The sequence below is a fragment of the Protopterus annectens genome, chromosome 5.part0 (genome assembly GCF_019279795.1).
Source record: "Protopterus annectens isolate FY-2018-M chromosome 5.part0, PAN1.0, whole genome shotgun sequence".
Lineage (NCBI taxonomy): Eukaryota > Metazoa > Chordata > Ceratodontiformes > Protopteridae > Protopterus > Protopterus annectens.
In genome coordinates, this window is record NC_056735.1 from 713,877,903 (window position 1) to 713,949,991 (window position 72,089).

A 72,089-nucleotide genomic window follows, 5' to 3' on the forward strand; every position below is an offset into this window, starting at 1 on the left:
GACCCAGGGTACCAAGTCCGAATCCACCCACCCCAAAGTTCAGCCACCTCTAAAATAGTGCATCAAATCTGCTGCTGTCCAGCCTCCACTAGATGTCTCTCGGGTTGGATGAAGAAGCTAAGGACCAACCATTGGTGATGACAGTTCCCTCTGCTGCAGCCTAGTTACAGACCAGCATGAAGCTGCTTACCCATATGTCTGTTGAGACTCTGCATTCATTTGGTACAGCTGTAGAGAGAGAATGGTAGCTGACTATCTCTGAAGGGCTTAGTGGGATTCCCCAAATTTTAGTTGGGGAAAAGTGCCTGGTACCCTCTTTGACTCCAGGCAGGGATCTGAACCTCCTAGATTTGTCAAGGCAGATGTTCCTTTAAAAAGTAATGGAAAACCAAACGGGTACTGTTGCTAAGGATCCTCACAAAGAGTGACAGGACATTACAGAAGAGCTGTCTAATACCCTTGTGGCTCTAAAACCCTCACAAGGATTGTCTATTCCTGCTGCTGTTCCTGGTCATCCACCCCATCTAAAAGACCTAGGGATTCTGATTCTTCTGATGAGGAGTTGGACTTTGTAATTGTGAGGAATATTCTAAGGATTATTCACCACTCTCCTTTGGCTTTAGGGTCTGATGAGGATTCGTTGTTCCATGGCTCTCCTTTTGAGGAAATATCCACTGGGGAAACAGTGGCCTGTATGATTTGACACTTTAAGTGGGATTGTTCCCAATTATCAGAGGCTCAGAAAAGGTATTATGAACTCTTGCAAATGGACTTGCCGCCCAGTACTTTTGCAGTCCCTCCAGTCTTAGCTGCCTCATTGGACAATTTTACAGCATATTCTCAGGCTCATGACTCTCAACTGCTGGCCCCTAAGAAGGTAGACAGATTTTAGAAAGTACCTGAGAATCATAAATATGTGTATGAAGTCTGTCAACTGATCCTGATATTGTTACCATGTCCAAAGATAAGCCATCCAAATTATTTTCCTCTTCCAAGCTTTTGCCTTCTGACAAGTACAGACATGCTACGGAGAGATGTGAAAAAAAATGTAGACTTCTGCTACTTTGGCTTTTAAGGCCATTAATTATCAGGCTCATATGACTAAATTTGTCCTGGCTCTTCAGCTGGGGGGGGGGGGGGTTGACTGACATGCCTGATTTGGACAGTAAGACATCTCTGTCTCTTTTCTGAGTTCTGCCTCTTGGGTAGATCACCAGTCCATTAAATGCAGCTGATGCCTTCTGTAGGGAAGCTGTATCTGGTTCTGTCATGGGGAGATATTCCTGGTTGTGCATGCAGGCTTTACCTAAGGACATTAAGGCCAAACTTTTACATTCTACTGTAGATAATCAGAATGCTTTTGCCACTGCTGCTGTAGAATTGCTTAAAATTCTGTAGGATAAAAGCAATGCTCTGATATTGTTAATCCTTGTTCATTCCTTACGTACGGGTATCGGTTCCGACCTCGGAACCGAGCCGTCCATTTTCCAAGCTCGCGTCAGCTTCAAACTCTCAAGCTAAACTCTTACCCATAATCCCCCTCTCCCTATTACCCCAGATTTCATTTGCCGCATTGCCATCCGGTCATGTCAAGCTACTTCTCTTGAGCCAAGTACAGTCAATTGTTGTTTAATTGCTTTACAAATTACTTTTCTGTCTGAAAAGTCAATATTTTATTATCTCTTGCCCTATCGCATCTAGTGTTCATATTTTCAGGTTTTCTTCTCTGTCCTTTACTTAATCTTGTTACCGCGAGGTATTTTCTCCTTACCATCATTGGTAATTCCTTTCCTCTCTTTTTCATACCTTCGGGTACCCTTTGTTAAAAAGGGCAGTCCGGGATTTAAGCGGTGTTCTCATTGTGGACACAAACTGCCTACTTCTGATGCACACTCTTTGTGTTTACTGTTTGGGAGTTTCCCATCTGTCTGTTGAACCACCTTGTACTATATGTGATAATTTTTCTAACAGAACTTTGTTCAAAAGAAAAAATAAACTGATACTGAAGGGACTTCTAAAATCTCCCTTTTCAGAGGCTATTTCTGGGTCAGAGGTCTCCACTCCTCCTAAAGCCCATAAGAAATTGCATGTTTCTACTAAGGCTAAATCCTTGCCTTCATCCCCAGCTGGGGACTTTCAACAACCAAAATCTAAAAAGGCTAAAAATTCAACTCCGGAGCTCTCTGTCAGCCCCAGTGCTTTTGGTACCCAGACCTTCGGTACCGAAGCCTTCGGCTCCATTAGTGATATCGGCTCTGTCCTCTCCTGCAGCCTTCTACATATCGGCACCGAGGGGCTCCTCGGTTCAGACCTTCACCACTGTGTCGGCACCGACAATTCAGTCAGCGCCAAACTTGTCCGCATCTGCTCTGAGATCTTCCTCGGAACCGAGGCATTTATTACTGACTCCAGTTTTGTCGGTACCAGTTTCGTCGGCACCGACAACCACTTCTGCACCTATCCCTGTGTTGGTGCAGACAATGACATCGGCACCGATGACGACTTCGGTGCAGACTTACAGTAGTTTAGTCTTTCTCGACACCATTGTCCTTGGTGCAATTAGATGAGATGGGCACCGAGTCTACCTCTTTTGTGGACCGGCCCGTTTCTCCCTCAGTCTCTGTGACGTCCACTAGAAGTCTTTCTGAACATGATGTGTTGCGTCTTGTGGACCAGGTATTCTTGGCCAGAGGTATTCCACCCCCCCCAGGAACTATCCTTCCTTGGGAGGTGATCACCCATCTCCAAAGACACCCTCTTATTCTCCTCCTTCATTGCCTTTGAAGTCCATGGATATAGTACAGTCTTCCCCTTCTGCGGTTCCCTTTATGGATCTCACTAAGGAACCGCAGTTGCCTTCGTAGCAGGAAAGTTTTGCTACGACCCAGGATGTCAGCTGTGGTTTGCATAGCTTGCTGCTCCACAGCCATCCAGGGACTCGAGTCGGCAGGCTGAGCCACTTAGGGGAGGAGTGCCTCCTGTCCTTAACATGCACTCCTCTCCGGGTGGACCAGCCTTCCAACTGATGGAGAAGGCTTTCGCTGCTGCTGGTGATACCAGACTGTCTATACCTCCGCCCGCCTCTGGTACACTGGTTTCACAAGTCACACCTAGCGGACACCGGGTGCAAGGGCCTCAGGACATATTCCCTCTGGAATCCCCTTTTCCTTTGTCTTCCCCAGCTTCTCCCACTGAGGAGGTCCACTGGAAAAGTTTGTGTAAGAGGAAGCACATGGACTCCACCGAAGACACAGATTTCGATAAGGGGGAAGGATCTCCTCGGTCACCCTCTGAGGTATCCTTTGGTGATATCCTTGAAATCCTGAAACAGAGGTAACTGGCAGCCCTCTAATCCGACCCCTGAGGAATCTGTGTTCTTGCAGGCTTTTCGCGCCCGTCCCCCTACCCTCCTGGGTTACTCCACCTGCTGATGAACTTGTCAAGTTCATCGTGCAGCGTGCTTGGAAGGCCCCTGATACTGTTGAAGCCATTCCCCGGAGGCCAGATAAGATCTTGTCCCCTCCTGCTTCAGACCCCCATTGGTCCAAAGGTCTTCCTGTAGATGCTTTGGTGGTGACGGCTGCAACAAAAAAGGATCTGGCAGAAGAGGAAAGCCAGACTGTCCATCCACCTAACAGAGAGTCCAGGGCTCTGGACAGAATAGGGAAGCGCACCTTTGCTTCAGCGACCTCTCCCATCAGGTCGCTGAATTATATGGCACATTTTACCAGGCTTCAAAGGGATCTGGTTTCGGAGCTCTCTGAAACCTTGGCTGGTGCAGTGTCTGAGGTCCGTGACAAAGTGGCCTCTCAGCTGGCCACCATTGAATCTAGATCTAACTCCTCTATGCGATTGATATCTCATGCATCAGAAGGAGCAGCCGAGCAGCGGCTTCAGCTGCCGTCTTGAGACGACACGCCTGGATGCGCTTGTGCAACTTCGCGGAACCTTTTAAGTCTTCCTTTCTCAATGCCCCCATTGAGCCCTCCTCGTTGTTTGGGCTCAAAGTTAAAAGCACACTGGCCAGATGTGAACAAGATGGTAAGACCCTTTCTGCCGTAGGTGTCCGTTATTCTTCCCCTCAACGTGCTTTCTCCCGAAACCAAAAGAGTGGGAAAATGTGGTTTAAGAAATCTCAGGGTCCTTTCATTGACACACAGGCCGAGTTCTCCCCCAGAGGCAGAGGGGGAAACTCATAGGGAAGACTCCCCATGTTCTCACATTGTTGCCAGTCCTAACTTGTAGGGTCCGCTGTAAATTTTTTGAGTTTCAGACCGAATCAAAGTTGCTAAGTTGGTTATACTTTATTTTTTTTTTTCTTGCCTCAGTATTTAACAGATGTCAGAAAAAGTGAATAACTGTATTTCTTGTGGGAAACAGATACCTCATAGAGATTACCATACCTTGTGTATACCTTAGGCTCTTAATATGTGGCAGAAGATTTGATTACTATGATTAGAGGTTCTATGCCCCCCCTGATAAGAGGCCTAGGGTGGAACCTGAGCTTTGAGTTTTTGAGGGAGTTTTGAGGCTTCTGCTCTCGCTGCTGACTTCTGCAGGAGTTCCTCCTTATTCTGGATTCTGATGTCAGATGACTCTACATCAGTCCTAGGGCCTGCTTCTCAGGGCCCTAAGTGTTGTTAGGCTTCTGTTGTAAAAAAATCCTGTTCCTTTCCTGATAAGAGGCAAGGGGTTTTGATAGATGGGGAAAGAGGGTGTATACTCTTCCACTTTTAGCATGAGGAGGGTGAATTGCCAGTTTGGGGTTTCACAATCCAAAATACTCACAAAATTATCTCCTTTCTAAATCTAAGTAGATGCTAGATTGAGTGTAAGAAGGCATTGATTGTGTGACAGTTTAGTTCATGTTCTAACAGGGGGGGTTCATTCCTGCAATGTGGTTTTATTGCTGTACAGGCTCTTTCGAGGGGCAGCTACTCTGTTTCTGTTCTCTCTGCAGGCACTGGCTGAGGATCAAGATTTAGCTAAGACAAGGCACAAGGGATTCCAGATGCCCTTCAGTATGATGTGTTATTAGCCTGCAAAGTTTAGTAAAATTGCACTAAGGGGGGTGACTTATCCTTCCTATGATTCTCAGTCTAGCAGTCCTTTCTGGTTTTTCACCTGCCCTTCTGCCTTGGCAGCACCTGGGAGGAAGGCTGGCACAGCAGCAAAGAAAATTGGAAGGTTACACTTTACAACAGAGACAGATGTGTGGATATAGTTCACCACGTATTACAGGTTTTATTTCCATACCTGCCTCCTTTCAAGCATACTTGCCTCCTTTCCTAGGCATGTGAGAGAGGCTCATACAAATTTCTCTGTTACTCCAGATAGGGGGCCATTCAGGTTCCTGTGCAGCCGAGGGGGCTAGATTTTATTCCTCGCCTCGTTTCTAGTACCAAAAAAGGGGAACACGGAGACCAATTTTTGATTTGTCTATCCTCAACACTTATCTGGACATTCCCAAGTTCGGGGCAGAGGAGGACCGCGTAACCAGGGTTCCAGAGATTCTTTCTCTGGTCAATCCTATCAGTGCTCCTGAAGAGTGGCCCAACTCCTTTCCTCTGGAGGTGGTTGGGGGACGTTTCTCCTTGTACCCTTCTGCCTGGCTAACCATCAGCACCGACTCTTTGGTAGAAAGGTTCATAACCAGAGGTTATCATATCCCCTTCGATCTTTGTCCTGTCCCTTCAAAAAAATCTTCCCAACATTCCACCCAGTCAAAGGGAAGAAGCAGCACTACAAATAGAAAGGCTGCTAAGAAAAAGAGTCATCCAAATAGTCCCTCCAGTCCAGTTAGGATCTGGATTCTACTCAAGACTATTTTTGGTGCCAAAGAAAACCGGGGACTGGAGACCAATTTTGGATCTCAGTGTATTGAACAAGTTTGTGAGAGTACAAAAATTCCGGATAGTCACTATACAGTCTATCCTCCCACTTTTGGAAAAAGACAATTGGATGTGCTCTATAGATCTTCAAGATGCGTACTACCACATAAAGGTGTGGACAGGCCATCATGAAGATTTCTGCGCTTCCGTGTGGGAGCCAGTCACTACCAGTTCAGAGTAATGCCCTTCGGACTCTCTACAGCCTCCAGAGTGTTAACAAAGTACATGGCAGTTGTCACAGCTCACTTGTGACTTCAAGAATTCCAGGTGTTTCCATACCTAGATGACTGGCTCATTTCCACCCCCACCAGACATCTACTGGAAAAAGCCTTGGCATACTCTCTCCTCGCTGCTCAAAGGCTAGGCATAACTATAAACTGGCAGAAATCCAATATCACCCCATCTCAATCGACAGAATTCATAGGGGTCATCTTGGACGCAAAAAACTGCAGAGCTGCTATTCCAGAGCACAGAAATTTAAGGATAAAGCAACAACTAATTCCGATCCTTTCAAAGGAAAAATCCATGGCTCACTCGGTTCTACAGCTGTTTGGTTCCATGGCAGCTTCCATCACCATTGTTCCCCTGGCCAGATTTCACATGAGGCTTCTGCTCACCCAATGGTATCCTTTTCAGCATCCTCTTTCAGCCATGATTGGAGTAACCCACAGATGCAAACAGGATTTAAATTGGTGGATGACAGACAATCTCTCACAATGGTCTCGGCCCCCCCCCCCACCAACCTAAGGCCACAGTGACCACGGACGCCTCCCTGATTGGGGGGGGAGGCTATGTCGGGGACAGACAGTCCAAGGCACTTGGTCCCAACTGGAGGCCCATCTGCATATAAATATCCTAGAGCTGAGGGCGGTGCTTCTGGCGTTGCAAGCATTCCATCCCCTGCTGCCATCTGGAACAATTGCGATTCAATCAGACAACATAGCGGTGGTCTGGTACATCAACAAGCAAGGTGGAACCAAATCTTACCCCCTTTGTTGAGAGGCCACGAGGATATGGCAATGGGCGATGGCTACCAACTCTTTTCTTCTAGCAATGCACATTCCTGTGAGTTCCTACGTGATAGCAGACAAACTCAGCAGATGCATTCTGCAACCTCACTAGTGGTCCCTGAATCCCTTGATAGCAGCGGAGATCTTCCACCGCTGGGGCCGTTCTTGCTGCAACCTCTTTGCATCCCCGACCAACTGCAAATGCAGCAACTACTTTGCCCTGATTCCCTCTCCAGGACAGTCACCCAGGGACGCTGTAGTCCACAATTGACCTTTGGGTCTTCTCTACACATTTCTGCCCTTTCCTCTCATTCCCCAGTTTCTAAAGAAAGCCCAGCGGTTGAAGAGCAAGGTAATCCTCATTGCGCCATATTGGCCACGACAGATTTGGTTCCCATTCCTTTTGCTCGCCTACTAGATCAACCATGGATTCTCCATCCAATCCCAGAGTTGATCTCACACCCATAGAATCTGAGTCATCCCAACCTGAACAGCCTGAAGCCAACAGCTTGGCTACTCCAATTCCCTTGATTGCCAGGCAGAATGATCTTTCTTTACCAGTACGTGATATTCTCATTGCTTCTCATGAGTCTTCCACTAGAATTACTTATCTGAGCAAGTGGAAGAGATATGCTTGTTGGCTGAAAGATAAACAAATAGACCCCTTTTCAGCACCAGTGTCGATAATACTAGACTATCTGGCCGACTTGTTTCAATCGGGTCTGTCGGCCTGTACCATTAGAGTTCATTTGGCAGCAGTTTCTAATTTTCATGAGGGTATCCAAGATTCTTCTCTTATGTCTCATAAATAGTGCAAGACCTTCATAAAAGGTGTGAATCATCTGAAGCCACCTTTTAGAGAACCTATTCAACCATGGGATTTATCATTAGTTCCTCAAGCTTTGACAGTGGCACCTTTTGAACCAGCCTCTTCTTGCGACCTCAAGTATTTGTCATGGAAAACCTTGTTTTTGGTCACTATTACTTCTGGCAGACATATTTCTGAACTTCAAGTTTTATGTATCAAGAGTCCATACTTGATTTTTCATAAAGAGAGAGTGTCTCTGAGGACTAATCCATCATTTCTGCCTAAAGTGATCTCTGAAATGTCCCATTAATCAGGCCATTGAATTGCCAGTTTTCTTTCCCAACCATTCAAACAGAGGAGAGTATTGCCTACATACCCTTGATATACACAGGCACATCCGTTTTTACCTAAACAGGACTAAATCCTTTCATAAATCCAACCAGTTATTTTTGGCCTTTTCTGGACCTAGATTAGGATCGGCTGTTGCTAAGGTCACATTAGCTAGATGGTTGAAGGACTGTGTGACCTTTATCTACACACAACATAACATTTCGTTGCCTATTACCATGAAAGCTCATTCTACAAGGTCGGTGGCAACTTTTGCTACCTTCCATGCCAGAGCTTCTTTACATTACATCTGTGCAGCTGCAACTTGTCTACGCATCATACCTTCATCAATCATTACAAATTGGATTTGGCCTCCAGGGGAAGAGCATCTTTCAGTTCTATGGTGCTCAAGAATGTCCTTCCATGAGAGCCCCCCATGAATAGAGGTAGCTGGGGACTCTGTCCCGTACGTAAGGAATGAACAAGGATTAACAATATCAGATAAAGAAGTTATGTCTTACCATAACATTCCATCTGTATTTGTTGATCCTCGTTCAATCATTACGACCCTTCCTCCTTCCCCCTCCTGTGGTTTCTAGTGGATCTCACCATCCAGTTCTCTTAGGTTTATTTGACCAGAGGTAGCCTCTACCTTCTTTAACTTGCAAACTCAATCTGAGGTAACGGGAAGAGGGGGATTATGGGTAAGAGTTTAACTCGAGAGTTTGAAGCTGACACGAGCTTGGAAAATGGCCTGCTCGGTTCTGAGGTCGGAACCGATACCCGTACGTAATGACTGAACGAGGATCAACAAAACAGATGGAACATTATGGTAAGACGTAACTAATTTTTTTGCCAGACCTCAAGCACATTTTTGTTTCTCCTGTGCCTAAGTTTCAGAGGAATTATCCTTAAAAATCTTCTTTTGTCCATTGGCAGCTTAGACAACCTGCTAGGTGTAACACTCTTTCTTAGCAGATTTTCCCATATAAAGCCACTCATCATAGTTCTAGAGGCCAAAAACCTTCTTTTCATGATAAATCTGCCATTTTCTGATATCCAGCCTTCCTTCCCTGTTTGGCAACAGATAACCCAAGACACCTAAGTTCTCTTTTATCCAACACAATTATTTTATGGCTTGGAAGCCCCTTCTTCTAATTTTAGTTTCCCTCAGACTTGTCCTTGCCAACTTCATTTTCCAATCTGGTCCTGCAGGATCTGATGTAACAGAGACCTGTACAGTCTTGTCCTTTATCTCAACACGGAATAGTTTTTTTTTGGTACTTTTCCGCTAATGGTGCAACAGGCATGGTGCGAAATATGGAAAAGTAACACAGAACTTATCCTAATTACATGCTGACATTGTCAACACATACATTACAAAAGTTGACTTAAACAAAGTTTCGTTCCTGTATAATAAGCTCCCTGAAACACCACTACTTTCAAAATTAAACACTTCCTAAGTAACAGAAAAGTAGAGAGTAATGTAGCCATATTACTCCAATAAGTCTGGATTCAGAAGTTTTACCATCAGCACTAAACAGCCAAAGCTCACAGAAAGTAACACTTGCTGCAGGGATTTTCGACTTTCATTAGCTGTAACCATACAGAAGGCTGAAGCTCATCTCTTCGCCCAATCTTTCTTTGCCACTACTGTCAAAACCTGCACAAAACTTTCAGAAAATGAATTTCAACAATATTACGGCCAACACCAGTTTACAGAAGATTCGTTGAATCAAGTCATACACCTTAGATGCCACTTCAATATTCCAGTTTAAATGTAGCGGGAGCAGTTGTAAGACATCCACTAGTGAATTCAGAGACTAGTAAATAGCTCTTCCATGCGATGAATTCAAACACATTAATAAAAATGAATTACTGGATTGCTAGCTACTCCGTTAAGAGTACAGTATGTCTTCTTTAATCCCTTCATGCTCAACTTTCACAATATGTACATATGTTTGGTGACGCCTGTTGCCCTGTTAACAGAAAAGTACTGTTTTTTTTTTTTTTTTTTTATTCCAGAATGTTTTTGGTCGCAGGAAGGAGAGGTCATGGAAGCCATACCTCTCAACCTGGAAACATCAAAAATCTGGACAAGGCCTATGAAAAATAAGTACAAATCTGTACACTGATTAACATAAAATTTGCATGTATAATTACGTAACCCCACCCACTTCAATGGAATTGTGGGGTACCAGCTTTCAAACGCAAACTGAAGAACAGACAATCAAAATATGGCACCAGAGTCCCCATGCAGCCATTCCAATGTGCCATTACCTTGCTATTTCACCCCATTTACCATACACACTAATGTGCATACTGCTTTACTTCTACAATGATTACTTGGATTTTATTTTTACATTTTATAGCACAGTGCACAAACACTAATAGACATCTGCTAAACAAAGCAATACTGTCTCACAATGAAAACAGACTTAGCATTAAAACTTCTCTGCTCTTGAAACTCACATTCATTGAAACAGCATTGAAACTGTTATGGGCTATGAAGACCAACTCCCAGCACTGTAAGAGTAAAATTTCTGTCTGCACATCCTAAAGTGTTGTTCCTGACTAAAGACATATAAGGTAAAGTCTTAATTTTATTTATTTATGACTAACAGTTTGGTGCCGTGATTCGGATCTGAACTTTAGTATTGCTGCAGGGCAGTTCTGGAATAGGGCCCATCACAGATTTTCTGTGAGTTCCACACTGCTTTGTATGGAATAGTCAGAGACTCAGATGTGCAGCTATTCAGGGTGTGCAAACATACTTTTCTTCTTTTTTTTTTTTTTTAGACAATTTTAGTAAATGTAAGTGCATGACTGTGTTTTTGTTTGACTGAGTGGTTGTAAGGCATACAGGTAATAGTGGGAGGACCCCATAGTAAATGAGTATAGTAAATGTATGTGCACATACAGTAAAGGACAAATTAACACAAAGAGGCACCTTGTGTCGAGGGCTGTACCCTCAGGATTGAAAGGTAAGAAGTATGAGAGCTGTGAATGTATGAGAGAAAGGGAAAAAAATTAAAAGTTAAAAATAAAGTTAAAACAAGTTCATGAGCCCACCGCATGATTGGGATGTAGACTGTAAAGTTAAAACAAGTTCATGAGCCCACCACATGCTTGGGACGTATACTATACAACAAGTTCATTTGCCCATAGCATGATTGGGATATAGACTATATACTGTTAAAACAAATTAATGAGCCTATTGCTTGATAGGATGTAGAGGTATGTGTTGTTAAAATAAATTCATGAGCCCAAAGCATGCTGAGACTTAACAGTGTGATTGTGTGAAAGTACCCTCAGAGGGTCCGAAAAAGTGGTCAGTTCTGGACACAGTACTTATCCGTCCCATTATCCTGACTGCAGTACTGGAGCTGTAACTTTTCAGCTCATGCAGGGACGAAAGCAAGGGGGTGCTGTGTAAAAAGGCTGATTGAAACCTCTCCTCTGTTGCATGCCAAAAGACTTCCTACCTTTCCCTCCCTATATGGTGTGTGGAGTACTACAGTTATTTTCTGTCTTTGAAACTACCAGGATCCAGGAGTTGAAACTACCAGGATCCAGGAGTTGTAAGGTAAACCTAACATTTTTATTATTACTGATTTATAAAATAAGAAAAATGGGAGCAAAGATAAGGAAGCAAGATCAAATCTCTGAAAAGGGAACACCTGCATATTTTATGTATTTTAACTATGGGAAGGAAAGTTGTAAATATTTGCATGACTGGTTTCAGCTTACTAAGAATTGTGCTGGTGGGTTATTTCCATTAAATGAAGCTTATGATTAAGACTAAATTGCTGACATTGAAAGGTATTTTGGAAGAAAAGAAAAGTAAGTGGGGAACAAATAATAGCATTTTATTATTGGTACAGTGAAGCACTTAAAAGGGACAAGGAGTCAGCACTAAGAGGGTTGCAGGATGTTAATAAGAAATTGTTGCAACAAGTAAAAGAGGTTAAAAAGGCAGTGCAGACCAGTAAAAAGGGATCTCTTTATCCTGTCGTAGCAGGTTTGAAACAAACTGAGGATGGCCAAAAAGCATAAAGTTGTAAAGAGGATGATAATCCTCCATTAGCTACTGCACCCCCACCCCCATATGCACCAGTACAGGTACCTCCTGTGCAAGACTCTGTTGTTTGTCAGACCCTTACCTTTCGGTCTACTGTCCATTGGACACCCAGTTCGCGTGATATTGGTACATCTCAGACTGGTTCCCTTGTTCAATCTTCATCTTCTGAACAGGCATTGCAGTCGAGGGGGGTTCTTCCTGAACTTCTCAGATAGCTTCTACTTCCCCAATAGGGGTATTAGTATTTGCACGCTCACGTGACAGGATATAACAAATGATTACAACCTCTGGAGGGGATCTATTGGCACCTCTCAGGAAAATTTTGGGGGCTAACAATAGGGAACTTGTTCATCATCCTTGGACCCCTGCTGATTTGCATACTATGTCTAAACATTTTCCAAATATTAGAGAAGATCCATTAAAATTCAAAGAAGAATTAAACACTATAATAGAATGTTACAATCCTACTTTGACAGATTTAAATCAACTGCTGAGGGTAGTTACTTCGGATGAAATAAGAAAGCAGTCACTGGAAAAGGCTGAAATAACAGATTTCACTCTCATAGGGAATGCATTAACAGATAAACGAACAGCATTCCTATTCCACAATATATCCTAGTCTTTATTCTATTAACAAATTATTATTATTCAAACACACAATCCTATCACATACACAGCTAACTCTACAAACTACACTCTTCATAACTCAATTTTACTATAAGTATAAACTGCTTCAACAATACCACTCAAACAGTACATCCATACTTCCCCAATGTGGAGACATCCACCCCAACCCAGGATCCACTCCAACTACCTTCCCACCTCCCAAACCTCATAAATCTCTAAAGCTCACTACCATTAATATACAAAGTATCAGAAACAAAATTCCAGAATTCCATGCCTGGATAGCACATTCCAGACCCAACATAATTGTCGTAACCAAGACATGGCAAAAACCATATATAAAAGAGACAGAGTTCCTCCCTCCAGGTTTCTCCTGCTAATGTCTAATAGACCCCACAAGAAAGGGGTAGTCGTTGCTCTTCTTTAGCCTAACTCTTTCACCATCATTCCTTAACCAAACTCCATTCCCCAATTATCTGTAGTTGAACTCGTCATTGCACAAGTAAAACTAAATGATTTCAAAAGTCTGCGCTGATAGCCATTTACATCCCCATCTGGCAATAATGTTTCTGTCTTAGAAGAAATATTACTCTGGACCTCAAATAATATCCACAGTGAAACTATAATCCTAGGGGATGTCAACATAAATTGGCTAGACCATACAAATCCTTCTCCAAATGCTTCCATCAACCTCTATAACTTCACTCAGCTCATTATTACATAACCAGGCCTAGCAGTAACTCTAACAAAGGCACCTTACTTGACTGGGTCTTAGTGTCCAATCCCAACAAAATTACATCTGCAGGAACTCTACCCTGCAATATCAGTGACCATCTGCCCACCTATATAACATGTGCCATCTCCTCAACCTTCCATGAGCACCAGTACAGACCCTTTAGATGGTTAACTAACTTCAACCCCATAAGCTTCAGTGAAACATTAAGCAAAATCAATTGGAGTATTCTAAAGTATTTGCCTCTAGATGAAGCCGTTGAATTTTTCAATTCAACTTTCCTCAGTATACTCAATAGAGTGGCCCCCTCAGGGATAAGAGAATCAAAGCAAATCACGCAATTTGGCTTTCTAGAAAGACAAAAAAAAAAGTATGAATACCAGAGACCGAGCATGGAAAAAATGGCATAATAGTAAAAACCCCATAGATCTCCAGCTTTTCAAACAACTCCGCAGTCAAGTAAAGCGTCTAGTTATTAATGATACAAAAAAGTACTACTTCCATCTCCAAAACAAACACAACTATAACCCAAAACAGTTCTGGAATTCAGTCTTCACTATATTAAACCCTGGCACCAAAAGCAATCCTTCCCCAAACCCTGACAAAAAACCCTGTTGAGCTAGCTACCCTTTTCAACTCCTGCTTCATAGGCACTATATCCAAACTTGCTTCCACCTTTCCAACAGCTACTCACAACAGCAACCTCACTTCTACAAACCATACCCCAGAAAAGCCTTCCCACCAGTCTTTCTCCTCCTCTCACATTCCCACTTCCACTGTTTCTAAACTCCTGCTAAAACTCAAACCCGGTAGCACCACCCCAGACAGTTTACCCCCAGAATACCTTCAAATGTCTGCCAAATCTATCAGCTACCACATAAGTATTCTCATAAATAAACCAGCAACAGAAGGAGGCTAAAACAGTGCCAAATCTGCCACAAGTAAGAAAAAACACGCACTGCTTGCACCACAGACTGTCACAAATGTAGTTTTATTTCTTCACAGTTTAAACACATGGATTGAGTGCTTTTTTCCCTCCATCTGGGACTTCATCAGAATCAATTATTAAAAACCTTATTCACCTTTATATACTCCCCTCCTTAATTAATAATTAATTGACATCAACCCTTAATGAATTTTTTAAAAAGAAAATACACACTATAACCTGTGAACAATATCAAATACATGCCTAAAACATTGCAAAATAACTCTGACCATTTTAAGTAAATAAAAAATGTTGACTTTAATAGTAATAGACTATTTAATAAAAAATGTAAAAAGATGCAGAGGGATTTAAAAGACTACAAAGAGACCAGGGCATATATTTTCAGGGAAATTAAGAAAGGTGAATCGGGTATGAGTGGAGGGACTTAGAATAGGCCCAACCGAGGGAGGTACCAGGAAAAGACCAGTAAGAGAGGGGTGTATGGTAGGGAGTATGATGGAAAATTTTATGAACCACAATCTTTTCACTATCGACAACAGTGGGATGTGGGGTTAAATCAAAAGGAAACACATCAAGGTGGATGGGGCAACAAAAACAACGGGAGATACAGGGAAAAGTGGTAGGAAATACTTTGCAAGAAGGTATTACTTGAACACATAAAAGATCATTTACAACTTTGCAGGTATTGATTTAAATAAGGAACATTTTTCCCTATGCATGAAAGGTTTGAAATTTGTACCTAGTAGACATTTTGACTACATTGAGACTATTGTTGAGTTGAACATGATTGTGAGAGAGTTGAATTTGACATACTTATTTCAGGACAAGAACAAGGACAAGAAGGTAGTAAAACATACAAATAAGGAATCGAAAATGAAAAGTAATATCAACCCACCCCTTGAGCCCACATTAAACATTATGGAAAAAGTAATAATGGATGTTTATATGTTAAAAGCAGGTGAAAGGAATAAATCCATGAAGTGGAACTTAAGTAGTAAAGAATATGAAGTTCTGAATGGGTTAAGAAATGACAGGGGCTTAAGAATTATGCTTTCCGATAAGGGAGGGGGTACAGTAATTTATGATGCCATTCAGTATTCTCAAGATATATTTGAAATGTTGATATTACCCATCCTCTATAAATGAGATTAATATTAGTCAAAGGCGAATAGATTTTTACTTGGAAGAATATTTAAATGGAGGGAATGGTTTCATCTGAGCTATATAACTTTTTGAAAGTTAAGAACCCCACTGTTGCAATGATTTTTGTTATCCCCAAGACACATAAAGGATTGGAAAAATTGGCTTTTAGATCCATAGTATCAGGGAGGAGATCTAAAACATACACCTTTGGAGTTGTGGTAGACAAATGGTTAAAAAAGACTATTGTTAATGTAGAGCATTTAATTAAAGATTCCTGGGATTTTGTTGGAAGGTTAGATGGTACATTATGGGACCAGGATTTATACTTTTTGACTGTGGATATATCAAATTTATATACCTCAATTCCCAAACCGGAAGGACTTGAATATTTTAGATCTAGTATGGTTAGCAACACCACCCTTTCTGAGGGCAAAATTCACTTGATCGTGGAATTTATGGAAATAGTGTTGGACCATAACTATTTATTCTTCGGAGAGTATTTTAAACAACACAAAGGGGTTGCTATGGGTGTCTCTTGTGCCCCTATATATGCAAATTTAGTCCTGCTGGAGTGGGAGAGAAGGCATGTGTTTACAAGTGAATATATGGTAAATCTAAAGCTTTATGTCAGATTTTTGGACGATATTTTTATTCTTTGGAAAGGCCCAGAAAATAAGATTAAAAATGTTGTTGATTTTTTGAATAAGACCACAGGGTTTCTTCAGTTTACTTATGCACACGATGGGGGTAGTATTAATTACCTAGGCACAGTTGTACAAAAAATGACAAAGGGTTTAGATCCAAAGTGTATAGAAAGCCCACTTTTAGTAACTCATATCTAGAGTACTCCAGTAGTCACCCCCACTTCAGAAAAAGCGTATTATTAAAGGACAACTCATTCAAGTAGCCCGTATGACATCACACAGAGAGGATGTGGAAGGAAAACTACAAAAAGTAGTGAAATTATTTCAGGATAGAGGTTACCCTAATAAAATATTGGAAGAGAATCTTGATTATGTTAAAAAAGAATGGGGTGGGAAATATAAACCCCTTTTGGGTAACCCAGAGGGAATAAGAGAAAATGGTTAAGGCATAGATGTTGAAACAAAGGATCTCAAAGAATATGAGAGAGCTATGGTGGTCCCTTATTCAAGTAAGGCAAATGATGTTAAAAATATTGTGGAAAACAACTGGGCAATTCTGAGGAATAATTCAAAGTTATTGTCCATAGTGGGATGGACCTAATTTTGTTTTTAAGACTGGGGCAAATTTGAAAAAATGTTTTGAGATAGTTCCTAAAAAGGTAGATAGAATAGGCACCTCTAGGTGTGGTTCTTGTTCTCAGTGTAAACACAAACACAGACTACACAGTCATTATAGGTAATACCTTAAAAACTCAAGTCATCTTTTAGAAGGGTAATTGTCAAACGGCTGGAGTGATCTATTTGGTGAAGTGTATATCCTGTCCTAGTTTTTACATGGGTAAAACGGAGAGAAGACTAAGGGACAGGATATACGAACATATGTATCAAATCATTACATGTAATAGTAATAATGCCCTGTACAAACATTCCTGCATATGTAAGAACTTTGCTGGATTTAAATTTGGCATTTTAGAAAATGTCCCACCAAACCCCAGAGGGGGGAGACTTTAGAAGTAACATTGAAGAAAGAGAAGTTAGGTGGCAAATAAAATTACAAGCCAGTCAAGTCCCAGGATTAAATTAAATGATATCCATTAAGCCAATATTGACTAGGAAGGCTGCTTCAGTTAAATAAAGTATTTCTTAGGTTTCAACATTCATTTATTATTATTTTTTTACTTTTTAATTATTGATTTTTTTATAGATATAAAATATTGTCTTTTTATTATAAATTCTAATAAGTTTTTAAAATACATGTTTTTTAAATATTTTACAATGACAATGAATCGGTTATTTTGTAATGTTTTAGGGATGTATTTAATATTGTTCACAGGTTATTGTGTGTATTTTCTTTTTAAAAAATTCATTAAGGGATGATATCAATTAATTATTAATTAAGTAGGGGAGTGTATAAAGGTGAATAAGGTTTTTAATAATTGATTCTGATGAAGTCCCTGTTGGAGTGAAGAAAGCGCTCAATCCGTGTGTTTAAACTGTGAAGAAATAAAACTACATTTGTGGCAGTCCGTGGTGCAAGCAGTGTGTGATTTTTCTTACTTATTCTCATAAATAGATCTATCCAAGAAGCCTACGTAACATCCATTTGGAAGAAAGCTTGTATCATACCATTACATAAAGGCGGTAATAATTCAGACATCTCAAATTTCCACCCTATAGCCATTCTATCTCCTATTTCTAAAATAATGGAAAAATGTATTCAAATTCAACTCATGGATTACCTATCCTAAAACCAGCTACTTTCCGCAATTCAGCATGACTTCCGCCCTGGCTATAGTACAACAACTGCTCTTATATCCTTCCTGGACACTGTTAACCACAGCCGCAATGATGGTAAACTTGTCTCCACACTCTTTCTTGATCTCTCTAAAGCTTTTGACACCATCTCCCATCCTGTCCTCCTTTCTAAGCTCTCACACCTTGGCTTGTCCACGCCAGTACTTAACTGGTTCACCAGTTACCTCACAAACAGACAACAATCTAAATGGTTGCACTCTTTCTCTCCTTTTTTCATTAGTTCTACTGGAGTTCCCCAAGGATACTTCTTAGGCCCCCTCCTGTTCAGTATTTTTATTGACTTTCACTCCACTCTCTCTCATGCATCTGCAGTTCAATACGTGGATGATTCTACTATTATCTGCTCTGGTAACTCTGAAACTGAACTTCTGACCATCACCCAGAATGCTTTCTCTATTACCGAAACCTGGATGACAAATAATCACCTCGCCCTCAACCCAAATAAAGCAAAACTCTTGCTCTTTACGTCCAAAAAAAGTACCACCATTAATAAATCTGATTTCATCATTTTCTCCTCCAACAACACTGCCTTAGAGGTAGTTTCCCATACTAAGTTACTTGGCATAACCTTAGATGACAACTTAACCTTTGACCAACACATCCACAACACCATCAAAAAAACACAACAAAAACTTGGTACCCTCTACCAACATAAACACTTTTTAAACTACTCTGCTAGAAAAACACTTGCCCAGACTTTTCTCCTACCTTCTCTTCTCTATGGTGCCCCACATTCTGACAAACATCCAGTTGTCATTAAAAAATAAAATGGAGAGCTGCTATAACAAAATTGCTAAATTTGTAACTAGAGCAAAATATTCCTCCCACCACTGTCACTCATTACAATCCCTGAACTGGCTAGAACTCCCACAACACCTAACTTACATAAAACTAGCCACAGCACACAAATTCATCTATAATTCCTCCAAATGCCCAGCCCTGGCTTCACTTTTGATTCTTTATCAACCAAACCATTCGCTAAGATCTGAAAATCAATCACTTATCCAAGTTAAGAGACCTAAACTTCCCTGTAGGCCAATACCTTTACTCTTTCACTGTAGCTAAACTCTGGAATGCCCTTCCACCTTCTCTACAGATTATAAATAATGCCCTGTCATTCAAAATAAATCACTCTACCAACATCTCTCCTCTCATTGGCTATGCCCTTGCACCATCCCCAATTCCTCAGTCACCTGATTACTAACCTGACTAATCTCTCAGATACCCACACTCTTCTAAACTCTCCCTATTGTGCCCTCACCCTTAATCACAGCACAGTGTGCATCACATGGTGTGTAAAAATTGTGTAAGTGCAGATTATCATTATCTGTCTGATCATTTGAATACCTGCTAAGCACCCGTGTCTTCCACAAAATGTTGCTATACATTGCCTATGTTAATGTTACAACTGCCTCATGTACACAGACAACCCTCTCCTTCTCCCAACAAATTCCAACATATGTGAGAGATGCAATGATATAGCCAAACTGGAGGCTAAGCTCTCTCAACTCAGTAATGGCATAACCAGTCAGGAGGAGAAGGAAACCACACTCACTACAATTCCAGTCTCACATAGACCTACCACGACAGCAAACCAAACACATAAACACACAAAAACATACTCGGAGGCTCTAAATAAAAATCTGCCTAAGCAGCAGAAACCTCCAAAGCAGACACCCAAAGAACCGCTGCCCCAAAACAAAACACGTGCAACACACAGCTCACAAAGCCAGTGTGCCGAACAGTCACAGCCCTTAAGGCTAAACAACACACCTGATACACTTGTAATAGGCGACTCTATCGTCAGGCACACTGACGTCCTGCTCACCAGGCTGAACAAGGAGAAGGTCACGGTGAGCTGCCTGCCGGGCGCTAGGATCCGCCACATAACACAAGCACTCAGGTCACTCCAAGGCAAGTACAAATATGACTCTGTCATTGTCCATGCTGGTGTGAATGACCTGAGACATACCTCCCTGGACTACATGAAAAGAGACATAGAGGAGCTCTCTGAGCATGTAGCCCAGGCCGGTATGACCCTGACCTTGAGTAGCATCTTACCCTCACCAAGAATGATGCCACAATATGAAGACAAGATGATCAATTTCAACAATTGGCTTAAGTATTGGTGTCATTCAAAGGGGATCCAATGCCTGTCAGCCTGGGATGACATGCTTGACAAGCCACGATGCTTCGCTAGGGACGGCTTGCACCTGTCACCCCTGGGTTTTCGGATATTGGCAAAGGCTCTTGCTTCCCCCATAGTGCCTTTTTTAGGCAAGGCTCAAAAGACAAACCCACCTCCATAGGTATCACAAGGGATAAGAAACTGAGTAATGCTACTCAACGCCAGAAGTCTAAACCTCAAGATGCATGCACTCGAAACTCTCCTTAGCATGGAGAACATCAATATCTGTGCAGTAACAGAAACCTGGTTCAAGGCTCCCAAGAGCACCCCAGCACTACCAGGTTATACCTCATACCATGCTTTTCTGCCCGAAAACTTGGACCGAAACACAAAAGGAGGGGGAGTATCAATATTCGTCAAAGATACCCACACCTCCAGGTTGGTGGCACAGCACGAAGCATCAGAGACTATCCATGTGTAACTAACAGTGGGTAAAACTGCCTTCCAGTTTATAGCCTGCTACAGACCACCCTCCCAAACCCAGGAACCCCACTCGGCCTTCCTGAGAACACTGGAAAATATGAAGGTCTCTCCAAACACCATTATATTGGGCGACTTCAACTACCCAAACATAGACTGGGAGCATTACTCTAGCTCCAACACCCTAGCCCAAAGGTTCCTAGAATTTATAAACTCAAACGTATGGAACAACTTGTTACCACTCACACAAGAGGGGAAAACATACTGGACCTGATCATCACCAACATGGGGACTCTATGCTCCAGACCAGAAGTGTATCCCTCACTGGTAAGATCAGACCATAAACTAATCTCACTGGATATTCACATCCCGACCCCACCCACTGCCCATAAAACCACAGTGAAAAACTTCTCTAAAGCAAATTTCACACTCCTCAAAACCGAAGTGGAATCCTTCAAAGCCCACGAACCTGTGGAAAATACGGCCCAGACCGCAGAATCCTTTATAAACGCATTCTATGAACACCTTCAGGAATGCATGGATCATGCAATCCCAAATAAAACCAAGACCCAATCCTCCAAAGGCAGACGTCCTGTCTGGTGGACCCCAGCCATAAACAACTATACAATAGAAGGAGGAAGCTACTACATGATAGAGCAAAATCCCAAAAAGGGAAGGCATCTCTGATCAGTATTAGCAAGAAACTATGGGCACTCATAAAATCGTCTAAGGCCAGCTTCGAGAGAAAAATTGCACAGGACACGAAGGATAATCACAAGGCTTTCTTTAGTTATGTTAGGAACCTGGGTGGGAATTCCAAGATATGCTCAGAATTAGTCCAAAATGACAAAAAATACACCGAACCCACAGACATTGCCAACATCCTAGCTGACAGGTTCAGCGCAAATTCCCCCACCAAAAGGACAAATATCTATCCCAGCAGTGTGCTGCCCCCATGACATCTCAGATGCTCAGGTAAGAGCCACCCGCTCCAAAGCAAAAAACACAGCATCAATGGGACCAGACGGTGTCCCGGGCTGTGTCCTACATGAACTCCAAGAAGAGCTAAACCCAAACATAAAACTACTGTTCAGTTTCAGCCTTACTACAGGATATGTACCCAAAGAGTGGCATACAGCAACAGTGGTCCCTCTCCACAAAGGTGGTGCCTCAACGGATCCTGGAAACTATCGCCCCATAAGCCTGACTAGCTTGGTCTGCAAAGCTATGGAAAGGATCATCATGGACCTCATAAATAAAGATATTGGGGACCTACAGACACAGGGTCCTACCCAGTTCGGCTTTAAGGGCAGATCTGCCTCTTAAACCTGGTTGATTTCTTTGAAACAGCCACCAAGGCCATTGACGAGGGGGAAGGTGGTCCACACAGCCTACCTGGACCTCGCAAAAGCCTTTGATACAATACCCCACTCGGGCATTATAGATAAGCTCACCAGCTTAAATATAAACCCCTATGTCACTAGATGGGTTGCAAACTGGCTCAAGGACAGAACCCACATGGTTAGAATTGCTGGAGCCATGTCAGACTCCAAACCAGTTACAAGTGGCGTCCCACAAGGCTCAGTCCTGGGACCTCTCTTGTTCGGTATATATTTCTCGGAGGTACAGGCCAACACGGAAAGACTGTGGCTGACCAAGTTCGCAGATGACTGCAAACTGGGCCATAATCGACTCTCCAGCCAACACAAGCATCCTCCAAAAGGGCCTCATAGAAACAGACAACTGGTGCCAGAGCCATGGCCTCAAGCTAAATACCAAAAAGTGTATAGTCATCCCCTTTGGCAAAAACAGTGCCCACAAATTACCACATAGGTGGTAATCCATTAAGTACAGAAGTAATTAAGGACCTGGGGACCCAAGTTGATAGCAATCTCTCATTTGACAACCACGTGGCCAAAGTGGTTAGAAAAACATTTTATATAGCCCACCTAATCATGAAGGGATTCACATCTAGATCAGGGGAAGTCATCATGCCTCTTTACTCATCCCTCATCAGGCCCATAATTGAGTACAATGCCCCTTTTGGGATGTACCTTACCATACACCTGCAGCAACTGGAAAGACCCCAAAAGTACCTCACCAAGAGGATCAAAGGGCTCAAACAGATGCCATATGCTGCCCGGTTAAAGAAACTCCAGCTCTACTCAGTGGCATATACCGCCTGCTCAGAGGCGATCTGTGCCTGACGTATAAAGCCATGTCCAACCCGGAATTAATGGGCATGCTGCACCTCAGAAAATCCAAATCCCATCGAGCTACGGGCTCGAGAGACTTGAACCTCAGCACTGAAATAAATAGGACATGCTGGAGGGACATATTCATATCCCAGAGGCTCCCTTCACTCTGGAATAAAATCCCAGTCCAGGTTAGGCAGAGTCCCTCATTGACTCTCTTCAAGAGGAATCTTGATAAGTGGATGGGAGATCGTAGGTTTACCCCGGGTATCACTTCTGTGTCACTGTTAGACAGAGGCGCATACTATACTAACCTCGAAAAAGGGCATAGCAAAATTAATTTAAAATGGGTGGCGAAAGCCAAACACACTCTGGCTAGGCTTATAAATGCCCTAGGGCAGATAGCCTAGTATGAACCTATGAACCTATGTTACTGTGTCACTTCTGATTCCTATATTATTCTATTGTATATTGTTAAATGGTGTTATTACTCTTGTATATTGTTGAATGCTGTTATTAACTCTCTAAATAATCTCTTAATTATGTACATTGTTTTATTTATTTATTTATTTATTTATTTTTTTGAGCTTTTCTCCCCGGGCCTCCACTGAAAATGGGCTCATTTCAGCCCAGTGGACTTTCCTGGTTAACAAAAGAAAATAAATAATGTGTCAAGTTAGGACTGACTGGCCTGAAATACAGGCATGTAAACAAAATGAAGGGGAAGCCCCTGCAGACAATTTGAATCACCTTAAAACAGTATTTGCTAGATATTCAGGAATACCAGACCCAGAGAAACAAGCTAAGCCAGCTATTGCAGCAGCCTTTGTGCAGGGTCTGCAAGCCCCTGTACAAAATCGAGTAAAGCAAGTGCTCATAGACTGGCAAGGAAAGGACTTAGAGTCTTTATTAAGTGCTGCATGTCATTGTACAGTGTATCAGGGAAAACAAAGGAAAGATACTGAGGATAAGCTGTTAACTTTACAAACCAGGCAGCTAGAAAACCCAAGTGGTTGAGGTAAAGGGGTAGAGAAATTGCTAGAGGATTTAGCAAAAGTGTTGTTCGAAGGGAACAAGGTGCAGCTGGTTGGCAACAACGAGCTGGCAGTGCCACTCCAGCTTCATCTAATACATCTTGCTTTAATTGTGGAGAAGCAGGACATTGGAGAGGGGAGTGCCCACACAGGCAAATGCAAAGAGTCCAAGACACTTGGACTGAGTGGCAACCAAATTATAATAATGTAGTTTTTCCTCCACCACCTCCTCAGATTGGAAGGAGTCAGGAAGCTCCATATTGACTAGGTCAAAAAAATAGTACAAAAGTGAATCTTAATCCTCTACTGCCAATAGATCAAAATGGGCCCTACGTTAAGATGAAAATAAATTCAAAGAAAACCCCATTTCTGGTGGACACCGGAGCTACTAGGTCAGTGCTAAAAATGACTTCAGATAGTCAAATATCAGTATCAGAGCATAAAGTAAAGGCAGTTGGAGTAACAGTTACTGTGGTTACATATCCTGTTTCAGAACCCATCCCCATTTCTTTAGGTCCAGTTGAAGAAAATCATTTTTTTTCTTTTGAGTTCTACTGCACCAGTAAACCTACTAGGAAGAAATTTGTTATGTAAGCTGGATTGTACTATTTACTGTACCCCAGAAGGGGTGTATCTAAATGTTCCAACAGAATCAGAGGGAGAGGTATTGACAGTTTTAGCAAGAGCTAAGGAACAGCCTGCTGGAAGCATACAGACAGATGGAGAGTTACTACAGCAGGTACCTGCCAACTTGTGGGCTAAGCATGCAAATAAAGTAGGTATACTAAAATCAGCAAAACCTCTCTCTAGAGTTCCACAATATCCACTAAAGCCTGAAGCAGAGCAGGGAATCAAAGCTGTAATTCAGTCTTTAATGCAGCAAGGAATAATAATACCAGCTAAAATCCCTTATAATACTATTTTTCCAGTGAAAAAGCCAGGGAAGGATACTTATAGATTTGTATAAGACTTAAGGGCTGTAAATAATGCAGTACTACCTACTTTTCCTGTTGTTCCAAATCCAGCAACAATACTGAGTTGCATACCACCTACAACTAGATACTTTTCTGTGATAGAGTTATGTTCAGCATTCTTTTCTATACCTATTCACCCGACAGTTTCTGTTTGCTTTCACTTATCAGGGACAATAGTATAGATGGGCACGGTTGCCACAAGGATATACTAAATCTCCTTCATTATTTTCTCAAATTCTAAAAAAAGATTTTGAGAATGTGACATTTCTGGGTGGGTCGGAGTTAGTACAATATATAGATGATTTACTAATAGCATCAAACTCCTTTCAGCAATGTTAGCAGGATACCTTGCAACTTCTGACTATCTTTGCAGAAAAGGGACACAAAGTGTCTAGAGAAAAACTGCAACTGTGGTCATCTCAGGTACATTATCTTGTTCATTTAATATCCCAGGGTAGCAGGCAAGTGTTACCTTCTTGTATTGATGCAGTATCTCAGGCCCCACGTCCGACTCCTCAGAGAAAGCTGAGGTCTTTCCTAGGTATGGCAAGATACTGTAGACAGTGGATCCCTATCTATGCAGAAATTGCCAAACCTTTGACAAATCTTTTAAAGCAGGATACATCAGAGCCCCTCATTTGGAACAGTAAAGAAGAAAATTAATTTCAGAACTTGAAGCAAGCTTTAGCTACTGCCCCAGCTTTGGGGTTACCAGATTATAATAAACCATGTGAAGTTGTTCGATCTCGCCATTTGTTCTTACCCATTAGTTCGGAGCTGAACCCTCGGCTCTGAGTCGGCCACATTCCAAGCTCTGCGTCTAAGAGAAGCTCGAGGCACAGTGCCTATCCCATGATACCCTGCTGCTACCCCCCAGATCTAGTTTGCTGCTGCAACAGGTCTCGTCGAGTGAGAGCTCGGGCCAGTATACTTGATATTTTTTTCTTTATATATATATATATATATATATATATCTATATGTACAGTATCTAGCTTAAATTTCTTAGATTGTTGAATTTTTTTATTAGACTAGCATAGTGTTAATATAGTACAGTTTGTGCACGTGTGTGTGGTTAAATTAACGTTAGCTTGTCTGGGAGTGGCTGCCCCTAGGCCTTAGGCCATTTTTCCTTTTTTTTCTGTCAGGGCTCTGTCAGAAACTGTTACTACTAATCCCTAGTTAATCGACAGTTTTCTTGTTAGCTGTGTGCTTTAGTGACAAGTACGCTTTATATTTTTCTTACTTATTTATATATATATATATATATATATATATATATATATATATATATATATATATATATATATAGCCTAATATACTTAGAGTGCTGTAGTTTATTATTAGGATTAGTGTGGTGTGCTTTATATATATACAGTTGCATTTGCCTTTTCTTCTGTTTAAAAATGTCAGAAAAAAGCCAAATCAGGCTTTAAATGTTGCCAGTGTGGACAGAAAATGTCCATAACTGACAACCATGTTTCCTGCGTCTACTGTCTGGGTCCTCTCCATCTTAGACCAGTCATCAAAGTCTTTGAAGGGGTCGAAGTCTTCGAAGGTATCGGAGCCCAGGTCATCGGCTCCGAGTACCTCTTCTAAGATTTGGTTGCTGGCTCCAAAGACCTTGGAGCCGAGCACCGAGATGCTGCCTCGAGTCGCGGTCCAGGTCTTGGAGCCAGTATCAGAGGTACCCCCTTCAACGATCCTTCGCTCGGTGACCTCTTCAGCCCCTTCGACCCGTTCCTCCAGACTGTCTGACACCGATGTGGATCGAGTGGTGCAGAAACTGATTGAGAACACGGCCTTATCCAAACTGATTGCGGTTTCGTCCCAGTTGGATGTTCTTCATCTCACATTGCTGCAGTCCTTACATATGGGTAGTCCGCTGTCCTCGGTCGGCCCAAATACCAAAGTATTAGGCTGACGTCGGTCAAGGCGCTTAAAACTGACATCAGGACGTCAGGGTACAAAAGCGCATGACCGACGTCATTTCCTCAGTCTTTTTTGCCGCATGGTCCGATGCAGAAGCAGCGTTGCAAGTGCCGTTCGGCGTTCTGAAATTTTTCACCGGAGTTTCAGACCGAATCCAAGTTGGCTAAGTACCCCGTTGGGGATTATTTTGTTTTTTTCTTGCCTCAGTGTTTTACCGGATGTCAGAAAAAGTGAATAACTGTATTTCTTGTGGGAAACAGATACCGCATAGGGATTATCATTCTTTGTGTATTCCTTGTTTGGGGCCTGAGCACGACGTTGTTGGGTGTCGCTTTTGTGCTAGGTTCAATAAACGCACTATTAAGCGAAGGTTGGATTGTGCTAGGCTGGGCTTTGGGAAGCGGTGCAATTATAATATGCCGCCGGATTCTCCGGCGCCCGCTTCTGCGAAGAAGCGCAAAGACAAAACAGTTAAACCCAGGCAAGATGAGTCGTCCATTCCGGACGCCGGTTCTTTAGAGGCTTCAGTGGAACCGGTGGTTCCGACAGAGACTTCTCTGGAGTCTCAGGGGGAGACTTTGATTTTGCAGGAGGTGGTCTCTCAGGAGGCAGGTCAGGCTGAAGGGGCTTCCCAAGTTACTGTACTCCCCTCCTTCCTAGGGTGGTTAGGCCTTCTCCTTCTGTTTCCAAGGCTTCTCCCAGAGGCAGGCCAGTTTCAGCTTCTGTTGGTGTCACTCCTAGTTCAGCAGGGTCTGTGCCTAAGAAGCACATGCTTAAAATGGCAGAAGATTTAATTACTCTGATTAGAGGTTCTATGCCTCCTCCTGATAAGAGGCCTAGGGTGGAGCCAGAGTTGGGAAGTTTTGAGCAGGCTTCGCATATTTCAGAGTCTTCAGCTGAAGACTTGCAGGAGTATTCTCCTTATTCTGATTCTGATGCAGATGATTCCACTCCTTCTGCTTCTCCTCCAGAGGATTTTTCTTTTCAGAGACACTTCATTCTATGAGGGAACATTTTAAGTGGGAAGGTCAGGACTTCTCTGATTCTAGGAAAAGGCTTAGGGAGTTTTGCTGTTACCCCAGCATAGGCCCTTGGCTATACCCCTGTTCTGGATGTTGTGGAAGATGTGTTTGCAGAGGCTTCACTTAATCCTGATTCTCTGCCTCCTGCTCCTGTTAAACCGGATAGGTATTACAGGGTGCCTGAGGCTCATAAATATCTTTATAAGAGTCCTAGGGCGGACCCAGAAACTATTAGTCAGGGACCTAAGGGTGTCAAGGCCTCTGTTGTAAAAAATCCGGTTCCTCTAGATAAAGAAGCCAGAGCTTTGGATAGATGGGGAAGAAGGTCTATACATCTTCTACCTTAGCTATGAGGGCTTTGAATTGCCAGTTTCATATGTTGAAATATCAAAACTTTCTTCTTTCTCAATTGAAGTCTAAGGTGGATGCTCTGGCGGAAGGCATTGAGTGTAAAGAGTTGCAAGATTTGGTGCATGTCTCTGAACAAGTGGGTAAGCATTCATTACAGTGTGGTTTTGATGCTGTGCAGGCCTCGTCTAGGGTGGCTGCCACTGGCTCAGTTCTTCGCAGGCATGCCTGGTTAAAGGATCAGAATTTATCTGACCATGTTAAGACAAGGATTTTGGATGCTCCTTTGCAGTCTGATGTGTTGTTTGGTTCACCTGTGGAATCAGTCTTGAAGAAAATGGAAGACAAGGCTAAGTCTATGCAGGCTGTTAAGGATTTTTTGCAAGTTCAGCCTCCGAAGTTTAGTAGGAATTGGCCTGCTAAGGGGTGGACGTATCCTTCTTATGATTCTCAGTCTAGGGGTAGATCTAGACATGGTAGGGGCAGAGCTCAGAGTTCTTTCAGGCCTAGAACAGGGAGTTCACCTGCACAATCTTCGGGTGAGGGCAGGGGCCAGTCCTTTCGTAAACAGGCCCAATGACCTACTTTTTCAGCTGCCAGATCCTTCTTGCCTGGCAGCACCTTTGGGAGGAAGGTTAGCACTCTTCAAGGAAAATTGGATGTTGATTACCCAAGACAAGTGGGTATTGGATATCATACACCAGGGTTACAAGTTTTATTTCCATACCTTGCCTCCTTTCAAAGGCATGCCGGACGTTCCTCCTCAGCAAAGACTAGAGGCTCGCAAACAAATTTCTACTACTTCAAATAGGGGCCATACAGCGGTTCCTCTGCCAGAAGTGGGCCTAGGATTTTATTCTCGCCTGTTTCTAGTACCAAAGAAAGGAAACACGTGGAGAACAATTTTGGATTTATCCATCCTCAACACATATCTGGACATTCCCAAGTTCAAAATGTTAACGTTACAACAGCTTTTACCTCTGCTGGGCAAAGATCACTGGATGGTGACTCTGGACCTCAAAGAGGCTTACCTTCATGTTCCTATCAGGCCCAGTTGCAGGAAGTATCTGCGTGGGCTGGGACTTCACATTATCAGTTCTCTGCATTGCCCTTTGGCTTATCTACTGCGCCCAGAGTGTTCACGAAGGTTCTGGCTCCAGTGGTAGCTTTCTTCAGGCTAAGAGGAATACAGATCTATCCTTATTTGGACGATTGCCTGATACTGGCCCAAGAAAAGGACGAACTTCTTCATCATTTACAGTATGTGATGGCAGTGTTAAGATGCCTGGGGTATTCTGTGAACGAAATAAAGTCCAGTCTATTACCCTCTCAGGACATGTGCTTTCTGGGTGTGAGACTGAATACAGCATCCCAGATGGCCTTTTTGACCCCGGACAAACAAAAGAATCTTTCTCTTTACTTCCACCAGTTGTCTCATCAGTCCAGGCTGACTGCAAGGACAGTCCTTCAAGCCTTGGGGTTCATGGCATCTTGTATTCTGGTACTTCCCAATGCCAAACTGCATATGAGGAAGCTACAATGGTATCTCAAGAATGTATGGACACAGCACTGCCAAGATTTGGACACTGTAATTCAAATAATACCTTGCATTCAAAAGGAATTTTTGTGGTGGGCTCAGGAATGTCACCTAAACAAGGGACTCTCTGTGACCCGGCCAGAGGCGAGTCAGATTTTAACGACAGATGCCTCAGACAAAGCTTGGGAGCTCATCTAAATGGAAAATGGATACAAGACACGTGGCCTGCCAGACTTCAACATCTACATATCAACTTGAAGGAGATGTTAGCAGTCCAATTTGCATTGATAGCTTTCAAGGATTTACTTCTTCCAGGGCAGGTGTTGATTCAAACAGACAACACAACTGTCATGTGGTACATCAACAAGCAAGGGGAACGATTCTTATCCTCTATGCAGACAAGCAATGATTTTGTGGGAGACTGCTCTCAGTTTACAGCTAAATCTTCAGGCAAGGTTTCTGCCAGGAGCACAGAACTCCTTAGCAGATGTGTTGAGCAGACAAATTATGGATCCCCACGAGTGGAAATTGGATCCTCATGTATTCCAGAGGTTGACAGTGTTTTGGGGAACTCCAGACATAGATATGTTCACTCCTCCACTCAAGTACCTGCTGCCCAAGTTTTGCACAAAAGGTTTCATCCCTCAGCTTGGAAAGTGGATGCTCTCTCATTCAATTGGAGCAATCTTCACGTGTATGCCTTTCCACCTCTGCCTCTCCTCCCAAAGGTACTGCTGAAGGTCAGACAGGACAAGCCAAACATGATTTTAATAGCTCCAGATTGGCCTCGACAGCACTGGTACCCATTACTGAGAAGTCTGGTACAGGAGCCTCCATGGCCTTTGCCTTCGATTCCTCACCTGCTGTCTCAGGAGAACGGTCATTTACTCAATGTCAAACTTCATTCTCTACATCTGACAGCCTGGCATATTCTGGTTTAAACCCTGGAGGGTCTCAGCTTCCACAACAAGTTTTGAATGTTATTTTGGAGGCCAGAAGGCCTAGTACAAGGAAAGTTTACGCAGATAAATGGAGGAGATTTTTATTTTGGAGTACAGCAAAGGACTTTGATGTTTCTAAACCTAATTTAAGTGTGGCGCTTCAATACCTTACTGAGTTATTGGACAAAGGGTTGTCCTTCTCCTCTATAAAGGTTCATGCTGCAGCAATCTCTGCTCACTATGACTGTGACCCACCATTATTTTCTCAGCCTTTGTTTAAGCAATTCCTTAGAGGGCAAAGAATATAAGACCCCACGTAGAGCTCCTACTCCTGCTTGGGATCTCAATTTTGTGTTGGAGAAACTCACTCTACAACCTTTTGAGCCTGCAGCATCGGCAGAGTTGAAATATTTATCTTGGAAGACTGCTTTTTTGTTGGCCATTACCTCTGTAGAAGGGTTTCTGAATTACAGGCCCTTATGGCAGTTGAGCCTTTCTTAATTTTCCACAAGGATAGGGTGTCTTTAGCGTACTAACCCTTCTTTTATGCCTAAAGTGGTTTCTAGTGTGGCTTTAAACCAAACTATTCATTTGCCTACTTTTATGCAAACCCCAAAATAAAGGGGAAAAGATTTTGCACACTTTGGATATTCACAGACAGTTGCGATATTATTTGAGCAGAACTAAAGGGTTCAGGCAGTCTCAGCAGTTGTTTCTTTCTTTTGCTTTGGGTTCTCAGGGCAAACCTGTTTCAAAACAAACTATTTCTAAGTGGATTGGTTTTGTATTGCTTTCTGTTATTCCCATCATGGTAAGGAGAATCCAGCTGGGATTAGGCCTCATTCCACTAGGGCTACTGCCACTTCTACAGCTTTTTAAGGGGTGGCTACTAAAGATATTTTGGAAGCAGCTACTTGGAGTTCAGTGCATACTTTCTCTAAGCATTACCACCTTCCACTTTACTCTAAATCTAGGGCTGGATTTGCAACTGCAATTTTACAAGGCATGTTGGCAGCTCCTAATGCTTTATAGTTTTGCCATCCTCCCTTACCTCTGCTTTGGGATTCTACCCATATGTAAGGACTGCAGCAATGTGAGATGAAGAACATAGTACAGTTTTGTACCTACCATAAATGTAGATGTTCGAAGATCCACATTGCTGCAGTCCAATTTACCCTCCCTCCTTCCCCTCTGTTGTTGAAGGTGGTGGTGTGGTTTGTGTTGTACATATTGTAAATATGGTTAGTGCACGGGTGGTTGGTTGGGTTTTCCTGGTTTTTGGCTTTGGCCTGTCTTGTTAGGGCCTTCTGACATCTGGGGCAAGAAAAGACTGAGGAAATGACGTCGGTCATGCGCTTTTGTACCCTGACGTCCTGATGTCAGTTTTAAGCGCCTTGACCGACGTCAGCCTAATACTTTGGTATTCGGGCCGACCGAGGACAGCGGACTACCCATATGTAAGGACTGCAGCAATGTGGATCTTCGAACATCTACATTTATGGTAGGTACAAAACTGTACTTTTCGAAGCTTGAGACCCTTCCTATCCCATCTCTTGATCCTCCTTCGAGATCCGTCGAGTCATCGGAGCCGGGAGTCGAGGATCTGATTGTTGATCCACCGGGGCCGATGCCTTCCTTAGTGCTTTCGGCTCCACTGACCTCGACACCCTCGGTACCCTTCGAGGGGTCTCGGAGCCGACAATGTCTCCTCGATTCTGGGGGGGAGAGTCGAACTGAACTTTCGGTTCCGACTCTTTCCCTCGGTGCCTCGGCGCAGATTAGTTCGGCTCCGTCTTCTGGATCGGAGCTCGTGGTTCCGGGCCCGGGGAGGCTACTGTCTTCTTCGGAACTGGTGCAACCCTTGGCCCGGGGCTCCGGTGCCTTCGAGGCCATGAGGAAGGTCTTGTCTGGTAAGACTTTGACATTATCAGATTCTTCTTCTCCCTCCCCAAAGGGTCCATGTTCTGTTTCTGCACCACTGGTCCCCGCCAAGCGTAGAGACCAAAAGCCTCCGTCAACCCCAGAGGATGAACCCTGCTCCTCGGAAGCTTCACCAGATGCCCCCTGTGATGATGTCCCGAGGAAGAGGTTGTGCAAGAGGAGGCACATTGATTCCCCACAGGTATCTCTGACATCGGATACCAACTTGGATGAGTCAGAGGGGTCCTCACGGTCCTCCTCGGAGAATGTCTCGTTCGCTGACATCCTTGAAATCCTCGAGCAGAGGGGTGACTGGCAGTCCCTTGCCCCCACTGAGGACGAGTCTGTGTTACTGATGGCTTTTGGGGCTCAACCGTCCACCTCCTGGGTAACTCTGCCCTTCGACGAGTTAATGGATTTAATGGCTCGAAGGGTGTGGGAGTCCCCTGACACAGTGAAACCAGTCCCTCGGAGGCCCAATAAGTACATCACTGCCCCACAGGATAAGGTGTACCTTACCAAGGGAGTCCCAGTTGACGCTGTGGTAGTGGTGGCGGCCACCAAGAAGGAAATGTCTGAAGCATCTTCCTCCGTTCATCCTCCTAATAAGGACTCCAGGACAATGGACAGGTACGGGAAGCGCATTTTTAGTTCAGCAACATTTTCCATGTGATCACTGAACTACCTCAATCATTTTACCCATCTTCAGAGAGATCTCCTCAAGGAGTTGGGAGATACTTTTCAGGGTACCACAGATGCTGCGGTCTCAGACAAGGTGACAGCACAGCTCAAGACCCTAAACTCTATAGTGAACTCATCCATGCGGCTCATTTCTTATGCAGCCGAAGGATCGAGTAGGGCTGCAGCTTCAGCGATCGCTTTGAGGAGACAATCCTGGATGCACCTATGCTCTTTTGCGGAAGCCTTTGTCTTCCTTTACTAATGCCCCTTTTAATGGCTCCTCCTTGTTTGGGCCCAAAGTGAAGGAGACGCTCACTAGGTGTGAGCAAGACGGAAAGACCCTGTCTGCCGTAGGGGTCCGTTTTTCCGCCCCTTCTAGACCATACCCCAAAGGGCAAAGAAGTGGAAAAATGTGGTTCCAGAAAACTCAGGGAGCTTTCCAAAACACACCTAGTGAAACCCCCTCCAGAGGCAGAGGAGGGGGAAGGAATGGAAGACACCGCCCAGGTGGCAGTGGGGGTCCGCAGAACCAGGGCAACAGGGATAGCTTCCCTGGCAAGCCCTTCCAGCACTCCTGAGTGGAGGCCCAGCTGTCCTGCTCTGGAGGCAGTCGGGGGTCGCTTGGCTTTATACCCAGAGGCCTGGCTAAATCTCACTTCAGATTCCTGGGTAAAAAGCATAATAACCAGAGGATACAATATCCCTTTCTTAAACAACCCTCCTATCCAAAAAAAGATTCCCAGATGTTCCACCCAATCTGAGGGATGGCAGCCATAGAAATACGGAGGCTGTTAGAAAAAAGTCATCCAGCCAGTCCCGGCGGACCAAACAGGATCCGGAACTTACTCAAGGTTCTTTTTAGTTCTAAAGAAAACAGGGGACTGGAGGCCAATACTGGACCTCGGCAAACTCAATACCTTCGTGAAGAAGGAAAAATTCCGGATGGTCACGCTACAATCTATCCTTCCGTTTCTTCAAACGAACGAAGGATGCGTACTACCACATCAAAATGGCCAGGCCATCCAGAGATCACCTGCGCTTCCGGCTGGGAGCCAGTCATTTTCAGTTTCGAGCTCTGCCTTTTGGCCTCACCTCAGCCCCCAGGGTGTTCACCAAGTGCATGGTAGTAGTGGCATCCCACCTGAGACGACTAGGATTCTGGGTGTTTCCATACTTAGACGACTGGCTCCTAACCGCCACCACCAGGCATCACCTATTGCAAGCTAGGGAATATACAATCAATCTCTGTTCCCACTTAGGCATAACTCTAAACTTCGGAAAATCTGTCTTATCGCCCTCACAGCATATATCATTCATAGGAGCGGAATTAGACACTACGTTATCCCTGATCAGACTTCCCCAGTCAAGAGTCTCAACCCTGAGGGAACAGGTTTCTATTCTCCTAGAAAACAAAAGAGTCCCAGCCACACAGGTTTGAAAGTTTTAGGTATGATGGCAGCAGCCCTTATCGCGGTCCCCCTAGGGAGAATGCACATGAGGATTCTCCAATGGCTACTCTTCGCGCAGTGGTCTTACCAACAGCTACCATTGTCACACAGCATCCTACTCACGGAATCTTGCCAACGGGACCTTCGTTGGTGGATGAACAGTCAGGAACTTACAATAGGTCGCCCGTTTGTTCTTCCTCCCCCTTTAGCCACAGTGACCACGGATGCTTCCCTGATAGGGTGGGGGGGGACTTTTTCAGGGGAGAACAGTTCAAGGCGAGTGGTCGGAAATGGAGTACAAACTGCACATCAATGTCCTAGAGTTAAGAGCAGTGTTCCTAGCGTTGCAACACTTTCACGACTACTTACCTCAGGGAACAGTTGCAATTCAGACAGACAACATGTCAGTGGTCTGGTACATAAACAAGCAAGGAGGAACCAGGTCTTACCCTTATGCAGAGAGGCCCTGAGGATCTGGCAATGGGCTGTGTCCACCGGACGCTTTATCATAGCAACGCACATCCTGGGGACATCCAACGGAATAGCGGACAAGTTGAGCAGAGCCGTCCTGCTGCCTCACGAGTGGTCCCTCAAAAATCAAGTAGCGGAGAGAATTTTCCACAGATGGGGGCCAGCCTTGCTGCAACGTTTTTGCTTCCCCCTTGAATGCCAGATGCAGAAGCTATTTCGCCCTATTTCCCCCTCTGGGGGGCGCCCCCAGGGACGCACTTGTACACGATTGGCCCCCGGGTCTCCTATGTGCCTTTCCCCCTGTTCCACTAATCTCGAGATTCCTGCAGAAAGCCAAAGGTCTGGAAAGGACGATCATCTTGATAGCACCATTCTGGCCTCGACAAATCTGGTTCCCCTTCCTCCAAGCTCACCAAATAGAGGAACCTTGGATTCTGGACCCAGTGCCAGACCTGCTGACCCACTCGTCAGGAGTTCTTCACCCCTCTCTCTCGTCCCTCAAACTGACAGCATGGCTGCTCCACTTCCCAGCTTAGCCAGGTCGGATCTTTTATCTCCAGCAGTACAACATATTCTGATTTCTTCCCACAAACCCTCCACTAGAAAATTGTATAGGAGCAAGTGGAAATGTTTCGCATGTTGGGCCTCCAAACAAGGTTTAGATCCCTTGGTTGCTCCTATTCACAAGATCCTAGAATTTCTATCTACTCTTTTTCACCAGGGGGCTTCAACATCCACCATAAGGGTACAGCTGGCTGCCATATCTAATTTTCATGTGGGAGAAGGAGGCGTGACAGTTATGTCACACAGGCTTTGTAGGGCTTTCATGAAGGGAACTTTTCATCTCCAACCACCTATTCAGAGCCCAGTCTTTCCTTGGAATTTAAACCGGATGCTATCACAACTCATGCTATCGCCATTTGAACCAGCTTCGTCATGTCCACTGAAATACCTTTCTTGGAAAACCCTATTTCTGGTGGCAATCACCTCGGCCCGCAGAGTTTTGGACCTGCAGGCACGGTCAATTAGACCACCATATCTGATATTTCACCCAGACAGGGTCACCTTACGTACTAAATCTTTTCTGCCAAAAGTCTGCTCTGAATCAAATTTTAATCAATCCATAGAGCTTCCCACCTTTTTCAAAAAACATACCAATAAACTGGAATACATGCTTCACAAATTGGACGTGCATAGACAACTGAGATGTTACATGGACAGAACAAAAGAATTCAGGAAATCGGACCAACTATTTGTGTCTCATACAGATAGTAAGAAAGGACTTGCAGTCACAAAAATCGCGCTATCCAAATGGCTCTCAGACTGCATAAACTTTGTTTATTCATCTTCAAATCAGCCTACTCCCCTCAAAATTAAAGCTCACTCTACTAGAGCCGTTTCTACTTCTCTGGCTCATGTGGCTCGCTTACCTATAGATACCATTTGTGCTGCAGCTACCTGGGCCAAACCTCATACATTTATTACTCATTACAAAGTGGACAGGGCCTCCAGGGAACAGGGCTTCCTTTGCTTCCACTGTTCTCAGGAATGTTCTCCTGTGAGCCACCGGGGTTAGGGTGCTGGGGACGCTACCCGTGGGTAAGAACAAACTGCGAGATCTAACAACTTCACATAAAGAATTTATGTTCTTACCATAACGTTCCATGTGAGTTGTTCATCTCGCCTTTGTTCTTACCTTCCCGCCCTCCTTCCCCCCTCCATGTTCTGGAGGACCAGGTACGACTCGTGACTGGTCGTCTCCTCATGGTTCGCTGTGACTGCCTGTGCCCATGTATGCATGTGTAGTCAGACAGGTATAGTTGCCTGTATTTATCTTTACCTTCTAGGTATATATGTGTATAGGTATTTTTGGTGCGTATGCATGTGTATGCAGGTATATATGTTGTTACCTGGTTTCTTTGCAAACTAGATCTGAGGGTTAGCAGCACGGGATCATGGGATAGGGACTGTTCCTCGAACTTCTCTTAGACGCAGAGCTTGGAATATGGCTGACTCGGAGCCGAGGGTTCGGCTCCGAACCCGTGGGTAAGAACAAAGGTGAGATGAACAACTCACATGGAACGCTATGGTAAGAACATAACTTCTTTTTTTATTTTATTTTGTCATGAAATAAATGGATTCACTCAAGGAGTACTTGCACAAAAACATGGGGACAGCTCTTGTCCATTGGCTTATTACAGCACAGCACTTGATTATGTTGCAAAAGGTTTTCCACCTTGTTTAAGGGCAGTTGCCACTGCTGCCATTCTAGCTAATCTGGCACAATCATTGGTGCTTGAGCATGATCTCACAGTAGCTGTCCCTCATTCTGTATAATCTCTTTTGCTTAAAATGAAAACTCAACCACTCTCGACTGCATGTCTAACTAGATATGAACTTACGCTTCTTTCTGATCAATCTATTTCTCTGATCTGCTGTCCTCTTCTAAATCTTGCATGTCTGTTGCCTACTGCTGAGGATGGTGAAGAGCATGATTGTGTTTGTGTAACTAACTATTTGCTTTCTCCTAGGGAGGACTTAAAGGACACTCCTATACCCAATGCTGACATGCATCTGTTTGTAGATGGCTCTTGTGGAAGAGATCAAACAGGAAAGTTGATCTTGGGAATAGTGGTCTGCACCGAGAAAACAATATTGTTGCAACAAAGATTAGAGGGTGTTCACTCTGCTCAAATAGCTGAGCTAGTGGCTTTGCAAAAAGCCTTTGAGTTAGCCAAAGACAAGGTAGCCAATATTTTTACAGACAGCCGTTATGCTTTCAGGGTGGTACATGATTTTGGGCAACTTTGGAGAGAGAGGGAGGGGGGGGGGGGTTGACCTCTTCAGGAAAACAAATTAAAAAATCAGGGTACATAAAATCATTGTTAGATGCACCTTTGCTACCTAAAAAGCTGTCTGTAATCAAATGTTGTGCACATCAAAAGGGACAGAATGTTGTTACCAAAGGTAATAATTTGGCAGATCAAGCTGCTAAACAAGCAGTAGTAAATTGTTCTAAACATCATTGTATGATAACAGTAACAAATTGCAACAGTAATGATGTGTTTGATTTTACAAAGTTGTCAGCCTTTCAAGCTGAAGCATCACAGGGAGAAGTTCTGAGGTGGCTCAAGGATGGATGTAGAAAATCCTCTGGCATATGGCAACATCCGGACGCCCGATTGGTGGCGCCTGCCTCTTTGCTACCTTATCTAGTAAGGACATATCATTTACCAGCCCGTACAGGTAAGATAGCTTTATTTAATCAAAGTACCCAAAGTTGGTATGCCCCTCATGTCTCCTCTTTGATACTTCAGTGTGTACAAAATTGTAGTATTTTCTTGGAATATAACATAAGCAAACATGCCAATAGCAAATCTGCATGTTTACCTGCATCCTGGGGACCTTTTGTTTATATTCAGCTGAATTTCATCCAGATGCCTAAGACTAATAATTTACAATTTATTTTGATGGTAGTGTATATGTTCTCGTAATGGGTGGAAGCTTACCCATGTCACAAATCTGATGCAGTCACAGTTATTAAAAAATTATCTGATTATATACTGAGATTTGGTATACCCAGCATTGTGAACAGTGACCTGGGAACTCATTTTAATAATTATCTGTTTAAAGAGTTATGTAAAGCTTTTAATACTAAGTTGAGTCTTCACTGTCCCAACCATCCCCAGTCATCTGAATTAGTGGAAAGAGTAAACAGGACCCTTAAAAATAAATTTTTGAAGATTTGTGCTAAAGCCCACTTGAAGTGGCCCCAAGCCCTTCCCTTAGCATTAATGAGTATGAGGGACTCACTGAATGCCACCAGGAAATTGAGTCCATATGAGCTATTAATGGGGAGACCCATGGTCCTTCCAGCTACCCCTCCAGTGGGAAATGCTGTTTTAACTTTGTCAGATGATGCTATAATTTCTTATTGTAGAAAACTCATTAATATCTTGCAGCATTATCATCGAACAGTAAGAGCAGCATTACCAAAGCCTCCTGACCAACCCTGTCATCAACTACAACCGGGTGATTGGGTTTATGTAAACATTTTTCAGAGGAAAAATGGTCTGAGCCCAAGGTGAAAGGGGCCTTTTCAGGTTCTGCTCACCACTTTGACTGCAGTTCGCTGCGCAGGGCTACCAACGTGGATCCATTCATCTCATTGCAAAAAGCCCTATCGTGTGGGGACCCAAGACGAATCATCACAGCCAACAGAGGGAGCTCGAGGTGTGACAAATAAATCTGCCCAGTGAGAAGGTCAGCTTCAGTAGCAGTCCATGATAAATCCAGTGACAACAGGTGCGTTTGCTTTCTTTCTGCTGCTGTTCCCTTCTATAAACTGGTCAAGAGAACAGTTTCTTGCTGGTCCTTCGGCATTTTGCCAAAAATCTAAACAAACTGCTGGATATGTTCGCATATACCTCATCATTCCAAGGCAGAGATTCCTATGATTCCCATTCCTGCATCTCATGTATCATTTGTAAAGGACCTTAATAACATCAGCTTAACCTGGTGTAATGTAACTGATTTTTCAAAGGTTGTGTCTCTTCAGCTTGCAACCACACATCATGGAGACACGTTATGCCAGAAATTGGACTGTACCAGTAGAAAAAAGCAAATGTAATGACACCAGGCATAAAAGTGTGTTAGACTCTTTGCACTTAAAAAGCTATAACTGGGGGTGTGGCATGGGCATGATAAGTAACCGTTACTACATTTGTGGTGATCGTGCCTACCCCCGGTTGCCTACAAACTGGTCTGAATGTTGCTTTGTAGCCTATATTACTCATGCTGTTCAACATTTCAAGCACCCACCAGCAGGTAGACTGAGAAATAAGTGGGCAATCCACTGGACAGTGCAAGTATTTTCAATTTTTAATCTTGGGTATGGAGTGCAAAGGACAATGCTTGAAATCACCATACTTGCCCAAATTCTACAGCAGGTGGCCAACAAAACTTCACATCAGGATGGCAAATCAAGAAATGACTGAAATGCGAACTGTGGCATTACAGAATCGAATGGCAGTTGATATAATGCTTGCTACAAAAGGGGGGTCGTGTGCCCTCATAGGGAGTCGTCGTTGTTCATATATAGTGACTATCATGATAAACAGTAAAAACCTGGCAAACTTCATGGAACAAAGGGCCAAAGAGTTGGACAGCACATCCAAAAACTGGACACTTTTTGGATGGTTGGGCAGTATTATTGGTAACCTGGGAACTAGCATAATCCAGGGTATTGTCATTTTACTTTTTATTATCTTTGTAATCATTGTGGCATTTTCTATTCTAAAGGCTGCGATTACAAGATGTTTAACCTCACCTGCACATGAAATGCCACTGCATGCACAAGTCAATGACAGTTCTATTTTGACAGAAAATTATGGTGATTACTATAACGCTGAGGCATATTTTATCAAGTTAAGAAAAATATAATTATATGTATGGTATGACACTGATAGTGTCAGAGGGAGGAAACGGTTATGGGACAAGACCAGCTTATTAAAATGTTTATTAATTTCAGTTTATTAACGATGCTGTAATACGATTGTTAAAAAGCAAGTATAATTTGTATGCAGGGCTGGGAAAATACAGCTTCATAAGCCACAGTATTGCCGTCTTTTAAACTGCATTCTTTTAGTATGTAATAAGAGAGAATAGTACGTGTTGCAGTTACTACAAAAGGAATTTGGTAGCTTGACTCCTTCAGGGTTGTTGCTAGGGCAGATTTCAGAAATATCCAAGGTCAGAAACAAGACCCCTTGGAAGCAGGTGGATCATGTATAGGAAAGTGTTCACGTGAAGTCTGAGGCAAAAATCACGAGGGATGAGGACAATTTGCAAAGTTGTCCATAGCACAGTCATTGTAACGCAATGAAATTGCATGAGCAGTTTGATAAGAAAATGTAAAAAAATAAATTTTTTGTATGTAAAGTGAGAATACTTCATCTAGGGCTATGAAGACCGACTCCCAGCGCTGTAATAATACAATTTCTGTTTGTACATCCTAAAGTGTTGTTCCTGACTAAAGGCATATAAGGTAAATTCTTAATGGTATTTATTTATGACTGTAACAAAACCAATACCACATCCAAAGAAAATGCATCTGGCCAGTGGTGGATAAAGATTACCTTTGGGCTGTTTTTAAATCATAGGCCCCTTGCACACAAAACAAGAAACATACATGTGTTCTTTGACACACCTCCCTGACTTTATTAAATTATATTCCTTGTATAATACAGCATACTTGTTAGACTTAGAGCGCATTTTAAATTTATTGTTTGAATATTTTTCCAGTAGGCAGTGAAACAAAATCCATGAACCAGTAATAACAAAACTGCCCAATTCAGAACATTTCCAATAATATGTATATATATATATATATATATATATATATATATATATATATATATATATATATATATATATATATATGTATATGTATGTATGTGTGTGTGTGTATAGCTTCTCAAACTTATTTTCAATTTGTTTTTTGCTTGAATTACTCTGATTTATGTTATCACACCAACTCAATAGCTTTAAATGCGCAACAAAATAAACTAGGCGATCTGCATGTATTAAGACTTCCAATTTTTAGTCCAAGTACTGACAGACCCTCTCCTACATTCATCCTGAAGCATCAAAACTGTCATTGTAATCCATGTGCTGTTAACTAGCTACTCTTGCTTCTCCACTGTCTGCAGTGGAAAATATGGGTTTATCTTGAATGCTGGAAAATGTACTGTACTTGTTTTAAAAATATTTTTCTTATAACAGCACAGAACATAATTATGATTTTCTGTACCTGAATTTGGGTTAATGATATTTTTTTCTCTTTCCACTGAGGCACAAATGCCCTTCTGCATGACATTTTCTCACTTCTGTTGTATCTGTATCTACACCCTTGACTTGTTACACCCACCCCCTTTAAAAGTATAACAACACAGTGCAGTATCAGCAGTGCATCTACATACTGTGGGAGTAGAACCCACAGCCTTCTGCAGCAAAAGCAAGTATTTAACCCGTTATGCAATTAACAGTGCAAGCAGACTCAACATAAGCAACACTAAACTTCTCTTCCCCTGAAGTTCTCGGGTCCTTGTAAAATCCACTCGACACTCAACTGTATCTCTCAAATTTGCAGCACGAGAAGTCTGGCAAAAGCCTAAATTTATTGGGGGGGGCAAAAGACCCAAAAACCAGGGACACATTTTAAACATTGCTTGTATAATTTTGGAAAGTTGCTAGAATAAAGTGTGTTACCACCATGTGTTTCACTGCCAAGACTTGAACCCAAGACCCTGTGCACTACAGTCAGAGCAACATACCACTATGTCAAATCAGCAGTTTCCTGAAAAATAGAAAGACTGAAACTTAAATGGCTATCATTTACTGAATTCGGTTCTCGCGTCTCACCGTAGCTCTCAACCTCTTAACAGAAAAAACCTGGACAAAGCCAGTAGTGGGGGAATACAGAATTAAGTTCCCACTTCTCACAATAGCTGTCAACCTCTTAGCACAAAAAAGCCTGGACAAAGCCAATAATGAGAGAATACAGCCCCAGAAATAGGGACAAATTTCAAATACTGATCTTATAAACTTAGAAAATTGGTAGAATAAAAGGTTTGGTGTTGCCCTTTGTTTTCTGAAGAGTATGAATTCTGAATTTCAAATGCCTGTCATTATTTAGTGAATTCAGTCCTTCAATGAAATCCAGAAAACCACAGATTTTATGAGGAACAGAACAAAAATATGAGGCATAAATCTGGAAAGTTTTCAGAAGGGGGTGGTGGTAGGAACTTGTTACCTATACCCAAGGTACAAGGTTTGAGCCCGAGTACTTCCTCTAGCCACCAAGTATATTCACCTGGGGCATTTTACGCATGAGCACACACACACACACACACACACACACACACACACACACACACACACACACACACACCTCTGCTGCAGCTCTTGCTACCTTTCCAGGCAGAAATTTAGTTTGGCAGCAGCACTCTGCTTCATCCGTTCTTCTCATCAAATGGCTTGGCTCTTCTGTAGGCAGCACCATATCAAAATGAAAACGGCTCATTCTTCTGCAGACAGCACAGCATAGATGTCCAGCTTCAGCTTCGCATCATGGTTATTCCCGCTAAGGATATGAGCAGCTGCAAATGCACGCACATTGAGCTTCAGCTCATTTCCGACAGGCTGGCAGGTCATTTCATGGAGCTGACGCCCTCAGTGGTTGGGAGGTATGATGGAAGCCCATTCTATACCTGTCCTACCTCAATACCTTTCTCAAGGTTCCTTCTTTCAGGAGGCTTTCCAAAATGGCTGCACAATGATCAATAGCTTAATTTCAGCTCTCCCAGTGTGAAAAAAGAAACTGATAGATAAGGGGCAGTAGTTCATAGGTTGGCACTAGGCTGTCTGCTCTAGGGCCTATACAAGCCTAGCCATAACAATTCCCTGGCTATTTCTTCCCACAGTATTTACTTCCCTGGACCCCTGTCTAGCAGGGTGACTGACATGATGCCCGGGGTGAATTTCCTTTCTCCCATCCAATCATCAAGGTTCCTTTTGAAGAGGGTCAAAGAGGCGCTCTGCTTGACATGTATGGGCAGTCTATTCCAGAGTCTGGGGAGTCTCTGGGTCAGGAACCTTTCCTTCCAGCATGTTTTGTTCATTGTGATGACAAGGTTCAGATCCCTGGAGCGTGTGTCTCTGAGGGATTGGGATTTCTGTAGCATGTCCAACAGCTCTGCGTTTGACATGGTCTTGTATGTTAAGCAGAGATCGCCTCTGAGTAGACGATATGCAACAGAGTATAGGTGGAGTTTTTTTTAGATGGTCAGCATAGGGCATTTGCTTTAGACCCGTGATTCTTTTAGTGAGGTATTTCTGAGGCCTTTCCAATTGTTGTAGATGTCTTGAGAGGTACATACGGGGCGTTGTATTCTATAATGGGTCTAATGAAGGATGAGTACAGTGGGACAATGACCTTTTTTCTGGATAAAAAGCCCTTAGTGATGAGGTGTGCCACATAGAAGGATTTCCTGACTGTTGTGGCGATGTGGTTATCGAAGATGATACCATTGTCCACCTGTGTCGTAAGTCTCTTATCGCACTTTCAGTGTTTAGTGTACTGCAAACTATGTAGTAATTCACGGGTACATGTTTTTTTCCCAGAGGATAACTATACATTTCTTGGCATTGAGCTTGAGCCCATGACTCTGGCACCAAGCATCTGTTTCTGTAAGGCCTTTTTGTAGAATATCCACATCATTTGGGAATTCGATAATGGCTCCCAGTTTTAAGTCATCTGCGAACTTTGTTAGCCAGAGTCCCTTAGTGTTGGGCCTGTACTTCAGAGAAGTAGTTGCCAAACAAGAGCGGTCCCAGGACTCTGAACCCTTAGGTACTCCACTTGTCTGGAGCTGGATTTGGAGTCGGCTACTTTTACAGTGTGGGTTCTGTCGGTAAGCCATTTGGCAACCCATCGAGTGATGTAGGGATTAATGCCCAGCTTAGTAAGTTTATCTATGATTCCAGAGTGGGGGATGGTGTCGAAGGCCTTGGCGAGGTGCAGATAGGCTGTGTGGACCACCTTACCCTTGTCCACGGCTCTGGAGACTGATTCAAAGACGTCAAATCAGGTTCAGGATACGAGATCAGCCCTTCACGAACCCAAACTATGTGGGGTCCAGTGTTTGAAGGTTGCCATATCTTTGTTTATAAGTTCCATGGCCTTGCAGATCAGGCTCGTCAGACTGATGGGGCAGTAGTTCCCGGCATCCAATGTGGATCCCCCCTTGTTAAGTGGGATAACTGTAGCTGTGCGCCACTCGGTGGGCACGAAGCCTGAGGTGAGGCTATGATTAAACATGACACTTAGGTGAGGTGCGATTTCATTTTGTAGTTCATGTAGTACACAGCCTGGGATGTCGTCTGGTCCCATGGATGCTGTATTAGGTTTGGAGAGTGTTTTTTACCTGTGTGGCCGTTATTACCGGAATTTGGCATTATTTTGGTATTGAGATGGGCCCTTTAGGGGGTGAGAGGGGGGTGAAGTTTGCACTGAATCGATTTGCCAGGATATTGGCAGTATCCTTAGGATCAGTATATTTAATGCCATTCTGTTGTAGCTCAGAGCAGATCTGAGAATTGACATTTAGATTCTTGACATAGCTATAGAATGCCTTCTGGTTGTCTTTGGAATCTTTGGCAATTTTATTTTCATAACTAGCTTTGGAGGATTTTATGAGGGATCTCAGCTTCTTACTGAGGCTGGTAAGGGAGTTTTTTTGCATCCTGGGATTTTTCTCTTTTCTACAACAGTTTCTTCCTTTTGTTGTAAAGTTTGTTTATGGCAAGGGACCACCAGATTGGCATCCTTTTTTGGAGGGGAGCGTCTTCATTCCGTTGGGGTTGGCATGATTCATGCATTAGTGGATGTGCTCGTACAGTGCCTTAGTGTAGGATTCAGCAGTCGAACTTTCAGTTCCCTTCTGCATGGGTGTCATGAAGTTTGTCACTGCTGACTTAAGTAGCATGAAGTTGGCTTTGGAGAAGTTTTTTTATGGAGGTTTCTTTACTGGAGGTGGGATGTGGATGTCAAGGGTGATTAGCTTATAGTCAGACCTGACCAACGAGGGGGTGACTGTAGGTGTGGAGCACTGATTTCCCATGTTGGTAATGACCAGGTCTAGGATATTGGAGCCCCTGGTGGGACTAAGGATTAGTTGATCCGGGGCGTTGGAATTTATGAATTCCAAGAACCATTGGGCAAAGATGTTGGTACACAAGTAGTTTTCCCAGTTAATGGCAGTTTTAATAAAATTCAGTTACTGGCTAGTAAGTACACTGCCTGGATACTAGCAAACAAGAAATTTAGAGATCCTGAAAGAAAATCAGCTAGAAAAGATGAAGAGAAAACTGATTGGGAAAAATCATGCAGCTGTTCAGCAAAAAGCAGTTCAAGTGCCAACTTTGGTACAGTAGATGCCTTCCAGTAATTTAGAGGAAAGTCAGATGTGCTTAGAGCTGATTAAAATAAATGAAACTTTGAGCAAGTATATCAACTCAAATAACAAAAGGTCTGAAAAATGAAGAAACTTTAAATAGCTATTCAGATGAACTGATAAAACTGCAAAAATCAGAGGTCAAAATGAAAAAAAAGGCTGGCTGAGTATGAGACTGCTCAAGAAGAGAGGTTTCAAAAAATGGTAGAACTAGATGACAGAGCATGCAGAGAAAATCTGAGGTTTTTGCTGTACCAGAGAAACTGGAAGGAATCAACTGTATTTAATTTTATGAAAGCATATATAAGTAACTGAACTGGTATTCCACAGCAGGATTTATTAATTAAAAGGTCACATCATGTGTATGTTCCAAACCTGGCCATGAGAAAGCAGCCAATACCTTTATTAGTAAAGATACAATCATACCAGCAGATTAAAAACTGGAGAAAGTAGAGTATTTGTGGAAAATGAGTATTCAATGTACACGAGGCAGAAGAGGAGCAACTTTATGCTAGCAATCAGGGAATGTAGACAGGCAGGTGTGAGATTCAAGCGGCTGTATCCAGTTATTTTCAGAATATATTTTCTTGGAGGAGTAGAGTCATTTTTTGATGCAGAACAGGCTAAGGGGAAAATACAAGAGCTTGTCCAATAAAAATTATACCATCAAATACCAGGGGACTCTGTTTCTTGTTCTTCGGATGATAAAGTTCATCGAGAGACTTTGCCAGTGAAACCTTTTCCAGTGTTCAAAAGGGAAATGATTGAGAGAGAGAGAGAGAGGAAAAAGCACAGTAGTTGACTAGAAGAATCGAGAGTATCTTAGACTTGAACCAGAGCCTGGGGTTAGGAGATATTAACAAGAAGAAGACCACCAACACTTAAATTAGTGAATAAATGTGAGACTATAAAGCATGGCTATACTTCATCAATCAAATTTGTGACACATGGATTTACAAGAAAAAGTGTCTGAGAAAGGTTGGGTTTTTGTTGACTTTGTTCAACTTGTTGGGGGACTTGCCACCCTATTCCCTACTTCATGTCATTAATGTTTGGGAGAGCACTAAGAAAAAAACATAACTGTAAGTAAATCAATGTTCTTTGACAGTATTTGTATAAAACATTTTATGTAGTAAAGTATTTTCAGTGATTTTTGTATGTAATAAAGATACTAACATTTTTTTAAAGAAATGTTGGCATTACAGTGTAAAAACGCAAGAAAGTCTGAACAAAACCACATTTAAGTTAATGGGTTGTAATCATGGACTGGGGGATGGGGTGTAAAAGTGCACTGATAACGTTTTCTTTTACTTTTGCATAGGTGAATATCTGGATTGATGCCCTTGGCTTAATCTAAGGGCAAGTTTTTGTGTAAGCTAGTGGGTTTTAAAAATCTGAGCCCACAATCTGATGAATAGTTTTCATAAAGCAAATAAATGTTCAGTGTCAGTTTGAGAAATCTGCATTTGAGAGTAGATGTTGTTCTGTTATTATGTTTTCATGGAAACAAGCTGTCTAAAATTGAAGACAACGAATCAAGAGGTCTGGACATTGTTTACTGAAACAAACATTTATTTATTTAACATTTGTTAATGGGGAAAGTCCAACTTGGAACAAAGCCAATTTTCAGAGGAGGCCTGGGGAGAAACGCTGCAGATGCATGTCTCTGTAACATGGGAGGAAACTGGATGTACCTCGATAAATCTGCTCTTTTTGGTTCTGTGGCTGCAGACTTATTTAAGGCCTTGCAAGAGAAGGGAAAGGAACTTCAAGATCTGAAGAACCTTTTTGTTTCTCCTGTTCCAAAATTCTACAGGAATCTTTGTACAAAAACATCCTTCGTTAGAAGACCAGCGTGCCTGTCTTCCTCCTCTGCTTCTTCTTGTAGACCTATAAAGATCGCTAGGAAACCTCCACAACTAAGACTACTAGCTCAGCACCTTTCCCCCAGCAGTCCTTTCCGGCCAGGCCAAGTACTGTGCGACTACCAGCCTCTTCAAGTCTTACCCCTCTATCTCTTTGTCAATCACTCTCTGTTTTCCAGCTTGGGCAAGGATCTCTCAAGATTCTTGTGTTCTTTCCATTATCCAACAGAAACATTTCATGTCTTGGAAAAATCTCCCCCCTTTCATGGGGGTTCCACAATCCCAAGCAAACCAATTGAATTTGTCTCCAGAAGTTCAAAAAGATTTACTTTCTTAAGGCACAATTCAGCAGGTGCCAATGGATCAGAGAGGCAGAAGTTTTTGTTCAAGAATGTTTCTTGTCCCCAGAAAGGATGGTCCTTGGAGGCCAGTTCTTTATCTTTCCCACTTAAACACATTCCTAAGTGTCATCTTTCCACATGTTGTCTTTACAGACTCTGTTTCCCCTGATTCCCCCTCTCTACACATCAAAAATGCTTATCTTCTCATCCCCATCCACCCTCTTTACAGGAATTTTTTGTGTTTTTCTGTAGCTTCTTTGCACTTTCAGTTCTCTCTACCTTGCCTTTTGGACTTTCAGCTGCTCCAAGGGTATTCACAAAGTGCTTAGCCCCTGTGATTGCTTTTCTAAGGGCCAAGGTTATTCAAGTATATCCATACCTGGACGATCTTCTTTTTCTGGCTCCTCTATCAGAACAGCTGACTCAGGATCTGCAGTTTGCCATCCTTTTCCTACGAAGTCTAGTATTCTCCATAAATTTCAAAAAATCTTCCTTGTCCCCTTCACAAGACCACATCTTTCTAGGGTGTCTGTTCAGAACAGACCTTATGATGGCTTTTCTTCCAACAGACAAGAGTCAGTCCCTCATGTCCTTCTTTGAAAACCTTCTACCTCTCTCCTGCATTACAGCCAGGGTGTTCTGAGACTTCTAGGTTTTATGGCATCCACAAATACCCATGCTGTCTCATGCAAAACTCCAAATGAGGAAATTTCAGTGGTACCTAAAATCAGTTTGGACACAGCATGCTTACCCTCCAGAGTTTGCGATTCCTCTTTTCCCATGCCTAAAAGACGAGTTTCTTTTTTGGGTTCAACAACTAGCTCTGAATCCAGGGTTTCCTCTTCATCTGCCCCAGCCTACTCAACAGTTGTTTACGGATGCATCAGACACCGGTTGGGGGGCAACATTTACATCAAAGAAGGTACAGGGCCTTTGGTCTCTTTCTCAAAGGAAATGGCGTATCGACTTCAAGGAAATAAGGGCTGTTATTCTAGCTCTGCAGGCCCTTCATCCTATCTTTCAACCAAGTCCTCTGAAAGTGTTTACGGACAACACCACAGTTCTCTGGTATGTCAACAAGAAGGGGGGGGGGGGGGGCAAAGTCTTACCTTCATTGCAGGTAACTCTCATGGACTGGATTTATGAATGTATAAACTCAGCTTCTTTAAAATTGTGTACTTGGAAAACAGTTCTTCTGTTAGCTTTTAGCTGCTGCTAAGTGAGTTTCTGAAATTCAAGCTTTGATGGCTTTCTCCACCTTTCCTGGTTTTACACAAAGATAGGGTCTCTGCGTAACAATCCTACTTTTATGCCTAAGGCGGTGAATGAGATGTTCATTGTATTTCACTGTTGCAGTCATTACACTTGGGTTATCCTGCTGGCAGGCTACCCGCAGTCGGCCTGAATTCCAAAGTCCTGGTCCGGTGTCGGTTGCTATCGCCTCTTCCCTAACGTCAGTGTGCCAGGGGTATACAAGATGCAGTCAACACCATTTTCTTCAGTCTTTCTTGCCGCGCGGTGCCCGAAGCAAAAGCAGTTCTCAAGTGCCGGTCGGCCGACTCCTGAGATTTTTGAAATTGAATTTCAGATCTGAAGTCTTCAATAAAGTTAAGTACCCCGTTGGAGAAACTTTTTCTTGCTCCTGACCAATGTCAGTAAAAGTTAACAATTGTATTTCTTGTGGGAAGCAAATACCTCATAAGGATTTTCATTCTTACTGTATTCCTTGCCTAGGCCCTGACCACAACATTGCTAGTTGTCGGTTTTGTGCTAGATTCAACCAACGCACTATTAAGCGTCGGTTCGATTTTGCTTTACATTACTTTGGCCGAAGTTTTAACTATATAATGCCGTCGGAACAACCGATGACCAGAGTTCATAAAAAGCGCAAGGACAGATATCCGAGGTCCAAAACCGACGACGAAGCCTCTTCTAGGCCAGTCGCCAGTTCTCAGTGAGGCGCTTTCGCAGCCCCTGACACCCGCTACCTCAGAGCCACAGGCCACCTCCGACTCTCACATGGAGACAACTGGGCCTCTGGAAACTCAAGGTATTAGGCCTACGGAAACTATTCCCTCAGATGGGTCCGGAGCCGCTGAGCAGGCATCGGCTTCTGAGGGAGTTTTCAGACCTACACAGCTTACTATCAAGACCACTTCAGCAGCCAAGGCAAAGTCTAAAACACCTTTAAAGACAAAGAAACAAGTACAGCATTCTCCTGGACAGTCATCCATGCCTAAGAAACAGATGCTTAAAATGGCCGAGGGCCTAATTACTTTGATCGGGGGTTCCCATCCCCCTCCTGATAAAAGGCCTAGGCAAGACACTGGCTATGACTCCTCTGACCAGGTTTCTATTTCTTCGGATTCCTCTTCAGAACAGGGATATTCTCTCCCTCCCTATGAGGACTCGTATGCTGAAGAATCTATCCCTTCAGCCTCTCCTCCTGTTGACTACTCTTTTTGGGGAAACCCTGCACACCATGAGGGAGCATTACCATTGAGAGAGCCAGGATTATTTAGAATCCAAGAAAAGGCTCAGAGACTTTCTTTTATTGCCTCAGCACAGACCTCTTGCTATCCCTCCTGTGCTGGACATTGTAGGTGATGTATTTTCTGAATCCAGTCTGTCTCCAGATTCTTTACCCCCTGCACCAGTTAAGCCAGATAGGTACTACAGGGTTCCAGACTCACATAAATTTCTTTATAAAAACCCTGCTGCTGATCCAGAAACTATTTCTCAGGGTCCCAAAGTTTACACCTCTGCTACTTAGGCCTTTAAACTGCCAGTTTCATATGCTTAAATATCAACAATACCTAATGTCTGCTAAAACAGAAAATGTTGACAAGCTCTGAATGTCCTGAAAACAAGGAAATGCAGGATTTATTGCATGCAGCTGAACAAGTGGAAAAGCATACTTTGCAATGTGGTTTTGATTCACTAGAGGCTTCTTGCAGGGCCGCAGTTGCAGGTTCTGTCATTCAAAGACATGCTTGGTTAAAGGAACAGAGTTTACCTGATCATGTTAAAGCATAATTATCGGATGCTCCATTACAGCATGATACCTTGGTGTTAAGGTGTTAAAGAAAATGGAGGATAAAGCAAAATCAATGCAGACGGTAAAAGATTTCTTACAGGTTCAGCCACCCAGATTTAGCAGGAACTGGCCTTCTAAAAATTGGTCCTTTCCAGTGTCAGACAGGCCACAAAGAGGCAGATACAGACGCCCAAGAGGCAGATCTCAGCCCCAAGGCTCATACAGGCCTAAACAATGGGGTGCTTTAGCTTCCAAAGGCGGAGTAGACAAATCACAACCATATAGGAAACAGTCCCAATGACTTCCCACTACCAGTGCCAAGCACTTACCTTTTGGCAGCACCCTTAGGGGGAAAACTAGCATTTTTCTCACAAAATTGGCACATGATAACCCAGGACAAATGGGTTCTGAATATTGTTTCTCAGGGTTACAGGTTCCACTTTCACACCCTCCCAAGGCAAAAGGTATGCCAGACCTGCCACACAATCAATGGGCAAAGGCACAAAAGCAAATTTCTGCTCTCATGGACATGAGGGCTATTCAGAAAGTACCACAGCAAGAGCAGGGGCAAGGATTTTACTCAAGACTTTTCTTGGTACCCAGAAAGGACAAAGCCTGGAGACCAATACTGGACCTGTCTACACTAAATACTTTCCTGGACGTCCCAAAATTTACCCATGCTGGGCAAGAAGGCTTGGCTAGTTACTTTGGACCTCAAAAAGGCATACCTGCATGTCCCAATCAGACAATCTTGCAGAAGATACCTCAGATTCATAGCTGGCTCAATGCACTACCAATTATCTGCACTGCCCTTTGGCTTATCTACTGCGCCTAGGGTCTTCACAAAATGCCTGGCACCAGTAATTGCATTTTGCAGACAAAAAGGAATTCAAATATATCCCTACTTGAACGACTGCCTTATTCAAGCAGAGAGCAAGGACATTCTACTAAAGCATCTGGCGTTTGTAAAAAGATTACTAATTTTCCTAAGGTACACAGTAAACGAAAAGAAATCAAAACTAGTGCCCTCTCCAAAGATAATATTCCTGGGTGCAAGCTTAAATACAACTGCCCAGATGGCTTATCTCACGCCAGACAAACAAGGGCAACTGACTTATTACTTCCAAAGGATGGCAATAAAGACCCAGCTACCTGCAAGAAAAATTCTGCAGGCTTTGGGCTTCATGGCATCCTGCATCCTGCTAATTCCATATGCAAGACTGCATATGAGGAAGCTACAGTGGTATCTAAAAAGTGTTTGGACTCAACATTGTCACAGCCTGGAAACAATAATTAATCTCATTCCCTGCCTGCAACAAGAGTTTCGATGGTGGGCACTGGCCTGTCAGCACAACAATGGACAGCCATTCACTTTACCCACAGCCAGGCAGACACTAACAACAGATGCATCGGATTATGCCTGGGGGCACACATGGCAGGACAATGTATTCAGGGCACGTGGCCCCACAGACCAAATGCATCTTCATATCAATCAAAAAGAGATGCTAGCTGTACAGAATGCCCTGACAGCCTTCAAGGATCTACTTCATCCAGGACAACTTTTGCTAAAGACAGACAATACTACAGTCATGTGGTACATAAACAAGCAAGGGGGCACACATTCCTACCCCCTCTGCAGGCAAGCCATGACTTTGTGGAACACAGCATTGACCTATCAAGTACATCTGCAGGCACAATTCCTGCCAGGAAAGAAAAAATCTCTGGCAGACGAACTAAGCAGAAACCTCATGGACCCTCACGAGTGGAAACTAGATCCACAAGTCTTCAGCATGATAACAAGGAAATGGGGATGCCCAGACATAGATCTATTTGCCTCCCCTCACAACTGCCAACTACAGAGATTCTGCACAAAGACTTATCACACACAAGCATGGAAGGTGGATGCTGTATCATTCAGCTGGAAAACCCTGACTGTTTATGCCTTTCCTCCACTGCCCCTCCTACCCAAGGTACTCCTAAAGGTCAGACAAGAGAAAATTGCCCCAGACTGGCCACGCCAGCACTGGTACCCAATCCTAAAGAGCTTGTCTCAAGGCCCAGCCTGGATTTTACCTCAAATTCCTCATCTTCTGACCCAACAAAACAATCAGACCCTGCACAGCCAACTCAGAACCTTAAATCTGGCTGCATGGCGAATAATATAACCACTCAGAACACACTTCTCTCTAAAGCAGTTATGGATGTCATTTTGAAACCCAGGAGGCCCAGCACCAGAAAATCTTATGCAGAAAAATGGAAGAGATTCTGTGCTTGGAACTAGGCACAAGGACTTGAACCGCTTGTTAAAAATATTCCTCAGATTTTACAATACCTAACTGAGATGCTGGACAAAGGCCTATCCTTCTCATCAATTAAGATCCATGCATCTGCCATTTCAGCTCATAACAATACGGAACCTCCTATTTTTTCATATTCACTGCTAAGGCAGTACCTCAGAGGGGCCAGAAACATAAGACCCCCAAGGAGAGCACCGATGCCTACATGGGACCTCAACTTTGTCTTGGAAAAGCTCACACTGCCGCCTTTTGAGCCAGCCAATACAGCTGAGATAAAATTCTTATCATGGAAGACTGCTTTGCTCCTAGCAATAACTTCAGCAAGAAGAGTCTCAGAGTTACAGGCATTAATGGCAGTGGAACCTTTTATCATTTTCCATACGGACAGGGTTTCTCTAAGGACAAACCCAACATTTATGCCAAGGGTAGTATCCAGTGTGGCTCTTAACCAAACTATTCATTTGCCAACTTTTTATCCAAATCCCCAGAATAAAGAGGAAAGACTTCTGCACTTGGACATACACAGGCAGCTACGCTTCTACTTGGGCAAAACTAAAGCTTTCAGAAAGACTGAGCAACTTTTTGTGGCATACGCTGCAGGATCACAAGGAAAGGCTATCTCAAAGCAGACTATTTCAAAATGGATAGGACACTGCATTCGTTTCTGCTATGCACAGCATGGCAAATCAGTGCCTGAGAATATTAGGCCACATTCTACCAGGGCAGCAGCCACATCAGCAGCCTTTCTCAGAGGAGTACCAACCAAGGAAATTTTGGAGGCTGCAACTTGGAGTTCAGTGCACACTTTCACCAAGCACTACCACTTACCTCTTTACTCTAAATCCAGAGCAGGCTTTGCCACTGCAGTTCTGCAGGGCCTCATAGCCACTCCTAATCCTATTTAGACCCAACCGCCCAACCTCAGCTTTGGGATTCAACCCAAGTGTAATGACTGCAACAGTGAAACAGGATGAACATAGTACAGTTGTGTACCTACCATAAATGTAGATGTTTGAGTGTATTCACTGTTGCAGTCCAGGTTACCCACCCATCATCCCCCTTTCTTTGCTGGGACTTATCTGTACTTCTGTAGCCTATACAACCTATGTGGTGTATTTGCTTGCAGATGAAGGTATTGTTTATTTTAGTGTATGTTTTTTATAAGCAATGTGTATAGACTACCTTCTTGGGAGCAAGAAAAACTGAAGAAAATGGCGTCGGCTGCATCTTATATACCCCTGGTGCACTGACATCAGGGAAGAGGTGACAGCAACCGACGCCGGACCAGGACTTTGGAATTCAGGCCGACTGCGGGTAGCCTTCCAGCAGGATAACCCAAGTGTAATGACTGCAACAGTGAATACACTCGAGCATCTACATTTATGGTAGGTACACAACTGTACTTTGTCTCTTAATCAATCTATTCAATTGCCCACTTTCTTCCCTTCTGCTCAATCCTCCAGTGAAAGGGTTTTACACACCTTGGATGTGCATAGACAAATCAGATTTTATTTGGGTAAGACTAAGGCTATCAGAAAGTCTGAGCAGCTATTTGTTTCTTTCCATCCCATGGCTCTGGGTTTCCCAGACAATCTCTTCTTAGATTTCTAAGGTAATTTTGTTTTGTTATGATTTCTATGGGAATACTCTTTCTGCTTCTGTTAAGACGCACTCCACTAGCTCTGTGGCTTTCTCAGGTGCATTTTTAAAGGCCTGGAGACTAACTCTATTTTAGAGGCTGCTACTTATCTTCTGTGCATATTTTCACCAAACATTACAAGTTGGACAGCATTTCTAGATCTAGAGCAGGATTTGCTAGAGCCATCCTCCATGGCTTTGTTGAAAGTTCTTCTGTTCAAAGCTCCTCTGCTCCTTCCTCCTCCCAGGGTTCCTACTATGCTTTGGCATTCTTCCACATGTAAAGAATACTGCAACATTAAATAGAAGGGTGTAGAATAGTTGTGTAAAATCTTACCATAACCATAGATGTCCTTCTCTTCTATGTTGTAGTATTGAATAGAAGGGTGTAAAATCTTACCATAACCATAGATGTCCTTCTCTTCTGTGTTGCAGTATTCTGCCCCCCCCCCCCCATCTTGTTTCTTTCACTGGATGGCATTTTATTGCTCCTTAGGTCTGGTGTTCCTGTTGGGCATTACAATTCTGAGGCTGGTATGTGCAGATGTTCTTTTTATGACCGTCCATTGTCAGCACATATGTGCAATGTCCCACGTACTTTGCAGTAGCTAAAAGCTGCTGTTTGCTGGCCGGATGTCGGGTCACATGGGCAGAGGACTTCTCACATAATGTCCCACGTACCTTGCAGTAGCTAAAAGCTGTTGTTTGCTGGCCGGATGTCGGGTCACGTGGGCAGAGGACTTCTCACATTTAAAGAATGCTGCAACATAGAAGAGAAGGACATCTGTGGTCATGGTAATATTTTATACAACTATTCTTTCTATTGCCATGATTGAGTTTTCTTCCAAATGACTATAAACTCTTGTCAGCATCAATTTCTGTGTATAGTTTATACGTTGTCAGAAGGCAAGTTATTGGTCTATAGTTTTTAGGATGGGTTGCAGGTTCGCTCTTAAGTAGGAGCATTATTTTTCCTGTTGTTAACCAGGTTGGTGTCTGTTCAGGGTGCGCATACAAATAGTTGATACTCTGAGCTAAATCTTCATGTAAAGATTTTTAATACTTTTAGCCAGAAGTTGGGTACTGCACCTGGGCCTGGGGTTTTCCAAATTGGAGCTTTTCTTAAAGTCTCTCTGGCCGTTACTTCATCCCATTTCTTATATTGTACTTTTAAACTTTTTATTCTTTCTTTTACTACTTCTATCCATTTAGCATCTTTGTTGTGTTCCAAAGGATCTTCATAGATATTTCTCAAAAATGTGTCTATTTCTTCCTTTTTTTATTGGTGTTTGTTCCTTTTGCCTTGTTTCCCAATTCTGTAGAAAAAGTTTTTGGGTAATCAATAAATTTACTTTTCCTTTATATGCATATCTTCTAAGTTTTTCTGCCTGCGCTGATATTTTATTATTTGCAATAGCACGATAGATCTTGATCAGTTTTGTATCTTTCTGTGTATTTTTGTTGTTGAACTCTTCCCACTTCTGTACTCGTCAAACAGTGACACCTCTTGTCTTACTTGCTTAATATTTTTTCTGTTTGATAATTGAATGGTGGCATTTGATTTCTCCCATGTCCTTCAAGAATGCAACTGCAGTCCTGACATATGGGTTGTCCTGCCTCAGGCAGTCCTTCGGTCGGCCGGATTCCAAAGTCTGGGTCCGGCGTCGGCTGATGTCGCCTCTTCCCCGACGTCAGAGCGGCTGGGGTATATAAGCATCAGACGACGCCATCTTCTTCAGTCTTTCTTGCCGCACGGTGCCCGAAGCAGAAGCAGTTCGCAAATGCTGGTCGGCCAGCTCCTGTGTTTTCAGTTACCGAAGTCATCAAAAAGCTAAGTACCCCGCTGGGGAACCTTTTCTTGCCTCAGCCGATGTCAGATAAAACTGCAAAAGTTAATAATTGTTTGTCTTGTGGTAAACAAATACCTCATAAGGACTTCCATTCTTACTGCCTTCCCTGCCTGGGCCCATACCACGACGTCTCGGCCTGTGCTGCCTGTGCTTGCTTCAATAAGCGCACACTCAGGCGCCGGGCAGAATTTGCTGAAGACTTTTTTGGGGAAAATTTCTCCTATATCATGCCGTCGGAACAACCGACAACACATATTTCCAAAAAACGGAAGGACCAGGACCGACATTCTCGGCCCGCGACTTCTACCGACACCACGCCAAAGCCTACCGCGAGTGCATCGGTCTCTTCGGAGGCGGTAATTCAACCGCTCCAGACCGACGACACCGGTGCCGGTTATTGATTTTCCTCCTGAAACCGAAGCCCAGGATTTACCTGACACCATACCGGTGGATAAAGTTACTCCAGCACGTGGGGCAGCTAGGCCTCCGGTCTTTATGTCCATCAAGGCCTACACACGTGCTAAGGCTGCCAGCCAGGCTAAGGCTCACTCACCTAAATCTTTTTCCCAGGGTTCCACTTCTGATAAACAGATCATCACTTTAGCTGCAGATCTAATTTCTTTAATCAGAGGCTCTCAGGCACAACCAGACAGAGGTTCTCAGCCGCCTGCAGATAAAAGGCCTAGGGTTGAGCAGACAGATACCCTTTCCTCAGATGAAGCCTCTGGGGACTCTGACCATTCAGATTCCCAGGAAGAATCCTTCCAGGCCTACGAGGATTCTGATGATTTCTCTGACTCCAGGAAAAGGCTACGTACTTTCCTTAAGTTACCCCAGCACAGGCCTTTAGCTATTCCACCAGTGTTAGATGTATTGGATGATGTGTACTCAGACTCAAGTGCTTCCCCTGATTCTCTCCCTCCTGCTCCTGTCAAGCCAGACAGATATTACAGGGTTCCTGAAAATCATAAGCATCTCTTTAAGGCCCACTCTGTGGATCTAGAAACTATTTCCCAGGGGCCCAAAGGAGTGGCCACCTCCACGGCCAAAAACCCTTTGCCCGCAGACAGGGAATCTAGGTCCTTGGAGAGATGGGGCAAAAAAGTTTATACCTCAACCACCCTTGCCATGAGGGCACTTAACTGTCTTTTTCATATGTTTCAGTATCAGGATTTCTTGATGGATGATTTGCAGAAAAAGTTAGCCTCTCCTGAGCCTTTAGATAGAAAGGCCTTGCAGGATTTGGTTCATAACACTCAGCAGGTTAGCAATCATTTTTTTCAGTGTGGTTATGATGCATTGGAAGCTTCATGTAGGGCAGCTATGACAGGGGCCGTCATACGTAGACATGCTTGGTTGAAAGAACAGGCATTGCCAGATCATGTTAAAGTAAAGCTCCTAGATGCACCTCTGGAAAAACAGAAGCAATTTGGTGCTAATGCTCAGGATGTGTTGAAATCTATTGAGGAAAAGGCTAAGTCAGTACAAACAGTCAAAGATTTCCTCCAGGTTCAGTCACCGAGGTTCAGCAGGAATTGGCCTTCATAGAATTGGTCCTTTCCAGACACTGACAAGTTCCAAAGGGGAAAAACAGGCGTGCTCGAGGTAGAGGGCAATACCGAGGCTCCTACAGGGGCCGCCAATGGCAACCAATTAATCAGAGAAGTGGCGCAGGGACTTCTACTGCTCCACAGGGACAATCACAATGACTTGACTTTGACACCGCCGACCAAGGCTCAAAGAGAAGCACCTTTAGGTGGAAAATTATCCTTATTTTCAAAGAATTGGCACGTTTTAACAAAGGACAAATGGATTCTGGACATAATAGACAAAGGTTACAGGTTCCACTTCCATACCTTACCAACAAGACAAGGCATGCCAAACCTGCCACAAAATCAAAGGGCAGAGGCACTCATGCAAGTTTCAAACCTGTTACAAATCAATGCAATAGAAAAGGTTCCTCCTCAGGAACAAGGCCAGAGATTCTACTCAAGACTGTTCCTTGTTCCAAGAAAAGAAAAGCAATGGAGACCTATACTGGACTTGTCCGCTCTAAACACATTTCTCATTGTGCCAAAATTCAAAATGCTGACGTTACAGCAACTTCTTCCCATGCTGGGCAAGGTGTCTTGGCTGGTTACTCTGGACCTCAAGGAGGCATACCTGCATGTCCCAATCAGACACAGTTGCAGAAGATACCTCAGATTTCTTGCAGGGTCAGAGCATTATCAATTCTCAGCATTGCCGTTTGGCTTATCTACTGCGCCCAGAGTATTCACGAAATGCCTGGCATCAGTAATTGCACATTGCAGACTCCAGGGGATATAAATATACCCTTACCTGGACAACTGCTTTATACAAGCGAACAGCAAGCAAGCCTTGATAAGAAACTTGGACTATGTCATACACTTACTACAGGCTTTGGGATACACAGTCAACATTCAAAAATCAAGACTACTGCCATCCCAACAAATAATTTTTCTAGGAGCCAAACTGGACACAAACTCACAAATGGCTTTCCTCGCAGAAGAAAAACAAGAGCAATTGCCAGATTACTTCAAACGCCTAGCAAAGCTCACCCAGATGACTGCAAGGAAAATCCTGCAGGCCCTGGGTTTCATGGCATCTTGCATTCTTCTGATCCCACTGGCAAGACTACACATGAGAAAACTACAATGGTACCTAAAAAGTTTATGGTCTCAGCACAGCCACAACTTAGAAGAAATTATACCACTCATTCCATGTCTTCAAAAGGAATTTTTGTGGTGGGCACAAGCAAGTCAATTAAACAAAGGCATGTCTTTCAACAAACCTCAAGCAAGTCAAACCATTACAACAGACGCCTCAGATCATGGATGGGGGGCGCACATGGAAGGCAGATGCATTCAAGGGCAATGGACTCCCCGGGAAATGCATCTGCACATAAATCAAAAAGAGATGTTGGCAGTGATTCATGCAATCGAGGCCTTCGGAAAATTTCTTCAGCAAGGTCATCTGCTAATATAGACAGACAACACCACTGTCATGTGGTACATAAACAAACAGGGAGGCACTCATTCTTACCCCCTCTGCAGACTAACAATGACTCTTTGGGAAAAGTCCCTGAAACTGAGCATACAGTTGCAATCCCAGTTTGTTCCAGGCAAGGACAATGTTCTGGCGGACAGTCTAAGCAGAAACATTTTGGACCAGCACGAATGGATGCTGCATCCAGACATTTTTTCACAAATAACTCGTGCATGGGGAAGGCCGGACATAGATCTCTTTGCCTGTCATCTCAATCATCATCTGAAGAAGTTCTGTTCGAGGACACACCATCCTCAAGCCTGGAGAATGGATGCTCTCTCCTTCAGCTGGAATTCTCTGACAATCTATGCATTCCCACCTCTACCATTAATGACCAAGGTGTTACTGAAGATCAAAGCAGAACAACCGAAAGGCATTTTGATAGCTCCAGACTGGCCAAGGCAGCACTGGTATCCATTACTAAAGAGCATATCTCGCACCAAGCCGTGGCCCTTGCCTCAATGGCCTCTGCTTCTAACTCAGCACAATTACAGGACTGTTCATCCCAACCTGCAAACATTGCAGCTGACAGCTTGGAGGGTTCCATGAATTCTACCCATATCTCTCTCTCCAAAAAAGTTCAAGAGATCTTACTGGAAGCTCGCAGACCTTCCACCAGAAAAACTTATTCAGCCAAATGGAAGAGATTCATCATCTGGAATGCCAGCAAGGGTCAGGAGGCATCAATACTGAGCATGCCACAGATACTAGAATACTTGGCAGAAATGCTTCATAGTGGCCTTTCATATTCTTCCATAAAAATACACGCTTCAGCAATCTCAGCAAAATACAACTGTGATCCACCTGTGTTTTCACATCCTTTGCTAAGACAGTTTCTAAGAGGGATAAAGAATATCAAACCTCCCAGAAAACCACCAGTGCCTGCATGGGACCTCAACTTCGTCTTGAAGAAATTAACTCTTCCTCCTTTTGAGCCAGCAGCATCTTCAGAAATGCAATTTCTCTCCTGGAAAACAGTTTTCCTGTTGGCAGTTACCTCAGCAAGAAGAGTCTCGGAGATACAGGCCCTCATGGCAGTACCTCCATTTCTCATTTTTAATCAGGACAGAGTCTCTTTAAGAACCAATCCTTCATTCATGCCGAAAGTGATATCCAAGGTGTCTCTAAATCAAGCAATTCACCTACCTACTTTCTTTCCCAATCCTCAAAATAAAGGAGAAAAGCTGCTGCACACTTTGGACATACACAGACAATTACGCTACTACTTGGACAGAACAAAGGCCAACAGAAAGTCTGACCAACTATTTGTAGCTTATGCTGCTGGAGTGCAAGGAAAGACAATTTCCAAACAAACAATTTCAAAATGGATTGGACACTGCATCAGATTCTTTTACTCTTTCCATGGAAAAGGTGTGCCAGCCAATATCAGGCCACACTCCACCAGAGCTATAGCCACCTCCACAGCCTTTCTAAGAGGGGTGGCTACAAAGGACATTCTAGAAGCTGCTACATGGAGCTCCGTGCATACATTTTCCAAACACTACAATCTGCCTTTATACTCCAGATCCCGAGCAGGCTTTGCTTCGGCAGTCCTGCAGGGCATTTTAGCTACACCATCTTTTTCTTAGATCCTACCACCCCCAGCTTGGCTATGGTATTCAACCCATATGTCAGGACTGCAGTTGCATTCTTGAAGGACATAGTACAGTTTTGTACCTACCATAAATGTAGATGTCCGATAGATATGCAACTGCAGTTAGGTTTACCCTCCTTCCTACCCCTCTGAAATTTACCTTTTTGGGTCAACTACCCCTTTTCCAACTTAGCTGGGGATAGCATTTATGGTGTATCTGTTTATTACTATTGTGCATGTCTGGAATGTTTTCCATTCTCTAAATTTAGCCTTCCTTGGAGAGCACCTGGCATCTGGGGCAAGAAACACTGAAGAAGATGGCGTCATCTGATGCTTATATACCCCAGCCGCTCTGACGTCGGGGAAGAGGCGACATCAGCCGATGCCGGACCCAGACTTTGGAATCCGGCCGACCGAAGGGCTGCCTGAGGCAGGACAACCCATATGTCAGGACTGCAGTTGCATATCTATCGGACATCTACATTTATGGTAGGTACAAAACTGTACTTTTCCTTTTCCTACTGCCCTGTGTTTTTGTGGTAAGACTTTATCTGTTATTAATTTAGTTGCACGGTAATATGTCCTTTTTACTTCTGTTATAACCCATGAATTTCTATGAACAGTCTCAATTACTGTGTTCATTTGTTTATCAAATTTCTAACTTTTGGGTTTTCTATTGACTTTCTGTAGTTTATTTCTTTCATTAATCTTAATATGTCTGTATGTCTGTCCAACTCTATTAAATCAAGCAATGTTTCTCTTAGATAATTTTCTTCTAAACTTAGGGCACATTCTTTCTTTAACATTTCCTGTGGCATTCTACAGAAAGTTTCAAAGTATCTTCCTGTTCCTCATTCTGTTCAGTTTTATCCTGTGTCATCAATTGCTCTTTCATATGGGAACTCACTGGACTATCACTCAACAACATTGAGTGTGTCAGAGTTGTCACAGTTTCCTGCTCCTTCCTTGCTGTGCAACTCCAGCTGAACTTTTGCACTGGTTTTCTATGGAAAGCTCCAAAGTATTTTCATGTGGCAACTGATCAGATGTTTCCCACACCACTGTTTTTTCCTTAATTTGGGGATCCATTGCTCTATCCTGCTGTAATGTTATCAAAGTTAGATTTTCTACACTAAATCCTTCGCTTCACAGGTAATCTATAACCTCAGTTTTTGTTTCTTTAACTTCTCCAGTACTAAACATCCTTTCTACTTTTCCTCTTTGTTTTCTTATTCTTTTTTTTTTTTTTTTTTGTATTGTAAAAAATTTCACATCCGGATGCTTTTGCCAGTATTTTTCTTCAGATATCCTTGGTGCTTCTTTTTTTGTATTAATTAGTTTTGCTTTCTCCTTTGCATAAATATTGCACCATATTAAATCTCTTTCTCTTTCCCATGCCCATATTTCATCTTCAGATGTCTCCTGCTCTTGTTTCTCCTTACGTGGGAGATTTGTTCCATCGTGCTGTGATATAACCTGTGTTAGACTACACTAAATCCTTCACTTTGCAGGTATTCCATAACTTCAACGTCTCTCTTTTTTTTTAACGTCTACTTTACTGATCTGTTCTGCGCTCCCTTTTTATGATCTTATTTTTTGTATTGTGAAATTTTCCATATTTGGATGCCTTTGCCTGTATTTCTGTTTGAATATTTATGAGGATGTGTTTTTTGTATTGGTTAATTTGGCTTTCTCTGCGTAAGTATTGTACCATATCAGATCTTTCTTTCCCATACTCATATTTCTTTTTTTATACCTTTCAAAAATCTCAACCTCAACAGTATAAATGATGTGGTTAAAAGACAGATCTGATTTGCCACTGTGCTGGAATGAATGAAATAGAATGACATTTTGAATCATGCTGCTTCAGTATACCACAGATTGGGTCCATATGCTGTTTTACTTTTTACATTTTTTCAATTAGCTAATTTAATCCATGGTTTTGGCTCTGAGATGTGATGTTGAGTTCATCCATAAGACTGCATTAGCCCTTAGTGATACTCAAGAGCTCATAAGCAACAATCTGATTTTTTTTTTCATTGTTTGGAAAGAATGTGAAACAGGAAAGCAAATGCAACAAAGGTGGTGTAACTCAGACATGATAAAATCATGAGGTATCTTTCACTATATGGTCACCTTCCTCTTAGTGATTTTTTTCATGTGTATATTTGTGTCTGTAATGCATAGTTATGAGAACTGATACAAACATGCTTTTATTGCCCTGATCTGTGAGTTTATTACTGATCAATTTTATTATTGTTTTTTGCATTTATTGTTTGCATTTTCTAGTATTAGATGGTGTTTTGTGTTCTTTATTGCAGGTTAGAACTTAGTTGCCATATCAGAAGTGTGTGTGTGTGTGTGTGTGTGTGTGTGTGTGTGTGTGTGTGTGTGTTTTGGGGGAGGGGGGGTCTACGAGACCACTTCTGGTTAAAAGGGGCTGATTAACAAGCAAAACCTTGCCTACCACTGTATTTCATACCGATAAGATTTTTTGCCCAATCCACCTGCTGCATTCTTTGGAATGTGGGAGTAAATCAGAGTACCTGGAGGGGGAGTAAATCAGAGTACCTGGAAGGAAACCCATGCGAACACAGGTAAGACCTGCTGACTCCACACAGAAGGCACCCCAGCTGAAAAGTTGAACCAGGGAACCTCTTGGCTGTGAGACAACACTATCCACTGTGCCACCCTCTCCAATGTGACTGAACATTTATGCAGTAAAATGCAAAACAGTCTGAAGCCTTTATTTGCCATTTGTTCCCTAGAATAGTTCCTACTTAACTCATCTCTTTTTTTTGTTCTTTAGTTTTACAGACATCCTGTAAAACTGGTTTCACTTTACATGCTCGAGACACTGAAATGTCAAATTTCAGTATCTCGAGACCAGAAGCACAAATGTGCAGTTGCTTGAAACTGCATATTATCGAATGTGGTATGCTGTAACTTTAAGGTAAGTGGTTTCCAGGTAGGACTGTGCGTTCCTTTAGGTTTGTCTTTTTTTTTCTGTTAGTGCGACCTTGGACTTGGTATATTCAAGTAACAGGGGTGTGGGAGATGCAACCCCTGCTTATGTGTGGTAGTGGTATGGGTTTTGTTTTTTGTTATTTTAGTGTATTTATGTTGGGGGAGGTTTGGATTTGGAGTGTTATTTTTGATGTTATGGGTGTCTGTGTTTTGGGTTTTCGTGGTTTCTGTGTTTTGGTCTCGAGATACTGAAATTCGAGATTTGTAAAGTGAATCCATAGGGCGGCCTTGGTGTTGCAGCGGTTAGCATTGCTGCCTCACAGCAAGAGGTTCTCTGGTTCGATTCTCGACTGTATTATAATGCACACAAACCCATAATTATGTTTTTGCTAAACACAAACGCATTGTCATAGTTTGCAAACTGTACAACCTACACCTGTTGTTAGAACACTTTTGTTAGCCAGACATAAGCTTTCACATGACAGCAAGAAATTCTACCCTGAGTGCATGCTTATTAAAATATTTACAGATGTGTGAAAGCATATGCTTAAATTGTATGAAAAGCAGTATAAATAAAGCTGAATACTTCTCAAGTTTTGCCAAGTGCAGCATAAATATCAGTAGCAGTTTTCTTATGCGTCTAAGGTTTAGCTTGATACCTTGCAATGATTTGCAAGTCACTTGGCTTTTGAAGTGTTAAGTACATATGGAAATATTGTTTATTTTCATATTTGCTTACAAACAGCTAGCAATATCGCCAGTGAAGTGCAATATAAATGGACATTGACAATGATTTTTCCTGTCTCTGACCATGGCATATCACAACATAGCCCTCAGTAGCATGTAGGTTTCTCAGTTATGAATATATGGACATAAATATGAAAAGTAAGTGGCAAACTGATTAATTTCTCTACTGTCAGACATCATAGATTAACAGTCTGTGTTATTTTGTTAATAACTCCTTGCCCTTTCCAGTATTGTGTATTATTAGGTGGTAAGTTAAAGAAGCTAGTCCTAAAAAGGTATGGAAGCTATAAGGAGCTGTGTGTGTTAACTGGATATATACAAAAAAGGTGTTTATAGGCTTGAATGAGGTAAACAATTTGCATTGACAAACAAAAATATGTGGACAGTGTTGTGCTAACCATCAAAACAGCAATACTGTCCTCCTAGACTTCAGTTTTAACTATTCATATATTCTCTTTGACAATATTAGGAAATTACTGTATTCTGGAAGTCCTTGTAAGCTTCTCCTGAATCTAGTAAAGCAGCAGGCAGGAGAATAACCTATGGCAACACAATGAGGCATTTCCCAGATACTAAAGAGCTCTGATCTGCATTAACTGGAAGGCATGGCTTTTGTGCTTTCATGATTTTCAACTCCCTACATTATAACGTGATGATTCTCTTTCACTTCTAAGTTCCACATTTCTTATGTCGAGTAAGTAAATTGTTGGGTTATCTTTCTTACAGACAGCAGGAATTTTTGTCTTGTGTTTGCTCTTTCTTATCATTTAACGTTGTGTTATTTCATTTTAGTTACTGCTACACCACCATTGAGCAACAGAACATCTGGTAAGTCTAATCATGTTGTATTGCAGTCATATTAATTGTTCATATTTTTGATTCATCAGCTAAATATCAAAGCTGTTTCTTAGGAATGTGCATCAGTGGGCACATTTCAGCCATTCAGACAATTAACTGGCAAGAAAAATAAATAACTCTTAGACCATTGATGCTTATGTGTACTGGTCATACAAGACAAACTGAGGAAACCCAGGAGATATTTAGTCTCTAAGACCATTGATCATTTCTGCAGTAGTGAGCAAGGGAGTCTAATTAAGGGCCTTTTCTTGGACTTCGGTCCATAGGATAGTCCCTGATTAACACATCTTCATATTGGCCATCATTTTTGATGTCTAGTGTGTAGAACTAATGTTGTGAACTATAAGATAACCTGACTGGGAAGGAAGGTAAGGGAGAAGAAGGAAAGATAAAATAGAGCACTGTAAGGACGTGTCCTGTGTTAAACAAATAAAGTCATGTATGAGGAAAAAATATAACTCATCTGTTCTCCACAAATTTGGCATTGAAGTTGGTAATTAAAGCAGGGTCAGTGCTAGCATTTTGTCCACCCCACCAGCAAATGTCAGTTTGAAGGGACCTGAATACTTCTAGTCTTAAGAATCAATCTCTTGCTGCCACCCCTCCTGATAAACCTTTTAGGTCATGCTGGAAGACTGTAGGAGTAGTGTACACAGAATGAACTGCTGTAGGAATGCTCTTGAATTATGATAGACCTGTGTAAAACACCAATCTGGCCCATCCCACAGAGGGACACTCACAGTGACTGGCATTTAGTTGTAATGGTGTTATGTTACAACAACCCTGTATACAGGCCATCGTTAGGTGAGACAGTGTCTCAGACAAAAGGCTCCATAGTATCCCTGATTGCTTAGTGTTTCCCCACATCACACATCACTCAGTGTTTATGTCCCCCCCAACAAGAAGCTGTGTTCTTTTCAGTTTTTCTAAGCATTTTCATCTAATGATGGCCTGAACAAAAATCATGACTAAGGAAATTAGTTTCAGCTTTACTTTTTTCATGCATCCTACCTGACCAAGAGTACACAGGAATAACTTTGTGGGAAACCTAAGAAGGCATGAAGTTATTAATGCCCTGAAGTGTTTTTTCAAGCATTTTTCTAACCTTCTGATCTACTGATGGCCTGAGCAAAAATCATGATTAAAGAAGGAAATTCAGCTTTATTGTTTTCTTTCAAGGAAGAAATAATTTATGTCCAAGGCTGTATTTTCAAAGCTGGCAAAATAGTAACTCACACTAAACTGATAACACAGATATTTGTGAAGATACATAAATCATATCTGAGAATAGTGCCTACCTCTCTACCACCCCCCCCCTCCAAAAAAAAAAAAAATAAACATAAAATATATTCACCTTCTGTGTATCTTTCTGGTGTTAGATTGGAATGAAAGCAAAGGTATAAAGGCCCATAGTCCTGTGTTTTAGGAGGCTGCTGTCATATATAAATACAGCTTGCCTCCTCATCCCTACCTATAAAGGCACCCACTTTCTATGAACCCCTGTGATACAGAGCTGCCACAATACTGAAAGAAATAGAAGACAGTAACATATTTGAACCTGTTTCTGTCAGATATAAACAGCATGCTCCTTATCGCTACCTCGGGAAGAAAGCCACCTGTGTACATATCTGATGTTTGAATTTGAGGAAAGAGAAAAAAATTATCACAGTAACATATTTCAACTTGATGCTCCTAGACAGTACACTGCCTCTGCACAAGCTGTAATCATCTGTGCACACCTCTGATGTTTCTGGCAAATGTTGAAATGACTAGAGTGTCCCCAGCCCCCACAAAAGATATAGCAACCTTCTGTGCACACCTTTTGAGGTTTGATTGTGGGGAAAATAAGACATAATGACCACTCCATCCCCAGTCCCAGCACAAGCTACCATACACCTCTGAGCAGGGCCAGTTTTGGAATAGGTGGGATTGATGGCAGAAGCCATGAATAAATCCATGGTAATATTCATTTGCACAGTTTTGCTGAAGCCCAAAGGGTATGGAAATTCTGTGATGCATTCTTTTCCTTTTTTTGAAAACCACTGGTTTCTTTGGTTTCTTAACTTTTCTTGATAGTTGATAGCAGTAAAAATGCAGTTGTGTATGTACTCATTAATATTGTGCTTGTCCACAGATAGAAGCTGGTAACACACACACACACACACACACACACACACACAGCACAGTCATCTTAAGTTAAATTGGAAGAACACTGATTTACCTACAGCATGTCTTTGTGATGCTGGAGGAAGCTAGAGCACGTGGATAAAGATATAACCTGGGCTTCATTAACACCTAAACGTAGTGTACACTGTTCTGAGTGAACAGTCAATACAAGCATAACTCACACCTTCTTCCTCCTAATTTTAGTTTTCCTACTGATGTTCCTGCAGTCTTAAATATCGAGGGGGATTCATAAAGGTTCGCACTAAGTGTATGTTTTTCTAATCTTTCTGAGTGACTAGAAAGCACAAAAAATGTGGTAGGGGTGATGATGATCTTCATATTGATCACTACTATAGTAGCCTTAGCTGTATAGGTTATAGTCTGACAAGAATATAACAGCCAGCCAGCTTCCCAAGCTTCAGAGCACCTTCCATGTGACCACACTGTCAAGTAAGCTCGAAATGAACTGACTGAAAGATAAGTTTGGGTGCAAAGCCCTTCACAGCAAAGAGTTTAAGGATCGACGGTTGGCTTGTGCTTTCCTTAGCTGGCCAGATAAGTTCCCTTTGGGCAAAAAAAATCCATTTTCTTATTTTTTTTTACTGATGTTTTATTACTTTCTTCTTCAGGAAAGTTATTTTATAGCTAGAAGCAGTGTGTTTCAGTGGTTTGTCTCACTACTGTAATTTACTTTTAAACTGAGCAGTCAGTTCTGTCACTTTAAAAGCAGTGGTGTCTAACTGATAAAATTACTTTCTGTGGAGAAATTTTAAGGTTGTACAGATTGATTCCAAGAAGAAATACTAATAAACTGATATGCACGGAATCCCCAATAAGTGCTCGCTCACCTTAAAACAGCAAGTGGAAGAACACACTTCGTTCGTTCGTTAAAATTCAGCTGTTTAATGCCCAAAACAGGATAAAATAGTAGTAAATACATCCAATGAAATCAAATTGAAGCCAAAGTATTCAATAATCCATGAAAATAGGAAACATTGGTTAAGCTTTTTCACCCGAATTTCGGGCTTCTTCAGAACACTGTGTAACAATGTAATACGCCTTAAATAGGTTTTTTGGCGCCAAAAATGTTTCAAAATATTAAAGGGACAGTGCCCTATAGTTATGTATAACATAAATGTTTCCATTAACTTCAATTCCCTAAGCAATCACTATTAGTATAAAATACCCTTAAAAGAATGCTCAGGTCTGACATTCTGTCAGGGACACAACTAGTAAATTGCATGGAAAATTATTCAGATAACATCGTAAGCCTTCGATGATGCAAATAACATATTTACCATTTGTCAAAAACATAATATCACATAACAATGATCTATCCATTTCTAATAAGATGTGCTAAAAAAGCATTACCACTAACAACTGATGTATTTCTAAAAAATATATATATTTTTAAATATATTTTTTGATAAAAAACTTAGTAAACCTGTTGCGCTTTTAGAAGAATGCGCTAGTTTTTTATTATGTGTGCAATCGAGCCCTACCAGCTCGTTCTACTAAAATTCAAAAACCTCTAAATATATATTGGCCCTGAGGAGCCTATAAAAACACAAATAAAAAATAGATAGAGCAATATGCTAGTTTTAACCTTAGATGACATAAATTAACAATTTATACATGTCGATAATATATATGAGAGTATATAATCCAACATGTTAGGCCCAAGACCTCTCAACAATGCTCGTTATCTTTTTATTTACTTTTTAATATAGGTGGATGCATCCTCTTAATATTAACTTGACTAATACAGCGTGCTACTAATGGCTGCTGCCCATTTGTGTTCTATTGCGAACCAGTGATAATACCTAAAAGTTCATTCTGTCACTATTCCTACATAAAGTAATAATTGTACATTCATCCTACACCGCTTATCATAGTAGATGTATATTTAATATGGCTCCCAATTATGTATTGTCATACCTATGACTAAACTATGTCATTTGAATACTATGTCAAATGATCTGGGTTCAAACGAAAAGCGAATGTAGGCAATAATATAGACATTCAAAAATTGCTATTAAGTATGTATTGAAAATAAAACTACACAAAATGTTATACAATTATGTGGGAAAGACAGAGAGGAGTTTAAATAAACGCATTTATGAACACATTTACAAAATTAGGAAGAAGGATTTAACTAACGCCTTGTCGCACAACGAAGGTATGCCTATTCACGCATGTCTCCACGCAGAAGGCGCTCTAGCTGAGAATCGAACCAGACAGTGTCTTACTGTGAGGCAACAACGCTACCGCAGCACCATCACCGTGAGTATAAATGGTGGAAACACAGTAACTGGACACATTACATGTGAATAAAGCACAACACCACTTGCCTTCAACAGTCAGACTCCTGATAATTGTTTCGACTTGTACCTGCTACACACACCTGTTATGCAGTGAAGATATCAACCCCAACCCAGGTCCACTAACTAATCCAACTAATCACCAAAGTCACTCTAGCACCAATATTAGCCTACTCAAGAAAACATCTGGTATACTAATAATAAACCATAACATAAAACCACAGCGCTCCATGGAACTGTAGCATTATGCTTATCTGACATCGTCTTCGTCATGGAAATATGGCTTAAACCACACATTAAAAATTAAGAAATACTTCCCCCTGGCTATAGCATACTAAGGAAAGACTATACATCTAAAAGAAGGGGCGGAGTTCCTCTCCTATATCAGAACAACATTAATGTTGAACTGTTTAACATAGAAATCCCTGCATTTAATAATGCAGAGATCCTGCTTGCTAAGGTAAGACTAAGTATACAAAAACAGATAAACATATTAGGATCATGTGTCCCTCCAGGAGATAACAAAACCCTAGAATCTTTACTGCACTGGGCATATGGCACCCACCTCCATGAAACAATTATACTAGGCGACTTCAGTATTGATTGAACCTCACTTAACTCACCCCAACCCTCAAACCATATTAACCTTTACAGTTTTCACAACTTATACAGACCCCTACTAGGATAGACAAAACTCCAAAAAAGAATGAGTACTAGACTGGATTCTCACCAATTGCCCATCCACCACTCAAAACTTTGGTACACTGCTTGACACTCTAAGCGACCACCTCCCAAACTTTTTCATCAGAGACCAAATTAAATCACTAAAACTAGCTCCCTTAAACATATAAGATACACTAAAACTTCAGGGCTGATTACCTTAATACAGCCCTTAACCACTCAAAATGGTCCCCCCTCTTAACAGTTTCTTTAGACAAAGCATTTGAGTACTTCAGCACTATCTTCCTAGGCATTCTCAACCAACTTGCCCCCCTCCCCAAGACAAATCCACACTAAAACCATCTATGCTCCATGGCTTACCAAGAACACTAGACAACTTATGAAACAAAGGAACAAAGCATGGGACACCTGGCGCAAAAACAAAACTATTCCTAATAGGCAGACATTCTTAGAACTGAGAAACGCAGTAAAAAAACAAGTCTGACTCAACGTCCAACGGAGAAGCATACATGGTC